At 40.7% G+C, this 72,089-nt stretch overlaps 2 protein-coding genes across 6 annotated transcripts; both read left to right on the forward strand.

Annotated features, from left to right (window-relative positions):
* The first annotated feature begins 6,784 nt into the window (after positions 1-6,784).
* Positions 6,785-59,794, forward strand: LOC129762524 (glycerol-3-phosphate acyltransferase 1, mitochondrial). 5 transcript variants are annotated; one of them, XM_055760899.1, is made up of 9 exons: positions 6,785-7,043; positions 36,265-36,457; positions 36,828-36,938; positions 46,480-46,815; positions 46,874-47,344; positions 57,616-57,914; positions 57,981-58,653; positions 58,708-59,056; positions 59,125-59,794. In XM_055760899.1, the coding sequence occupies exons 2-9, from the start codon at positions 36,275-36,277 to the stop codon at positions 59,298-59,300; spliced, it is 2,598 nt and encodes an 865-aa protein (XP_055616874.1). In that variant the 5' UTR covers positions 6,785-7,043; positions 36,265-36,274; the 3' UTR covers positions 59,301-59,794. The 5 variants fall into 5 exon arrangements, with proteins under 5 accessions (XP_055616874.1, XP_055616852.1, XP_055616885.1 ...); XM_055760877.1 differs by lacking the exon at positions 6,785-7,043 and adding an exon at positions 23,071-23,587; XM_055760888.1 differs by lacking the exon at positions 6,785-7,043 and adding an exon at positions 23,932-23,984.
* On the forward strand, positions 14,188-20,232 carry LOC129762031 (uncharacterized). Its single transcript, XM_055760003.1, has 6 exons — positions 14,188-14,286; positions 14,335-15,018; positions 15,558-17,061; positions 17,144-17,783; positions 18,453-18,714; positions 18,793-20,232. The coding sequence occupies exons 1-6, from the start codon at positions 14,188-14,190 to the stop codon at positions 20,230-20,232; spliced, it is 4,629 nt and encodes a 1,542-aa protein (XP_055615978.1).
* Positions 59,795-72,089: the final 12,295 nt, after the last annotated feature.

Genomic DNA, 72,089 nt, shown 5'->3' on the forward strand with positions numbered 1-72,089 from the left:
GTTCGACTATATGGAAACACACAAGGCGGTATAGTAAGGTGGAACGTTATGTCAGAACTGCTGTTCAGCCATTACTTGAGTTCGAATTGACAGCGACCAAACGAACGGCTAGAGTTTTCCGAGAAAGAGGATAACAAATGGCATGCAATGATGAGTGCATACCGCTATGTGTTTGCTGCGCATAAACGTTGGTTTTGTTTACGCTGTTGGCATCATTGTTGTGTTTCGGTGACTGCTGCAAGTTGTTGTCTGCATTGCTGTTTTACGGAATGTGAGGGTTGTTGCTGTTGCTGCTGGGATTGGAGCAATTGTGGGAGCTTTGCTAGTGGGTATATGAAAGGGTCACTACCGGCGGGCTTGTGCCGTACTGCTCTAAGTTCCATTCGCTTTGGTGGAATTAGTCGTTGGCGACCCATTAGGATTGAGTGATAGCGATACGCTGTGGATATGCATGCATATCGTTTCCCGGCGACAGCTGCTTTAGCTGGAGACTCACCTGATCGTACGGGTTGTGAGACACAACAGCTAGTTCGATTGAAACCGGCCCAGCGTATGTATATGTTGGTGTGGACCGCTATGTAGCATAAAAATTAGACCTGCTTTGTTTATAAACAAAAAAGTCGCTGTAATTTTTTTATCCCCTCTCGCATCTTCCATGCCTTATCATCATACTGTCGAAAACGAACCACCTGTCAATTCCAGCTCCTTGGAAACGCACATATTTAAAATGAAGTGTCAAAGCACAATTGTCGCAACGCGACGCATGGCGCGGCATTCTGGTCCCACCTTTAGTGACGAAACGGTCTCACCTAGTACCATAGACCCGTCTTGGGCGAAATTGCGATTTGTTGGAAATGACAGTTAAACGATATATACCATAATGTACCGCAGCGACCACTCCAAGGTGATCACTTTTTCATTTCTAGAGCATCATATCAATAGGGCCTAACTCAAATGTGGCAGTTTCGAGAAAAATTACTTTGAAATTTTAATTCTCTTTCAAATACTATTTTAAACAGTAACGTAATTATTATCAAAATGACACATCACCAGAAACGCATAAATATATGCTTCAATTATTGATAGTGCCGTATCAATAATTGGAAAATTAACACTAACATCACTTTTTTTTTGAATGAACGAAGACATAAATATGTAGTCCCTTTATACTTGTAGATTTCAGTTAGGTCGTTTTTGTTAAATCCAATGCTTGTGTTGTTTTGATATAGATCCTTTCAGTTATGCCCTTTTGCGATTTGACATTTTAATTAAACCTTTTTCTTGTTGTTTGCCGATTCTTCACTTTGATTGTGTTCAAGCAATCCTGCAGCCAACTTGAGACAGATGGGAAGAAGCTTCGCTCCAAAATTGCCGAGTGAAAACGAGACGCGTCAACGGTACGAATCTAGGAAGAATAGCATGAAGACGTGTTTGCAGGCAAAACAGAGAGAGTGCGATGAACTGCAGAATCGATACCAAGATTTGGCCAGATAGCGTCTGCAGGAATGCCAGAATATCCAGGCGGTAGAGTGAAGACTTGGCGAAGAATGACACCACCGACAGTGGCTGAAATCTCAACTGCAGAATGAGCACAAATATCGGAAGCTGGCGGAGAAAAACTGCTCGTGATGAGTATGACGAGCAGTGCAAGCTCAAGCGCCAGCAGATGGAAATGGAGATTCAAGGGAAGGGACGCACGAGACAGATGGAAGTCAAAAACATGAACTACAACGATCCTGCTTAGGAACTTAAACGTGATCTAATCAGCTCGGAGGAGGCGAAGCACAATGCCGAAAAGCAAAATCGTAACATCGAGCAGGAGATGCGCAAATTTGAAGTGCTCTGTTCGGATTCGGTAAATTGAACGTTTAGATGTGTAACAATAGGTACGCGATCGATCGCGATCGCAAGGGCGACATGAAACGATTTGGTTTGTTCCAATTTGGAAACATCTCACTAGTGATATCCTCTCACAATCTCTTCAATTTACGATAGAATGTTGAACCAAGTTGAGATGAAACTGAATTCTTTCAAACTCCACTAAATTCCAGCTACGTTATACAAAACTTATATCCGCACTCTCTACTCCTTAGCAAGCTAGTATCCAATACGGAGCAAAAGCTAAACTGAATTCAAAACAGGAGGCTCGTCAGATGTGTGCTGCTAAAGGTGGCCGTACACTGTTTGGCCGAAAGTCAAATATTTGACACTTTTTGAAAATATTTTGGTTAAAATTTAGTACAAATTTCATGTTTGACAAAAACATTTTACAACCATAATTACACCTATTTGTTTTTGTTAAAAATTTGGCATAAAACTATTTGGCGAAATACAACTATTTGGAATGAATGGCAAACACGGTTATCACATAGTACACTGTTTGTCGAGTTGGACACTACTTTATGTGCGTTCGCTGTCATTTTGCAAAGAAAAAACATATAGATGAAAATGGCTACTGCCACTGAATGGCACTTGTCCTGGCCGTTGCATCTATAATATTTGAAGATCAGAAAAAAACAGAAACGGTTCCATAAATGCAGCATGTGGATGAACGAGTGGATCAAACAGCGCGAAACGCGATTTTACGTGAAACTGACCCGAGAGCAACGAAATGAGTATGCAATAATATGAAAGAACATCTTTCGAGCTTAATGATTTCGATTATTTTCTTTGATTACATCGTTAATCGAAAAAAAAATACACGAATGCGGAAAGCGATGTGCATTAAGGTTTTCGGCAACTGGAGACAGTTTCGTGTCGCTACAGTAGCTCTTAGAATCCTGGAATATGTCCCGTACCGTAAGGTACTATATGCTGTATTCACAGCATGAATGAGTCCGTGAAATATATATTTAATGTATATATTGCCTATTTCTGTAGACTTTGTACTAATCGTATATCAAAGAAACGATTTTTGAAATTATTTATATTAGTTTTATTAAATTGTGTTCTTTCAAATAGAAATGATTATTCTAATAAAAAACAAAACTATCGCACACCTATTTACATATATACACCTACACATACACCTACCAACCCCCGTTTAATTGATAACAACCGAACGCTTGTCATGATTCTTCTGCTGGTGATTGTGCCCACCTTGAAGGCGGCCACATTGATGAACTTACTTTCCGCCTCGGCCATCTTGGCGTTGCCCTGGACGTCGTCCAATCGGGTACCAGCTGCAACACATCCCACAGAAAACCGTTTTTCGACAGATGTACGTTCCGGACTGGGCTGCTGTGAAGGGCAACAGCATCGCTCGAATGTTTCTTTTGAAATAGCTGCCGAAGATTCCCTCGAAGCTTTTCATCAATGGCAGCAGCTCTCCAATATGATCCGAATCAAGGAAATTGAGCAAACTCGAAGCCATGCAGAACTTGGCACGGGCGTTGTGCGAGACGGCGGTATCCTGTGCGACCGCCAACAGAACAGCTTCAGCACTTTGATTAGTTCGTAAATATCGTCAACTTCTATTACCAAACTCGAGATCAATCTGCACCTTGTGATATATACGATCGATTGTCGGTACTGGGAACCTTACCGGCAGTTGCCAGAAACTCCGCGAAGTTTTGCAAACCCTCATGACGCGTAAACGAGCTCTTCCGGGAAACCACCGCAATGCTAAATTATATTATCCAGTAGATCGGTTAAAACTTCACAGTTGGTTTCTTTTATCTAAAAACAGAATAATATGAAACTCCCAAATTACAGAAGCAAACTTACGATAATCTTCTCGAGAAGATCAAATATATACGTTCCTGAAAACGTTCTTCCTCCTTGTGAGGATGGCACCTTAATATTATCCAAAAACATTTCCAAACTTGATTAACAGGTTTTTCAACCAAATCAGTTGGACCAATTTCAAATTCGAAATCGGCAGTGAGTTTTGCATCACCGAGTTGATAACATCAATACGGAGGACAATGTCGGACGATTTGAACCGTGTTGATTCATATTCCTCGCGTGCACTTTTGGGTCTAGCAATTGTAGGTCATAAAAATTATATCAGTGATGAAACCTAGAAATAAATCGCAAATTAGAATATAATCTTATAAAGAAAATCATACTTACCTTCCTGCCATAATGCAAAATGTAGAACTGATGTTTACTTTTGGGCATGAATGCCAGGTGCACAGATTGATCTGTGTTGCTCTTTTTTATATATATCAGGCCTAAAATGCATTAATTAATTTCGTTGGAGCTTGAACAATATAAATAGCAAATACATATTACACAGATTTTAATTAATTTGAAAATGAATGAATAAAAATTACAATAAAAAATATCTGACATCGCTTTTGGCAGTTTTATTTGCCACATGCCACTTTGTTTGCCATTTTTCAATTATCAACAGTGGCAAACACTGCCAAACATCAAAAATACAAAAAAAAAATGACTGGAATATTTAACATACGTCAGTACACGGTTTGACAAATTGGTCTGAAAAAGTTTAAGCAAACAAGTACTAAATATTTGCTCGTCGTATTTTGTGTCGAATATATTTGACCAGTACACGTTGATCAAATTTCATCTGTCAAAAATAGTCAAATATTTGGCATCGGTCAAACAGTGTATGAGCACCCTAACGTTCATGTCCGAAGATGAAAGAGATTCATGAGGGCTGTTAACATGTTGATAAGATGCAGCCGATCGAGGGTCTTTTCCAACATCACTTTCATTATCACGTCTTGGTGTCTTTCCATCTATCAATAGTGGGGTATCTTTGCACTGATCTGTGTTTGTTGATTTGCTAGAGAATTCACTTAAAAAGTTATGATAACGACCTGTATGTCGAAATCACCAGCGATTGAATATTAAAAGCATTCGCACGTTATCTATACAACTATTACGATGGTACGAATCAGTGGGTTTGTTACGGTGACATACTTAAAAATATAAAACGGATGCATTCAATAAAAGGGTGTAACTTTTTATTAGAGCCAATTGAAGTTAGGTCTTTTTGCATCAAAAGTGTTTATCTATAAAGTTAGGCATTACCAGTTAGGCCGTTTTTTAAAAATAACTTTCACATGTTTTTCTATGGATTCTTAGTAGTCTTTGTTAATTATATGGATAGATGGTTGAGTTCTCAAACAAAAAATAGAATAAAAAGTTTGTTTACATTTTCGATTTAGGCCCTTTTGACATGTTGCTGTATATTTGACATGTTGTGTGATATATTTAGCTACAGTAATACCATGGACAGACATACAACTGTACTAGCGCTGTACGTGTACAGCGTTGTACAGGTACCACGATAGCATGACACACATACTTTGGTTGTACATTGTACCGCATGTCAGACTGACAATCAGAAGTTTGAATTTATTGCATTGTATTTTCACCAATATTTCAATGAAAAAGGTTTTTATTTAGCGTCTAAACTATCGAACACAACAAATATGTTTCCAATCTGAGTTATCAACTCAAGAGAAAGTCATTGAAAATAATGTATACCAAATGTTTTGATTCGCTTTGTTCATGCTACCCACCACTAACCGTCTATGGCGCTGCGCACAGTACAACTGTAGCCATGTACAGCGGGAAAATAGGTCGGTACAGGTACAGCGATTGTACTGAGTTGCTTGCATGGTTCTAGCGCTGTACATGGTGACAGACATACAATTTTCGAAGTACAACGCAAGTACAGCTGTATGTCTGTCATAAGTATAAGTTACTTTTTTTTTAATTGGACAGACCTGTAATGCGACACGTTTATTTGGACATTTTTGTAAGCATTGAGTTCGGGGCCCAAATTATAGTCCTACATTGAAAGTCATCACCAGATGCGACACTGTGCCACTGTCTTCGCGAATGTTCAATTACAGGTCTAAGTCGCCTCTAATGCGACACTGAGCGGTGCCTCTGTTGCTGCGATGAAGATTCGAAATTTGAAATTCACTGCCTGTTTGGATCTGTTTGAACCTGAGGCCTATCCGTTCGCCTCATGCAGAATATTCGAACTCGATAGGATTGTGAAATCGCCGATCGTGTAGCGGAACAGAATTGACCATTTCAACTGCTAAGTACAGTGATTTGCTCCTAATTTGACTTTTAGCTAATCATTAATTACAATACAACACGAACAATTAGACAATACAACACGAACAATTAGACATTTAATTTTCTGATTGAACATTTTGTTAAACATTCTATGTGAAATTTTCTACAACACGATAATTGTTTAGGAGTGTTCAACCATTTTACTAGATTATGTATTTTACACACTTTCCTAATGATTATTTGTTAGATTTTCAATTATTTTACTGTTTCAACTTTTTTTCACATTGTGTTGTTTTTGTTGATATGTCCAATTACGGATTACAATCGCCTGTAATTCGACACTGGATGGTACTTTGATATGACGAATTAGAGATAAATTACTGTACATGAATTGATCAAAAATATATGTATTTTAATTGAAAGCAAATAAAGTGCGCTACACATACACCGTGAAGTCAACGTGGAAGGAATGAAATGTCAAATATTCTCCCATGGGAATCGTATGGTAGCATTCACATACACAATCACCGGCAACTTTGACGTCGGCAAAATGAGTCCAAGAGAATAGTTGACGGGACGGTGACGGTGACGCTGTATGTGTAGCGCACTTAAACTTGATACAAGGTGCAAAGCCACTTTATGAAACTATAGGGTCGCTCAAAACGAACAGTCAATTCTCCGAAGAGATGGATTCTGTCAATGGACGAGTACATACAATTAGGTCAACCGATTAGGTCAACCACTCAGACTCAAACGTCAGCAGCCATTTTGGGTGTTTTTGCGCGACGGTTTGGTAAAGATTTTCTTTTTTTTTTTGCATATTTCTAGTGGTGTGGCGTGCGGTTTCACTTAATTTTCATCCGAAGTGCTGGTTTCTTAGTACCAATGGAATAACTCTTGTTCAAATCTGTTGTAATGATCATTCATTTGCGAATATTCGTATTATAAATTGGCGTAAGAATACCGTTCTCAAAGAATAGCTGCACATAGTGCTGAAATCAACGAATATTACAATATTTACGCAATTGTGACCTAGAGTGAGTACAGATCAATTTATATCATTTAATATTATATAATAGTAAATACACTATCATATGTGTATTTACTATTACGCACAAAATGAAGCGAATTAACTTAGAAAACAGTCAGCGACTCTCATTACATTTGTATAAATGCCAGCGGGGCAGAGAGTAAAAGTGAAAAAAAACCAGCCGGTGTTTTGTTTTCATTAGGAAGAAATCGTCGAAATTCAAAGGAAACACCGAAAAGGGAGCTTCTCCCTTTCGTCTCATTTGCTTATCTATGTTTCTTTTGTGATTTATCCATGAAAAAATTATAAGTGTTCAATATTCTGTTCCGAAAATGCATGTAAACAAACTATTCACTTTGATTTTTTTGTGAATCCTTCGTAATGCAAAGGCACTGTCTTTCACCCGCGAAGATGTATTCCCCAGCTGCAGCTGTGTGAGAGTGGCACTGAGCTTCATGTTCAGTTGGTGTGAAGCAGAACGGTAATGGATTTCAAGTTGAAATAAAAATGGACGAAAATCAACTTTTCCGTATCATGTATCTTCTTTTGAGAGTCATCAAATCGTGAACGAAAATTGAGTCTTATAATCAGAGCTGCGATTTGTCGTGAGAATCAAGTGATGGTACTCACACAAAGATAATCAACAAATTTTGTACTGCGATTATCTTTGGTGACCATCCCAAAGTCAGTCCAATAGTGTGAGAAGAGTATTATCACAACACTAACGCATGGTGAACTTCTACTTGACGGTAGAAATCCGAGCTCCTTGGTGAGTGTCCTGTCGCTGAAATGTCAGAATAGTGCGACACTCAAAAGTCTAGCTGATGGTTTGGTGTTTGGCGATATTCACAATATTCGCCTCTTTGTGTTCGTTCTTCGTGACTAGGGATGCCAGATGTGAATATACAGTTTCATTTTAAATACAATTTGAAGAATATTGTGTTTTTAGGCATGTATTTTCTTTTCAACTTTTCAGACGGCCTTAACGTTTTTAGCGGCACTTCGCCGACTCTACGTAGTAATACACGTGTCATTTGTACTAATACTTAGTTTGTGGAATAACACGCCTTGCGTATCCCCTCTATTCCGGCTCCCGATCGGGTTTGAAACTAGAAAAATGATACATTTTGTAACCCGTTCGACTTCGATTTTTTTAACAAATTTGTTTCTCATCATTGCAAGGATACTAAATCTGCAGACATGTTCGCAATTTTACTGATATTTAATGTCCTGTCCATCCTGTTGCATACTTATATTTTCAGTTGCAGGCTGTAGGGATATGGTATTTCTTCTCTTTATGACTTGATTCCCTCACGGTTACAAAAGTATCTCAGATTTCATCAACATTTCAGATTTTTGTCGAAGATTTTCAAAAAAATCATCTGTCATCTCTGGAGGTGATGCATTTACTCTGACAAAGGCCAACACGAAAACAACAAATCACCAAGTATTTTTGTATCATACATCAAATATTTTTGTGTACAATGGCTCTCTGAGTTGACCGCTACCGATCGCGCCGCTGTCCAAACTGGACTACCACAAAACGCAAGTTGCGCATCTGATTAATCTTCGCTCCCAGGGAGACCTCCCGCATCTCATGTTATACGATCCTTCCGGGCCAGTAAGAAAACTCACATCATGTATCTGCTGTGGAAACTTTACCAACCGGGCGTGGAACGGCTACGCAATGAAATAATAAACTTCACAACGCCCTCGAACCGGAAGGTGGAAATCAGTATCATCAGCAGTAATTACCACATCGAGTTAAATTCATCGGTTACCGGGATATATGACAGGGTGGTCCTGTCGGATTTGATCAATCAAATTTATCCCAGCGGGTAGAGTGAATATGACACTCGTCTTGTCCGTGGTGGATTAGCTGACCAAAGATACCCAGGATGCGCTGAGAAGAACCATTGAAAAGTATGTGTCTAGGTGCAGATTGATTTTGTGCGCCAATTCTACTTCGCGGGTTATTCCCTCGGTGATAAGTCGTTGCTTGGGAATAAGGGGGCCGGAGGGGGCTATCTTAGGAGGATATTCTTAAAATTTTGAATGTAATATTGTGATTTGTTTGTTTGTTGAATGTAACAACACTATTTGCATTTCAGCACATTCCTTCGGAGAAAAGAATTACGCTATCCTCATGCTGGAAGCTTGCAAGGTACAACAGTAACCGTTCACGGTCAACTAAGAAGTACCGGAAATTGACTGGCAAATATTCCATCGAGAAACCGCCAATCAGATTGTCCTCGAACAAAGTCCACAGAAGATGGAGGGGGTGAGCTGCTATTTCAAGGCGTTCTATCGAATGTTATAATCTGTGGATTGGTACCGAATCTGGTTAAAAATTGCGATATGAGTCTGAAGACGCAAACATTGAATTTTGCCGGGCATTATGAACACTGGATGCAGCAAGGAAGCAAACATATATTCCATCTGGACGTGTTCGTGGCGCAGTTTGTAACACTGTATAAGAAGTTTCTCAATAAAGCCTAAATGGAAGTGGATGATTTTTGAGTGATTCTTTGAGATCGCAATTTTCTTTCGTTTTATAAAAAATGAAATTTTTGTGTTCATCTCACGTTTATTAACTAAACTTCAATAGTTCTGGTAAGGCTTAACTCTAAATTAAAAAAAACGCCTTGTCGGTTTTCAATCGGATCATTTTCATGATCCGCAAATAATTGATCTAAATTTATCAATTTATTTAAATACCATTTCATTCAAATAATGGTTTTGACTGCACCATGTTTATTTGAAATTTATATTTAATTTAACTTTTAAAATTATGACACCATAATCTTTTTATTATAAATGTTTGTTTATTTTAACTGCAAGAAATAAATACTCGAATACTGAAAGACAATTGTTCGAATGAATCGAATATTTACAAATGGCCCCACGATTAATCGAATAAACGAAAAATTTAGACATCTCTAACAATAACAACAACTTCTACTTCAAAAAACAAATCTAAACCAAGGAAAGTGAAGTGGAAGGTAAAACGTAATGTCAGAATTGCGTTCGGACGTATCCCGTAAGTTTGAATTTATTTACATAGATGGTATCCAAACAACACTAAACATTGGCTACAGTTTCGTCGGCACAGTTGATTGCCGTTATGAACCAGCACAAAAAACAAAGCTACAAATTATGCACCATGTCGGTACCACGATCAAAGCATTCCCTGAATAAATCATATCACATTAGCCGAGCCAGCTGGCGGAAGCATATGCATAAAGGTCACTAGGTTACTATTTTCAACGACAACTGTTTATTTATTATACTGCTTCAAATACCTTCGACGAAATCAAATGTAACCATACCAACGTAAGTAATAACATAAACAAATCCAAACCTTTCGTCTTGCCATTCCTCATACGTCTTTTCTAAATAGTGTAAATTACGAGCCACCTGTTAACTCCATCTTCTTGATCTAAACAACCGTCGCGATTGTCAATAATGATTGGAACTGTCTGATCACTCACATTTCTACTACCATCATACGCCACAACCACCGCTCTCGTGACGTAAAGTTGTAAACAGAGCGATCGGCTGTGAGAGGCATTGGAACCAACCGTCATTTGGTTAGGTGTCAGAAACAAAAGAGTGAGTATCACTACTGAATATTTGGATCTCACGTGCCGTGAGAGGAATTGAGTGACTATGGTCAGCTTTTTTGTGACATTGACGGTGATGGATTGCAGCTCTGCTTATAATGACGAGACTTTATTCAAAGTTTTAATAGTTTATATAAAATAGGAAAAATAGTGTTTATATCCAATCATTCTGTATTTGTATGATTTTTTTTCGGCGCTTTGTATTTTGCACGTGCAGCGCAAAGTATACTTTTGCATGTACGGTTAATGTAATCGGTTAATCCGGTTAATAATATGTATAGCTCAACTGTCCCATAAAAGTTGAATGATAAAAAAATTTGCTAAACCCTCAACGTTACTAAAGACGAACAGTTCTCTATAAACTTTGACCTGCTGAATGCGCACATAGAAATCAGTAATACACCTAAACCAAAACAATACATCAGGTGGCTGAATTTTTTATCGGTACACATCAATGCTATCTTATCAATGAGTGGTTTGTTCTTAATGTTGTACGACGTTAAATTGTTATTTTTCATCGGGTGCATTTGCCATTCGACGCGGATAGCAACCAAAAGTGCAACCTTGTGTCATCAAAAAGGGCATTATCAGATGGAATTGAATCAGCAATCCGACATATGAAGTCCAAGAAAGCTCCTGGGTCTACCGCATAACAGTCGAGAAGGCTAAAGCTGACCCAGCACCCGACCCGACTAAAGGTGACAAGTCATATAAATCGGAGAATTATGAGAAAACCTTTTGCAGTAGGACTATGTCTTTGATTTCTATATAGGGGGGTCAGTCTACGAAAAATGTAACGATTAATAACGAGTTCTAACGCATATTACTCAAAATCGTTGCAACATATGTTGTGTTATACACCATTAGACAGGAAACTTATCCAGCAATTTTTTGTTTAAAACAATGCGAAGTACACCTGTATCAACTCGTTCGGACACTCAATTTAAAAATCAGCTTATTTATTTTTACTCCGTAATACACCTTCTCTTTAATTTTCAAAAAGGCACATAGTCTTGAAACTTCTTGGCCAGCCAAGATCTCTCCCGTTCAGGTAGGTGCCATATTTTAATAGCTTAGTAGTAGGACCCTACATCACCCTCAAAGGCATTGGAGGCTATCCTTCACCTGGTACCTTTGAACCAATATGTTCAGCTAGAGGCTAAAAAAAGCGCTCTAAAACTTAAAAGATGGAAAAAAACTACTAGACGGGGACAAAACTGGTCACTTGAGTATCCAGAATCTTTTACCCATTGGACCAGCCTCAGAGATGAACAATGATTGGATGGAACCTAGTACCAATTATGACATTCCATACAGAGTGATCGAACATTCTCGCTCAGTATGGGATGAAGGTGGCCCCAACGTTCGTAATGGTTCAATCATGTTCTACACTGATGGGTCGAAAATGGGAATCAGAACAGGTGCTGGAGTGTATGGTCCCAGAACAAAAATCACTGTGGCTATGGGAAACTGGCCAACAGTTTTAAGGCAGAAATAGCTGCAATAATAGAATGTCTAAATGTCTGCCTCAAAAAAAAAAAAGTATAGACATGCTAACATCTGCATATTCTCTGACAGTCAAGCGACACTTAAAGCTCTAAATGCCTTCAAGTGCTTTTCAAAAATTGTCTGGGAATGCATTTCACTTTTACGGCATTTAAGTCAGATAAGTTCGATACAATTGTACTGGATTCCCGGCCATTGCGGTATAGAGGGCAACGAGCGAGCAGATGAACTTGTCAGGAACGGCTCAAACTCACCATTCACTGGTCCAGAACCATTCTGTGGACTCTCCGACTGTGTGTTGAAAAGCGAGCTGAAAAAATGGGAAGATCGGGAAGTGACGGCCAATTGGATGGCTGAAAAACTTAAACAGGCGAACAAATTTATTACTCCGAGTATTAAAATTACTCAACAGCTGCTAAGCCTTAATAAGAAAGACTTAAGCACATTCACTGGTCTTGTAACAGGACACTGCCCGAGTAAATACCATCTTAAGAACATACGTTTAGCACAAGATGATATACAGTAAGAGAAAATTTTTAATTGAGACTCTAGGTGAATAGGCCAAGCTTATTCTATGCATGTACCTACTATAACGAAAATGATTTAAACAACTTTGGACGAAAAAACGCATAAATCTATTCCATTTAGCTTGATATGGGCGAGTGACCACTTTGCCCCCACTAGGTGACCACTTTACCTCCAAGCAAAAAAAAAAGATCGATTTTTCACCTTTTTTTCTAATGATGAAAAGTGTACTATTTTGAATTTTTATAGTTAAAGCTGTTTGCTATCTTGAAGAACAATGAAATATTATTCGAGAAACGGGAATTAAAAAGGTATGTGGGCGCTGAAAGTGGGCATATTCCTTAGGGTGACCACTATGCCCCCACTTCCCCTACACGAGAATAAGGTATCGATGCGGCCATGGGATCACACACGGATCATAGACCGTCTTATCCCACGATATTTTTCCGCGTTAGAATATTTCTAGCCTACTTGTGACATTACACTTTTTTCTGACCGGTTGTTTCTGTTGCAATTGCTTTCTTGAGGATTTTTCCCAGGAATCGGATATTACGTACCAGTTGATTCGCAAGCTACACGAAGAAGGACCCAGCGATGTACGTTACTGTTCAACCCATTGAATGCTAGCGGATATGTTCAGGCCACTGACAACGCCAATGATGACCAGATTAAGAGAAGCGATTGGATTTCAACAATTGAGGAGGATGTTGAAAAATTGGCGATTTTTAAACAATGATATATGTGATTCAACCTAAGGTCAGTCTTAGAAAAAACTGACCTACGGCAGTTCCCAATACGTGAAGTAATGTCACACATCGTGTGTTAAACACATTCCCAATGTGGTTGCTTTGATCAGTGAATTTTGATTAGATCATCCCTTTTCCTGTAGAACACTAACTTCCACGGTGACCACCAGTGTTTGGATTTCGATCAAAATCGAATGATACACAATGTGTCATGCAAGTAAACTCTCACGAACATATAACCAAATATGAGAGGATCATTCAGATTGTTCGCATCATCAGCAGCAACACTGAATTCTGGCTGCGGCATTTGTGTCGACGTTCTAGGGCGTGTTTTCGCCACTGGTGGAGAAATTTGTGGTTGTAATTTCGCCTGCACGGCGATTTCCTCGATGTACGAAGAAGAATAAAAAAAGATGAATTGGTTAGTAGGAAAGAAAGGATTCTAAGGAAATCGTTGTGCTTGAAAAGATAAAAAAATTGAATTGTTATAAAAGTAAAGGACTAAAATTTGTAAGTAAAAAACAGAAGAAAATTATAATTTGAAACAAATTAAATAAAATTTACAGCTTTGAGCAAATCCTAGAAATAAGTAGTTTGGCTAAAAGAGGTCTGAAAATTTGGGTATAACATTAACTCAAAGAAATTTTACCGGATTGGATCTCGGAGTTAGCACGGATTTATCATCATCGAATAGCGAAAGTCGCTCAGAAAACTGCTCGTATTTAGCAAGTATAAAACATCTGCGAAAAAAATGAATGTGCGACAAACGAGATCCAGATCGAAGGCTAACCTCAATCAGCAACATAATTGTGCTGCATGCGATCGACCGGACGATGCAGACAAACATATGGTACAATGAGATAAATGTACCCAATGGTACCATTTCACTTGTGATGAGATCGATGACACTGTAGTCGATCGCAGTTTCAGCTGCAACGCGTGCAATCTGGTAGAATCTACTCTACACAACAACAACAACAACAAATCAGTATCCGGTTCATCAATTAGTTTGGCGAGAGCGAATCTTTCTATCGACCTCCAGAAGCTGGAAGAGAAGAAACGATTGGATAAGGCTTACTTGGAGAAAAAATTCAACAAGTTGAAGGCTTCACTGCAGGAGGAACGCGAAGACATAAGTGTCAATAGTCGTCGTAGCTGTTGTAGCAGATCGAATAGAGTCCAAAAGTGGATTCATGATCATTGTTTATCCGATCCTGGAATTACAACCGTACCAAAAGTGGTACCAACAGTAGCTGTACCCCAGGATTCAAGGCCAGTGGTTACTTCGTCCGGCGCAACGATGGTGAATTCGACACCTACAGTTCCGGGATCAACATCAGTAGGTAAAGCAGTGACGTCATCGACCAACGGAGGATATCATCAAATTATCAACGCGGTCACTACCACTTCGATGGAGAATGCAGCGCCAGCGACCAATGAAATTGGAGCTAAATCACTAGGGGCGGTTCCGAAACAACCACGTGCGAAATCGTTGCCACTGCAATGTATGGCTCCTACCTTACAGGGGAATGGCGTTATCGTAAGTAGTGCAATGACGTCCATTGGAATGCATCATACAGGGGTGAGTAGCAGCAACATACCTACCCGTCCTCATTTGATTCCCCACACAATAAATATGCTACCATCATCGATAAATAAAGACAAGAACCATAATATTACTAATGATCAACATCCACCAATATCTATGGCAATGAATTTGCCTGGCCCAAAATGTACAGAACATAATTCCACATTATTAAATAATGAAAATTATGCAAATTTTCTCTTAAACCGCTCAACATTGATTCCATCTGGTGGACATCTCATCAATTCAAATGTATCGAGATCTATCCCACCAACAGTGAATAACAAACAAAATGCTTTGCAACAGAATAGCACATTTTTCAATGAAAAGGTCAATGCAAAAGTCCCAACCCCGCAGTAAACGCATTTTTCAATGCGTCAGAGGGTTTTAAATATAATTCACCCTATATAATAAACGGGGCTCAACAAGCTGTGAGCTCGGCGGTCCATCCAACATTACTTGGGCAAGCAGTACCAGTGATGGGTAATAGAAATGAATATAATTTTCCATCGACATTTCCGTCAGTAAATATTCAGCAACCGATCATGTCTCCAATTGAGTACCCGTCGGCAATGCAACAACCGATCTACAACGTTAGTCAACAACAGTTGTCAGCACGTTACGTCATACCGAAAGAACTTCCTGTGTTTGCTGGTGATCCATCTGAGTGGCCTCTATTTATCAGCAGCTACAATAATTCAACTTCAATGTGTGGTTATTCAGATGCCGAAAACCTTATGAGGTTGCAACGTTGCTTGAAGGGAAGTGCAAAGGATGCAGTTTGCAGCTTCTTACTGCACCCTTCTTCTGTTCCCAGAATTCTCTGTACGCTACAGACATTGTTCGGGGGGCCGGAGCAAATAGTTAGTTCTCTCCTCAGTAGGGTACGTGCTGCACCTCCTCCTAAAGCGGATAGGCTAGATTCTTTAGTGAGTTTCGGGCTGGCTGTTCAAAACTTCTGTGAGCTTCTGCGGGCAGTGGGACTAGAAACGCATTTATCTAATCCTACCGTGATGCAAGAATTGGTGGACAAGCTGCCGTCTAACATAAAGCTAAACTGGGCACTGCATACTACCCAACATACAAACGTGGATCTTGGAGTGTTTGGGAATTTCATGGCTACCATTGTAGCAGCAGCAAGCAGTGTCACATTGACGACGGCGTGTGATAAAAAGTACCGTTGGAAGGAGGAAGGCAAACCGAAGGATAAGGTATACGTACAAACGCATTCAACCCCGGAGAAAAACGATGAGCAGATGCATCAAACAAGTTTCATGAAGAAGGGGGCAGGCAAACAGTGCATAGTGTGTGAAAAAGCTGGTCATAATATACGGGAGTGTTTTAGATTCAAGAACATGTGTGTAGAAGATCGTTGGAAGGCGGTACGGCAGCATCAGCTCTGTCGTCGCTGCCTCGGCTCTCATGGGCGTTGGCCATGTAAAGCGGATGTATGCGGAGTGGAGCGATGTTCGGAGAATCACCATCGTCTGCTTCACTCGCCGAAGCAGAACCCTTCAGAGAGGTCGACAGTTAGCAGTAATACAGTGTCATTGCATCATCTGTCGCACGAATCAACACTGTTTCGTGTGATTCCAATCACGTTGTATGGGAAGAGTCGTTCAGTGGAGACGTTCGCGTTCCTTGACGATGGATCATCGATTACGATGATGGAGCAAGAGCTAGCTGATCAACTAGCCGAACGAGGAAAACCAAATCAGCTGTGTTTGCAATGGACTGGTGGTGTTACAAAAAGGATTAATGATGCGCAGGTGATGACGTTAAAGATTTCTGGACGCGATGTGCAAAAGCAATACACATTGAATAACGTTTACACCGTTGACAATCTGGATTTGCCTGTTCAATCATTTTGTCATGAGGATATGGCAAAGAAACATCCACATCTTCAAGGCATACCTGTAGGAAGTTATCGGCAAGCGACTCCAAGGGTCCTGATCGGACTGAGCAATGTTAAATTACTTACATCGTTAAAAACACGCGAGGGTCGCCAAGGAGAACCAGTCGCAAGCAAGACTAGACTTGGTTGGACTGTATATGGTTTCGAATAGCTTACGTTCTGCGCAGTACATGCATCGAACGTTGCATATCTCTACAAAATCACCAGATGAAGAGCTGAATGAGCTCGTGAAGCAATATTTTTCTGTTGAGAGCTTTGGTGTGGCCGTAGTTCCAGTAGCTGAGGGGAGTGAAGATAGACGTGCTCGAATCATTTTGGATGACACGACAGTGCGTACTAGATCTGGGAAGTTTGAAACCGGATTGTTATGGCAGCATGACTACGTGGAGTTTCCGGATAGTCGACCAGCAGCAGTTAAAAGATTAGTTTGCCTCGAACATAAGTTGAGTAAAAATATTAATTTGTACGAAAAGGTTCGTGAGCAAATTTATCAGTATGAAATCAAGGGATACGCGCATAGAGCAACGATAGACGAATTGAAGCGGTTTGATCCTCGGCGCACGTGGTTTCTTCCGCTTGGTGTGGCTCTGAATCCAAGGAAGCCAGAGAAAGTGCAAGTGGTCTGGGATGCAGCGGCAAAAGTCAACGGAGTGTCTCTAAATTCGAAGTTGATGAAAGGTCCGGATCTAACAGCTTCACTCACGGCAGTTTTGTTTCTATTTCGTCAAAGGCAAGTGGCGATAACAGGCGACATAAAGGAAATGTTCCACCAGCTGTACATTCGTCAACAAGATCGGCAATCCCAGTTGTTCTTGTGGAGAGATGAGCCGACAAAACCTATCGAAACGTATGTGATGGATGTCGCAACATTTGGGTCTACTTGTTAACCGTGTTCTGCACAATACATCAAAAACCGAAATGCTGAAGAACATAGAGAGGAGTACCCGAACGCAGCAGATTCTATAATCAAAAACCATTACGTGGATGACTACCTAGATAGTCAAGACACTCCAGAAGAAGTGATTCGGCTACTGCTACAAGTGAAAAAGGTTCACCAAAGAGCTGGTTTCGAAATAAGAAATTGGTTGTCGAATTCGAAAGACGTCTTGAGACGGGTCGGGGATTCCATCCCGACTTCATCGAAGAACTTTGTGGTTGGCAAAGAAGAAGGAATGGAACGTGTTCTCGGGATTGTGTGGATTCCCCGTGACGATATGTTTCGCTTCACCATAGTTTTCCGTTCAGACGTACAAGACATCGTAGAGAGTGATGATGTTCCTACTAAACGGCAAGTGTTGAGAGCAGTGATGAGCATTTTTGATCCACTTGGATTGATCGCGTCTGTAACTATTCACGGAAAGATACTAGTTCAGGAGTTGTGGCGACAAAAAATAGGCTGGGACGATTGTATTCCGGAAAATATATGGGGCAAATGGAAGCGATGGATATAATCGCTCAAAGGTCTTCAAGAAATCAACGTGTCACGGTGCTACTTCCCAGGTTATGATCCATGCAGTTACGATAGCCTTGAGATGCACGTCTTCGTAGATGCTAGCGAGTTAGCTTATACAGCACTCAGCTATTTTCGTATAATTGACCGTGGGATTGTCCGTGTTGCTCTAGTCGCAGCGAAATCTGAGGTTGCCCCACTCCAAGCTCTATCGATACCCCGACTTGAACTTCAGACAGCCGTACTGGGTGTCAGACTGGCCAAAACGGTAGTGGAACATCACAGCATACCGGTACAACGTCGTATATTTTGGAGTGACTCCAGTACGGTACTTTCGTGGATTGGATCCGATCAAAGACGATATCGTCCGTTTGTAGCGTTCAGAATTAACGAAATCTTAACATAGTCAGATGAAAAAGAATGGCGCTGGGTTCCTACCCGATTAAATGTGACCGATGAAGGCACTAAGTGGACCAAGATTCCAGATCTTTCACAGCATGGTCGCTGGTTTAAAGGACCGGAGTTCCTTTACAAGGAAGAAGCATTCTGGCCGCAACAAAATCAACACCTGTCAGAAACAACAGAAGATTTACGAGTTGTTCATGTTCACAAACATCTAATTACTGAACCATTAGTTGACTTTAGTCGTTTCTCCAGATGGGAAAGGCTTTTAGGAGCATTGAGATACGTGTATCGTTTCCTCTGGAGATCTAAAAGGGTCGATAGCGAGAATATATCAACAAGAGGCGAACTACAAGCAGCAGAGAGAATTGTGTGGAAGCAGGTACAAAGCGAAGAATTTCACGATGAAATGGTGATCCTCAAACGTAACCTGGAACTAGTGAGTAGAGAGCAGCATCTGCAGCTGCCTAAATGCAGTCGAATAATTAACCTATCACCCTGTCTTGACGAGTTTGGGGTGATGCGCAGCGAGAGTCGTTTGGAATCTGCCAACTTCATTCAGTACGATGCCAGGTTCCCGATAATCCTCCCGAGGGGACATCACGCAACAAATCTTTTATTAGATTGGTATCATCGTAAGTATAGACACGAGAACGGAGAAATAATCGTCAACGAAATACGCCAGAGATTTTCCATTGCACGATTGAGAATTGAAGTGTGGAAGGCAGCTAAACGCTGTCAATGGTGCCGAGTCTTCAAGGCGGTGCCAAATGCACCACGAATGGCTGCTCTTCCTCCCGCCAGGCTCATGCCATTCATTCGACCGTTCACATGCACCGGAATCGACTATTTTGGTCCCTATCTTATTGAAATAGGAAGAAGTTGCGTGAAAAGGTGGGTGGCACTATTCACCTGCCTCACCATAAGAGCAGTACATTTGGAGCCTGTAACGGGTTTAACGACAGATTCATGTAAGAAGGCGATACGGAGATTCATCGCGCGTCGGGGTGCACCACAAGAGATTTTTAGTGATCAGGGGACAAATTTCATCGGAGCGAGCAGAGAATTGAGGGCCGAAGTGGAGGCATTGAATAATGGATTGGCGAGCACGTTCACAGATACTTATACGCAGTGGCATTTCAACCCTCCAGCATCGCCACACATGGGAGGTTGCTGGGAGCGAATGGTTCGTGCAGTTAAAGCAGCTATAAATTGTGTTCCAGAAGCCAGAAAGTTGGACGAAGAGTCATTTCATACGCTGTTGACTGAAGCGGAATCGATGATCAATTCCAGGCCATTGACCTACATACCATTGAAAAATTCAGAGGAAGAATCGCTAACCCCGAATCATTTCCTTCTGCTTAATTTGAAGGGAACTTGTCAGCCGATGAAGACACCAGTACAAGATGGTATTGTACTGAGGAGTAGCTGGAACCTTATTTAGAATGTTTTGGATCGTTTTTGGAATCGTTGGGTTAAAGAGTATTTGCACACAATCTCACGAAGAACTAAGTGGTTTTCTGATACTAGGCCAATTAAGGTGGGAGACTTGGTAGTAGTAGTGGATGATCAAGTAAGAAATAAATGGGTGAGAGGACGGGTCTTGAAGGTATTCCCAGGTAAAGATGGAAGAGTTCGAAAGGTAGAACTGCAGACATCGACAGGAGTGTACCAGAGGCCGGTTGTTAAGTTGGCTTTGCTGGATGTCGAAGGTTCTAGTACAGCTTAGGACAGATTCCCAGCTATACGGGTTGGGGAATGTTCGCATCATCAGCAGCAACACTGAATTCTGGCTGCGGCATTTGTGGCGGCGTTCTAGGGCGTGTTTTCGCCACTGGTGGAGGAATTTGTGGTTGTAATTTCACCTGTACGGCGACTTCCTCGATATACGAAGAAGAATAAAAAAAGATGAATTGGTTAGTAGGAAAGAAAGGATTCTAAGAAAATCGTTGTGCTTGAAAAGATAAAAAAAATTGAATTGTTATAAAAGTAAAGGACTAAAATTTGTAAGTAAAAAACAGAAGAAAATTATAATTTGAAACTAATTAAATAAAATTTACAGCTTTGAGCAAATCCTAGAAATAAGGAGTTTGGCTAAAAGAGGTCAGAAAATTTGGGTATAACACAGATACTTGTATGAATGTCAGTAATCACTTGTGTAACATTTAGTGATTAAACTAAGAGAGGAACGAAGACTGTTGATTGCATATCCGATCTGTATCAAACATCGCATACCATTTGAACCGCATATATCGTCCCATTTTACTATAGCGAAACCCACTGCACACAAAAGTGCAAAGCAATAAATGATACAAGAAAAATTACGTCATCATTCAGTCACCATTTGCGGAGAGCAGCGAATGGGAAAAGAGATAAAACGCGAGAGTTTTTGCTTCTCACTGGAGCGGTGTTGCTAGTAAAACTATGCGGTCTATATGAATATACATATTTCAAGGGATAGCGGCGTTAAAAATGGAAAATATAATCTGACTACCCTCCCTTAGCCTCTATCGAGCTAAATAATAATATAGTTTGCACTCTCTGAGACTTAAAAATCAGGATCTGCTACATTAGCTGAATATGAATCTTTCGCTTTGCGTGGTCCGTACGATCCTGCTGTTCCATGATGCATGGAGAGGTCGATATGCATATGTTAGAGGCAAAGAAGAAAATAAGCTTTCTGACCAAAAGCGTATATGATAGCTTTGCTTGCATGCTGGTGTTCAATAAAGTGCGAGCCGATGCAGAGTTGTCTCGTTCTCTTTTGTGTCGTGATTTACAACACATAACAACAAAAGAATACCGCTGGGGGAAATATTTCCTGAAAGATCATGTTTGAACGAACGAAAGCGATTTTTTCAATGAGTGGATCATTTGGCAAACACTGGTGACTACGACTTCCACAATGAAACCAGACGAGTGGCATGTGATTTTCGCTCTGTTTTGATAAAATTAATCACGATCGCGAGAAAAGGACACCGCAAACAAACAAATATGACCCGCTAACCGGGAAGGTCGCCGAGCCTTATCATCGTGGCGACGTCTCGTTCGATGCGTCGTTCGTGGTCCAGTGATGAGATGAAGCGGGGCAGACGACATATGTATACATTTCGCGAACGGGTACAACACACTGACGATGAGATGACCACTGGTGGTGCTCTCGATGCTCGGCGATTCTAATGTGTTGGAGTGGCGTGATTTTGTGTTTATGTGGCCAACAGCCGACGACGTTTCGACGTTCTGGTGTTGTTCTTGGCGTGATACAAATACATTTGTCGGTTACTATCGGTGCAACGGAATCGTATAATGATCTTCCGCACTTATGTGTGTTTCAGGTCCCAATACAATGAAGAGATGTATAGTTTTTTATTGCTTCTGTGAACAGCAAAGTTCTTGCACGATCAATAAGCATGTCGCAGAATTTAGTCACTGTTTTAATGTGTGATTATAGAACATCATTCCTTTGTTTACATTGTAAGACTAGAACGAATTCGTTGCTTTTATGAAGATTAAAGAAAGTTTAATAATTGTTGTCACTACAAAATATGAATGTGCATTTCAGAAGACCTTTCAAATGATCGGGATATTCTTCAATTGGAGACACTTCTGAGCCACACTCCAGTACATCGATCAGTACAGTACAGCCATTCTATCGGGGAGAGCTAGGGGTGTTAATTGATCATCAATTCGCCCTTCCATTGAAGAATTAACATTCACGCAATCACAGCCCGGGACAATGGAGCACACACAATGCACACTAATGCCCCCTTTAGCCATGTAAACAACATGAAGCCGGCCGGTGCGAGTTGATAAAAGAGAATACATTAAATAGTTTATTCACCATTTTCGAGCACCACGCACAATCGCAATAAGTTGCTCTCTGAAGCGCGAGGTCACTGTGTTCGAAATCAAGGAGAACGGCTTCCTGCCCTGAGCAAAATGTGCGAGGCGAAGAACTAAGCCACTGGCGCGACACGCGCACTAACGAGGGGTGCACCGGTTCTAGCGCAACAGAGGATAGCCATCTTATCTGGTGCCTTATTCGTCCGAACAGAAGTTTACTAACGAGCGAACAGATGTCCGCTGGCCTTTCATCACCACCCCCTAGAATGGGAGGCTATCGGATTTTCTTTCTTTCTTTGTTTTTAAGAGGCTTTAAACTTTGCAGTTCATTCGCCTCTATATCGGATTTTCCAAACGGCGAAATATTATCAGTAATCGTACCGCGCACATGCTGCCGCCTGCAAACGGCGAAGAATCACAACAAAACAGTCGTCTTGCTCGCAGGCGATTTTCAGTCGCAGTTGACAGACCGAAGTGTACGGATCGGAAATACTAGCGCTTCTAGTTGTCGTCGTTGTGTAACTTGGTTTTCAGTTTCACCCCACTTGGTCTTCGGTTGGGACGTCGCGCGAGCTTCTCTGTATTCGGGGCACGGCGTTGGACCGATGCCAAGTGCTTTCGGTGGCGTGATTGGTCACCTCCCCGGTGAAAGGTTATATATCCCGTTTCCGATGCCGGTTGTATGCAATGAGTGTCACACTCTCAGTCAGAGTTCCAGTATTTGATGGAGGAAAACAAATAGTTGTGACTATTGTGATTATCTAATGAGAAGTGTTGGTGTTCCTTTTTTTTGCATAGAAGATCTGTTACCTTGTTTTCGGAAGATCGCCAGGAAAGACTCAGCGAAAGGGTCTGTGAAATTGTGAACCGATTAGCGATCAGCTGGACATAATGGTCGGGATAATAGAGGTGTTGTTGTTTCTCGCAATTGTGGGATATTTCTTCAATAAAAGCAGGTAATTAACGGTGGCATGTTGCGCATTCCAACGAGCCAATCCGGCATTCGCGGAAAGTGGAGCGTTATATGTTTTTGTTCGCAGCAGCTGATATTGCGATTCGCGACGGTATTACGTTCGTTGATCGACCCGACAACAATCTGTTAACTGTGAACGATAGGTCCTGAGGTCATTCGACTGATTAGAAGAGCGAAGATCGAATCAGAACTGTGATTATAACTGCAGAAAGATAGTCATGCTACATTACAGTTTTGAATGTTGAAAATAGTAGCGGGATTGTAGCATTATCAATTAGATAGTTGAATAAGTATCGGTATCTATTCGGAAAAGTACATTTTAATTTTTCGAGATAAGTTGCAATGTTGAAACGAGCGCTGGCGCGAGTGTTTTGTGAAGGGTGATGTTAATGTTTATTGACACTGGTCTTTTCCGATTGAGTAGTTCAACTGTTCAAATTGTATTTTTATCGATCCCAATGAATCATTGGATTACATTTATGATCGAAAAGAGATAAAGAGGATGTTCCGAACAAGACTGGGTGATGATGACGAACAAGATGCATTGTGATCTGGCGTGGAAAACCCTTACGATTGACGAATGCCAAAGCTTCCCCCAAAGGCGATCGCTCCGTTGCGACGCAACCTTCCGGCTTGGTTTTCATTTTTCTCTCTTTATCATTGTGTTCGGTTGTCGTTGCATCTGCAATTCATTATCTTGCCCCTTCGAACCAGCGCTGTGTTGTGTATAGTTTTAGGCCGATTGCAGTACAAGTTAAATATAGAGTACGCGAAAGACGAGTCACATCGCGTGCTGCGCTGGTTGAAAGCGAAAGTTCAGCAACTATTATACGCATTCGGTAGCGAATAATGTCCCCTCGTGCAGTGACTTGCGAGTGTCAACCTTGCCTGCCAAAAGTGAACCGAGAGAGAGAACCGCCAAGGAGGTCAGTGTAATCGTCTTTCTGCTGCTGGTAGGCAAGGTAAACAAACCTCTAGCTCACTTGCAGTGACCCGCCACTCACCATGCTATTAGTCTAGAAGTATTTGAAATCATGTTTCGCCAAAGACATGCTTCTGCCGCATTTGGGCACTGTTGAATCATTACAGACGTGAAGTGCACCCAAGCGAATCGCAACGCAGCGAGAGCGTCTGAGCTAGTTTCATTGGTTGTGCAAAAATAATCCTAGAGAAATGGTTGTCTTCCTCCGATTTATCTCTCTTGATGGGAAATGCACTCACGCCGCTCGGTTCTATTTGGAGTACTGGGTGCATTCACGCACGCACCTACTTGACCTAGGTTTGCTGCGTAAAACTGGTTATCTCAGTTGGCTATTGGTGACAGTAAGTGGAATTATGGGATCTTAGATCGATCATAAAAATTTACGCGGTAGGACAAGATTACATCCAGCCTGCTGAAGAATATCCCCAAATAGTGAAGAAGTTGAGCCTAGGCAGCAGCATTTTTCTCTATGAAATTTGTTTAAGTTGATCAGTACATTCCGAATAGCATTTGCTCGCGAAAAATAAACAACTTATGTTTTTCTCGTCATCTGTCCCTGCTCGTATTTCAGACGGAAATTTCCATCATCAATTCTTGAGAGTAGACAGCATGTACAGTGTCGGACAATAGAATAGGACCACAGCTCAATCCAAAACAGAAAGTGACAAAACTTTGAGAAAAAAATTTCCATTTAAGTGCATCAAACCATTTACAAATTGTAAATTCTATTCTTCGAAGAAATTAAAATCATCCGTAGTTAAACCAATTGTCCTTTATTTAAAAATGCGCTTTAAGCATACTTACTGACTAAAATAACGCGACATAAAATAGGACCGCTTTAGAATTCATGGTAAAAAAAATTAAAAAAAAAGGAAATTCATACCGTGATCGATTTGCAGGGTTAGTACTTGGTGGTATAGCCCTTATTACGCATCACTTCTCGCACCCGGTTCGGCATCGACTCCACCAGCTTTCGGCACGTTCTCTGCGGGATAGTGTACCACACCGCCTGGATTCTCTCCCACAGCTGCTGCTTGTTTTTTGATTTTTCGGTGTACACCTTACGTTTAACTATTTCCCATAGGTTCTCTATGGGATTGAGATCAGGGGACTGTGCTGGCCACTCCATAACGTCTACCTTATTATCCTGGAACCACTTTTTAACCGTTTTAGCGGTATGTTTGGGGTCGTTGTCCTGCTGGAACTGCCACTTTAGGGGCATCTCCCACTCGGCGTGTGGCAGCATTATTTCCCGAAGTATCTGGGCGTAGAGATGCTGGTCCATAATCCGGTCGATCCAGTACAAGGAACCCACCCCGTACCAAGAAAAGCGCCCCCACGCCATGATGTTACCTCCTCCATGTTTGAATGTTTTATTTGTATACTGGGGCATATACGCACAGCCGAGTGGGCGATGGACCCAACTCTTTCCGTCCGAGCCGATGAGGTTCACTTTGGTCTCATCCGACCACAGCACATTTCTCCATAGTTTCTCCTTTTCCGGGTCCATCGCCCACTCGGCTGTGCGTATATGCCCCAGTATACAAATAAAACATTCAAACATGGAGGAGGTAACATCATGGTGTGGGGGTGCTTTTCTTGGTACGGGGTGGGTCCCTTGTACTGTTTTTATGCGGGAAATAAATTGAACACCTCAAGAAAACGTAATCCACAACAGCCAAGTGATATTGTGTTCCTCTTTACTCACATAGTATCACTTGGCTTGTTTCACATTGAGCAACAATCACACAGAGAGATTAATTCTCTCTGTACAGAACGTTTTTCCGTGTTGCTTTTGATCGAGGATTCGTTGTTACAATATACCAGCTGATTGTACAGAGAATAAATAGAAGTCATAAATGTATCGTCGATAAGCTAACATTATATCGAATAAAGCTGTGTTCGCGTTAATTGTCGCAATTTTGAATTTATATCGATTATTTTAAACAGTGTCCGAAAAACTATACCAGTTGCGCGCGAACATACTGGATCGACCGGATTATGGACCAGCATCTCTACACCCAGATACTTCGGGAAATAATGCTGCCACAAGTGGCAGTTCCAGCAGGACAACGACCCCAAACATACCGCTAAAACGGTTAAAAAGTGGTTCCAGGATAATAAGGTAGACGTTATGGAGTGGCCAGCACAGTCCCCTGATCTCAATCCCATAGAGAACCTATGGGAAATAGTTAAACGTAAGGTGTACACCGAAAAATCAAAAAACAAGCAGCAGCTGTGGGATAGAATCCAGGCGGTGTGGTACGCTATCCCGCAGAGAACGTGCCGAAAGCTGGTGGAGTCGATGCCGAACCGGGTGCGAGAAGTGATGCGTAATAAGGGTTATACCACCAAGTACTAACCCTGCAAATCGATCACGGTATGAATTTCCTTTTTTGACGTAGGACTACGTCTTTCATTTCTATACCGGGGTGTAAAATCAAAGTTTCGAAAACGAAAGCGTTACGCCGAAGACCGAGATTTTGAGTGTTAATAGCTCCTAAACAACTGAACGAAATGGTATGATAAACACTTAATTCGAAAGATAAAATGTCTACGCGTTCTATACTTGTTACATTCTGATCCAAAATCTTGTTTCAATAGTCTTAAATTTGCTTTCAAAATAGGCTATTGAAATCACCAATCGGTATATAAGCGAGCGCCGCTCGGAAATCCACTCAGTTCTAATTGAACAGCGATTGGAGCATGTTGTCGCTGTTGTGGTGAAGCTCTTCATTTATCATGAAAGCGCGGATGAACGGTGTCACCAAGAGCCTGTTTGTGCACCTTAGGCTCTTAGGCCTAGGGAATCCATCAGGAGAAGAGTGATGCCACAAACGGTTTCCCGGGAAGATCTCGAAGCAGCCGCTACACACACACACATACACGCGCGGAATTCTTTCCGTTTGGATGCCATTCAGCATCGAGAAAGATCCGGAAAATAATCTGCCAGTTCCTCTAGGAATTTAAAAATTCATTCATGTGAAAGAGTTTATTTGAATGTTTTCTATCCATGTAACACTGTGACCAAATATGTTTCAATCAAGTGCTATTAACAGATGGTTATCGAGTTAGCATTAACCACTGGTGGGCTTCCAGTATCGAGGAAAATGTGGAAATGTCTAATCGTTACTGAAAATAATCTGCCAGTTCCTCTGGGAATTTGAAATTACATTCATGTGAAAGTGTTTATTTTAATGTTTTCTATCCATGTAACACCGTGACCAAATACATTTGGTTTTGTGATTTTTCAATCAATCGCAATTAACAGGATAGCTTCTGAAGATTATTCTTCCCCATCAGTAGGATATTTCCGTATCCAATATTGGATGCATAAAACCTTGTGCCTCCAACGTAACGCTCTCGTTTTCGAAGTTCTCCAAATATTCATTCATTCAGAATGAATTCAGATTCAACTTCAAACAGATGAACTCTGAATCACCCTTGCGGTTATACCATAAATATAACCCACCTCCTGTTTTTTCATTCGGAACTTGTTGCGAAATGTTGATTTGCACGATAATATACACTTTGCAAAATATTAGCTCATTCGAACTTCATTCATTTGCGTCACAGACGTAAAAATTTGAGTTTTTTTAAAAACGAAAGATCACCGAAAATCGGGGTTTTCAGAAAAAAATGTTGGTGCCAAATGTCTTAAAATTGCATTACTCGTCGAGATTTACTGTTATCTAAAAAAAATTGTGAAATATTTTTTTTTGGTTTTTGGTGCGCTTGGTCGTTTTTCCGTCTGAAAAGTCGATTTTTAACAATTTTTTTTTGAGATAACTGTAAATCTCGATGTGTCATGCAATTTTAAGACATTTGGCACCAAAAATTTTTTTTTTGAAAACCCCGATTTTCGGTGATTTTTCGATTTTCAAAAAAACTCAAATTTTAACGTCTGCAACACTAATAAATGAAGTTCGAATGAGCTAATATTTTGCATAGGGTATATGATCGTGCAAATCAACATTTCGCAACAAGTTCCGAATGAAAAATCGAGTTAATTATTTTTATTGGCACTTAAAACCATATGTTTCGTCTCGTACTCCGAAGTGTCGATTTTTGAGAAAAATTTTTCCGAGATGACACTAGATCTCGACGTTTCATGAAATTTTAAGACATGTTCGGGAATAAAATCAAACGCCGATACTTTTTAGCGTAATGCTTCAAGCTAGAAATTTATTGAATGATAATTACAAATTGTATAAGTCTATCGTATGTATGAACTTACAAATTCGGTACGGCTTCAAGCCTTATTACTCCCCGAACAAATCTTGGCTTCCCTTTTAGGGTCCTAATAATGGATTTCAATTTGATGAATATTGGTCCTTTATTAGAATAGGAAGAGACTTACTTCTAAAATATATTGAATTAAGCTCTTTTAGGTTAATTCATTTGTGCGTGCGTTTACTCCTGGGGTTGCTATGGCAACATAGTTTAATCTTTAGGAATATGTACGCAATAATAATTAGTTTTATCTACCTACGACAGCTATAATGTAATGTTAATTATTCACTTCAGAAAATATTGAATACTTCTATAATTGAATCGAATTGAATACAACCTTTTATCCTTTCTCCTCAAGTAACAAAAAAAACTTTTTTTTTTACGTCAAGCATTCAACCGATCTCGTTTGCTTATACCTGTGTCAGTTCCCTTATCTAGCCAAGTGAGTGGCACTGATAACGGCAAGGTTGCTAAATGTGGGGCTGAATCGTCAACAAGACATTTAGCATCATGATTTTTTTTCGAAAACCCCAAGCCCCTTGGGTGATTTTTCGATTTTCTTTTTGAAATTTTAGGATCGATTTTTTCCCATACATTCATTGGCATTCTAGTGTTGCCCATCGCTAGTCACAACTTTTTCCTATCTTAGGTTTCCAAGTATGCTTTGACCGGTTTCGCGACATGTGGCCGAGCATTGTCGTGCTGCAAAATAACTTTATCGTGACTTTGCTCGTATTGTGGCCGTTTTTCCTTCGGTGCACGACTCAAACACGACGGCATCAATTGTCGTCGGTAGAGATCCCCCGTAATGGTTTCATTCGGTTTTAGCAGTTCATAGTACACCACACCCAGCTGGTCCCACCAAATAGACAACCATGGCCGGGGTATCCATACGTTGCCCGACGTTTATGATTGTCGCAATGGACCCACTTTTCATCGCCAGTAACGATTCGATGCCAAAAAAACCTTTCTTTTATGCCGTTGGAGCAGTTGTTCGCACGTGAAAAAACATCTCGTGGCTTCAATTCATACGGCACCCAATGTCCTATCTCTCGGATCATTTCCATTGCTTTTAAACGATCGGATATGGTTTGCTGTGCTTCTCCATGTTTATCTGCAAGTTCTTGTTGCGTTTGTGACGGATCTTGATCGAGTAAAGCCTACAATTCTTTATCTTTCTTAGCGGCCCGGAACGTTATTCGTCTTCCAAGTCAAAATACTTACTTTTAAACCGGGTAAACCACGTCTGACACGTTCGCTCAGTTGGAGCATGGTCACCATAAACTTTCACCAAAATGCGATGACTTTCCGCAGCTTTTTTCGTCATATTGAAGTAATGAAGTAACACTCCCTGTTTCGGCCCAAGCCGAACACATCAAAAAACCAAAACAAATTTATTCTTATAAAAAAACCACTTTATTCTTATAAAAAAACCACTTTATTCAAAAACTACAAAACACTTAGCACTTAAAACACTACATGAAATCAGCGGCAAAACAGCCTGAGTCCGCACCTGAAAAAAAAAAAACATTTAGCATATTATATACATTATTACCTGTGGGTACTTACCTCTTGATTCTCAACTGCTAACAACCTGCAAAAACAACGTTTGTTATTATATACAATTGTATTATACAAAACACTCACCGTTCATCGTTCAGCACAACAAAACAATCATAACAATAACAAACAATAACATGAGAATTGTCATGGAGTAGGCATCGCATTAAAATGAACCCACTTATTGTCTATAGCGAACATTCGAGAAGGAACCCGACCAAAAGAATCAATCGCAATTATGGGCTATTCAAATGACTATGAGCCAATCGTATAAATAGGACACGGAATTTCAGGAGCAGAGTCACCCAGCAACCATTAAGTCGTATGAATAGCTTTAATTGGAGGCGATATACATACAACCAAGACACATTTGGATGTATACGATGCATATAACTAGCATATACACGCAAAAGTGGAGGCGATATACGTATATGTCATATTTCGTACGCATATAAAGCCGTATATACCGATATACGATGCTTTTCGGACTGATATGCGATTTGATCCGACAATGTTACCACTCAATTCATCAAATATATGGAAAATCGTGTTTTTGCATTTTATGCGATTTTAGATATATATGATCGATATTTTGATTGATATTTTATGCGATTGTGATTTGATACGAATTTATATGTAACTTATCATGTGCAAAGTTATACGATTTAATGTTTGCTGGGCAGTTGCAAATGAACCACCGATCAGTATAGATCAAGCGTCTTGACTATATTCGATCTCATCTCTTATCACTCTTCGGGTAGCCAGTCTACTCTACTTCGGAACTCTGCTCAGATACCTCTCTGGGCGGAGACACTCCCCGCAAAAACACTCTCGTTGGTACGAAATTTGACATACTCGAAGTGGCAAAAAAAAATATGTTTACGCTTCAACTTTTTGACATACACTGAAAAAGATGCGCAATGGCAGTAGCTTTCCAACGAATATCTGGAAATTTGACACTGGAATAATACTCAAGTTACGCCGTAAAACCGTAGAAATTTACCAGTACACCTTTCCTATTGTGATGCAATTTTATTTTCTATTTGACTATTGTTGTATATGGTAGAAATAGGTGCGGTAATTATTATTTTTACAATTAGTGCAATTGAAATACTCACAATATTGTGGACAATTGAGTTGATTTTTTCAAATTTACAGTTATTGTAGTTTTAGTGTGAGTAAATTGTGAATATTTTTATTACATTGAGGGGGGAAAATAAAGATATTCTAAGTATATATTTTTATCTATCTATAAAATTTTACCCCATGAATGCCGAGACGCCTGAACATATTTAGAGTTTTAGAGGACGTAACCAATTCAAGAAAAGTCTTTTCCTATTTCGATCAAAGTGTTTTTAAAATTAAATCTTGAATTTTGACCATCTGAAATATAGATGATCAATCAGAAGATAAATTGGTCGTTTCCTCAAAGAGCAATAGTAACGAGAATCAATGTACGTAGACAAAGAAGAATGTTGATACTGTCGTCATCTTCGGATGAGAATGACCGTCAATAGGTTGAAATTTCTGCTGATGGAACTACACAAAAAAGCTGAACTCTAGGAAGGATATAAATAAACAGCATTTCTAAAATAATAATGGAGGATGTGGAGTGTGTGTATACAGGGTGGCGCATAATTCACGCAACCGATTTGCAGAAAATCAAATTTCGTATAAAAAAAGGCTCACGATACAAAATCTTTATTCTCGAATAGAAAACGATACGAAGTCGACAACTGAACCGCTTAGGAACCAACACGCTCGATAGTTGCAGCACGATCGTTATTTTATTTACTCGCAACGTCTCGAATGTTATAAAACGATTCCACAGACTGATCTTAACCTTCTTATCTCTTAATCCTATTTTTAAACACATTTTTAGACATGTCAAATTCAAACACTGTACATACACTATTGAACAAACGAAGACAAACATCCAACGGGTCATTGAGACCATAAGAGGTTCTATGTCGTCTAATGAACAGTAACTCACGCTGACGAAGTTGGCGGGAAGGTGCATGAAACGAAACACTGGACAACAATGATGGACAGCCGATGTTTCCCGAAATCAAATCAAAGACAAAACCCCGTTGTAGATTGGATCGACTGGAGGCAAGCGTTCCGAGAGCGATGAGTCTACAGAGGCTTTCATAATCGGGCATGTTCGTTGAGTCAGACCACGGTAATGAGCGAAGGGCGTAACGAATGAAGCTGCGTTGCACTCTCTCCATTCGGATTGTTTGGGCTGTGTGAAATGGAGCCCACACACATACCGCGTACTCCAAGATACTATGAACTAATGAGCAGCATAGTGTCATCATGACGTAAATATCCTGGAAATTGTTGGTACTACGTCGAACAAATCCTAGGGCTGAGAACGCTTTGGCGATGGTTACGTTGATGTGTTCGTTGAATCGAAGCTTGTTGTCGATGGTCACACCTAGATCGCGGATGGAAAAAAACACTCCAGGTGTACGGACCCGATTTAATATATGAATTCGATTCGTGATTGTCGGCGAGAAAATGCGATAGACTTACACTGATACGTGAGATCTCAAAAAAATAACCGAAATCGGAAAGTCACCATTCGAAGACGAAAAGGATAAATAAAAAACGCGCTTTAACTGTCTTTATTTCATTTTTGGTTGGTTTTTATACCACATTTGAACAATTGCTTCATCAGTTGATATGTGATGAAGAGACAAAAAATAATCCTTTGTCAACTGAAGAATTCAATTGTTGTTTGGAGCGCGTGTTATAGGGATGTCCTTGCTTTTTGCGCCAACATACACTTTTTCACATTTAGCTCCATACCGTTCTCAACGCACCATTTTTAGCAGTTCATCAATATCGGCCTGATGTGCACAGCAATCGCGGTGCGATGCGACGGATCTGTAAATCTTCAAGTCGTTGGTGTAAAGCAACTTTCGTGATTTCAATCGGAAGTACAGATCGTTCATGAACAGCACGAAAATGAGTGGCCCTAGCACGCTGCCCTGTGGCACACCGGATGTTATGGGGAACACACAAGAATGCGAAACGGTCGATCCAATTTTTTTTCGAGATAACCTTCCATCTCGACATTTTCGATTCTCCAAATTTCCTCAAAATGTTGAGCGCTTTGTGGCACCCCTAAATCCGATTAATTCGATTAAGCTGAAATTTTGCACAGGTAATTTTTTGGATCAATGATTGTTTTAAAATTAATTTAATTTTTTTCTTCGAGATGACAACCAGATCACGACGTTTCATGCATTTTTAGGTAATTTGGCATCGGAAAACAATTTAGATTTTCCAAAAAAAGGCCGTATATCGGTGATAACGTGGCGAATGTTGTCTTCCTACGCGTCGATCGTCGGTGGCTTATCGACGTATTCCAGATACTTCACAAAGCCGCACAAAAATAGTACAACGGTGTTTTTTTTTATCCCATTTTTATTTATTTAAGGCTCACTAGCATTTTAGCTGTAACAGAGCCGAATTTTAATCGTGTACATGTCACATGGTTATCATATATCTATAATTAGCACATTACACAGTTGCCATTCGCCAGTATTCCTTCTATACCATTACATATGGTACATTCACACAGTAGCCATTTAGGCGTAAGAGTATTCTTTCTGTTCTTCCATTATCCAGTTGGACCACCGGACAGCGGAGACAGTTGAATGATCATTGTTGAGTTATTTATAGAACAGCAGCCCGATGTGTCTTGCAGAGCAGAGCAGTTGTATGGATGAATCGATCTTATTTCGACCGTGGATCGATCTCCATCGCTGATGATTGTTGCGTGGACGTAGCTATTCTGTAACAACACAAAGATGGTCAATGAGGGTCCTGAGTTTTGAACTCACGATCGATCGCTTACTAAGCGAACGCGCAACCAATGTGGCTACGGTGTACAACGGTGTTAAATCGAATGATTTCGGATGCGCAATTAGAGGTCCGTTACGCGAAATTATTCACTAGTCGAACGTTTTTTGCAATAAATCAAATGTGGCACGTGTGGTGTAGCATGTTGCACCGTCTTGTTGAAAGCCCGACTGAATATTGGAGAATAAATTAGGAATGTAAATTAGTTTTGCTAGGTTTGGTAATTTGGTCCAAAAATTGCTGTAGCTGATTGATGTGAATGGCACAATGTTACAGCTGATATAAACGAATTTTTTTAATCTGTCACTAACACAGATGATTTCAGAAAAGTAATGTGTTTCATCGTTTCAAAAATTGTTTGGACTCATGTAATATTGGCCACAGCTGAGGAAGCTTAAGAAATCATTGCTAAAATTGAATACTTTATCTTTAATTGTTGATATCACAATCGTTCCGTTATCAGTTATGGATGATTTTGAGTTCAACTCTGCGGGGGGCAGATTTCGAACAATGGCGTGCATGGATCAAGAAACCTTTGACCAGCAATGCCGTCATGGAGGAGAAAACAAGTAGAATGTTTATCAGGTCGATACGAATAATAACAATAAAACATCGAATAATCCACACGGGATTAGATTAGTTAGAAACACGATAAACATTCCGTATTAATGACGCCTTAAGATAAGCTGCGTTGTCAGAAAGTATCAAAGTTCAGTTACTGCAGCTGAGCTGGTTTTCGTTTTGTCGATAAGAAAATCTGCACGTTCATGCCAGAATTAGGGTGAAGAAAAAAAAACCAACGATCGCGGTGTTTAGGTTCAAGTTCAGTGCTGCCGGGCGCCGCCGTACCTGAACAAATGTTTAGTAAATGCCGCTCACGTGCGACCCTCATGCTTTCGGCTCATCACACGTACACCGGATAAACCTCGCTTCACTCGGAGTTTTTCAAATGATTGTTATTCCGTTGCAGAGAGAAATCAGCGGTGGGAATCACTTGGTTGACTGACCATTATCAAGTATCGCTGAATCGGTTCATTTGCAAGCAATTGTGTGTTTATTAGAACATTCACTGACCAGAGGTGGGAAATTCAGCTTTGTAATTGAGGAAGAAACGCAGATTGTCACTTGGAAAAATCAACACACTTCCGGAATGCAAATTTGTAAATCTCTAACGCCATGAATGATATACGAGTCACGTATTTGAAATCAATTTTTATCATCGCCATACTCTGGGGTACCTGGCGTAGTCATTGAGAGGACCTAAGTTTTTTACATTTTGAACGGTTTGCTGGTTGCTCTCAACTTAATTGAGTCCTTTCGGTACATTAGTTCATCAACAATATGATGTTATTGAAGCATAACATCAAACAAACAAATCAATATTTGTAATTCTGACCCGAGATTCGCCAGATAAATCCAACCATACTGTGCGGATAACATGCATATATGCACTGAATGCACTGCGAAGTTCACTGCCACCGTCAAGTGCGTTAGGTAACGTGTAAGAAAAAACGAGTCCTCATTATCGAGAGACAACCAACAGGTTTGCCCTCGATCAACATCTACGGCAAAACAAGTTTCGAGTATCGAGCATCATTCACTGCTCTCAAATCGTGTACATTCTAGTACTTGACTTTCTTCCATTCAAATTACGAGCTGTCGACGGTAATGAGTGCGCGAGCCCTTGCTATCGGCATCATGATTATATAGAGATAACGAATGAAAACGCACGCACGCATATATATCCAAAGCGTAAAGTTTTTCTGAACTTGAACTGAATATTAATGATCATTCAATGTTACCATGATAGTGTCGGTCTTGCGATCAGGGGATCACCAAACCGTCATATTGCACCATCCAATCAATTGCGTTTGTTTTACCACTTGTTTTCAATTTTCAAGCGAATCATTCTTTACCATTGTTTTCGATTCTCACCGGATCACGTTGTTTATATTGTATCTAAGATTGGACATAGTATTTTTTTTCTAATCCAACTCTCTTTCCCCTTACAGAGGAACCGAAATGGTGGACATAATATCGAACCGCGTCCAGGAGGCGTACGGTTCGTTCCGACTGCCGGGGATGTTCAGTCTCGGCACCACGCAGACCGTGGACGGTAGCTGGTTCTCCACGTACACCATGCTGAAACGTTTCGGTGAGCAGAAGAAGCGTCAACGGCTGGTGGACAAGGACAATGATCGCAAGGTATGTAGCCATTGGTTTATTTCCGGCACGTCGTGTGGTAGCGAGTCCATTTAGCCAATTAGGCGAAGGTCAATTCACGATGCACATGATCTATTGGTGGTGTTTTCGCACGTTGCAGTCAGACATCACATCATACGCACAATTACTCTCACACACACACATGCGCCTCATCTGTAAATAGAACATCTTACACGTGATTTAAACTAACCCAAACTCTTCTGTTATATTTCATGCTTCGATGATCTAAATTGTGTGTATAATACACTATGGATTACTATCCGAAAATGGTTACTTCCCCAATGCTGACTCTATAACCTCTGCCTGCCGCATGTTTACGCTACCCATCTGGTCGCTGGTTGAATCCATGAAGATGCGGGAGAATAGTTTGTATCAGTTGAAAGAAGTACCCACGCAACGGATTCAGCTGGATGCAGCTCCGCTGCCAGGACCCGCGTGTCGTTTCTGCTCGCCGAAAGAAAGTGTAAGTGCACTTGTCATGCTTGTTCTGTTTGGATGGTTGTTTTGTAATGTATGTCCTTGTGTGGGGTACTTTTGAATCAATTATGAAAATGTTTTCAATATGCATCTAGTCACCATCACCAATTCATCACATTATTTCATTATTTCAAAACGAATCAAGATTTTCACGACACAAGTTCTATTTGACTGAAACTGTAAAAAAAACTCAGATCAAATTTTGAAATATTAGACAATGGAGCAGGGCGATCCCACAATCTTTGATGGTGTCTGACACAAACCCTAGAAAAAAGCAACCAGACGCTGGAGTTGATCCGCTTGAGATCCGGCGAGTAGGATTGCCGATTCAGCGCAATAAATGTTTCTATGGTGGTTAGACATTCCACCCCCCTCTCTAAGGGGGGGGCTGCCATACAAATGAAACATAAATTTCTGTATTACTCGAGAATTTATCAAGCAAACGAAACCAAATTTGGCATGTGAAGGTATAAAGGTGCAATAAATGATTCTATGGTGGTTAGATACTCCTCCCCCCTCTCTTAGGGGGGGCCTGCCATACTAATTAAAAACAAATTTCTGCATAACTCGAGAATTAATCAAGCAAATGAAACCAAATTAGGCATATGGAGGTTTTAGGGTGCAATAAATGTTTCTATGGTGGTAAGACACTCCTCCCCCTCTCTTTGGGGGCTGCCATACAAATGAAAAACAAATTTCTACATTACTCGAGAATTAATCAAGAAACTGCAACCAAAATGGGCATGTGAATGTTTTAGGGTGCAATAAATGATTCTATGGTGGTTAGATATTCCTCCCCCTCTCTTAGGTGGGGGGGGCGTGGGCTGCCATACAAATGAAACGAAAATTCCTGCATAATTCGAGAACTAATCAAGCAAACGGAACCAAATTTGGCATGTGGAGGTTTTAGGATGCAATAAATGTTTCTATGGTGGTTCGACACTCCTCCCCCTCTCTTAGGGTGGGCTGTCATACAAATGAAAAACAAATTTCTGCATAACTCGAAAAGTAATCAAGCAAGTGGAGCCAAATTTGGCATGTGAAGATTTTAGGGGGCACGAAACGTTTCTATGGTGAATAGACACTCCTCTCTAAAGGGAGAAGAGGGGAAGGTTCTGTCTTTATTCTATCATGTTCTCTGTATCAAACATTTATTCCATGTAACGGAGAAACATGTTATTTGCAAGTGGTTGATAAATCTTGAACGAGAATTGTGTCTGACAATAATCTGATATTATAATGACGAGTTTTGATAAAAGTGCTAGAAATTTTTTAGTAAAAGGTAAATTCAACGGGGTCAATTCAATTCTGCGATTGGACTCATGAACTTGCGCTTAGTAAGAAAACCTGAATGTTTGAAGGCATTGAAAAACAAAAAAAAAAGTTCGGCGGGACGAAGTTTGCCGGGTCAGCTAGTCTACATAAGATTTTCTGAATTTTAAAAAATCGAAACCCAAAAAAGCGATTTTCTCGATTTTCTCGATTACAAAAGATCGTTCCAAAAAATCGAAAATTGAAATAAAAAAGATCGATCTTCTAAAAATCGATCCGAGATCGCCCAATCCAACCGCACAACTCTTGAATGATTGATTACCCTTTGATCCTTTAAATTTTCCTTTCACTTTAAAGTTCTTCTCGTCCAAAACTCGTCATTATAATATAACTTTTTTTAAACACAATTCTCGTTCAAGATTCTTCAATCACTTGCAAATAACATGTTTCCCCGTTACATGGAGTACATGTTTGATACAGAAAATATAATAAAATAAAGACAGCTCAAATCGGACGATTCTTCCTCGAGTTAGGTCTTAGAGAGTGGGAAGAGTATCGAACCACCATAAAAACATATTTTGTCCTCTAAAACCTCCACATGCAAAATCTGGTTCATCATATTTCTTCACATGAATATATCCCTAGTCTAAACCCACCCTTAGGGTGATCTTCTTCGCGCACCTGAACGAGATGAAGGATCTGGAACACCGTTTGGAGGTAATTGGAGAGGGTCTGAAGGATAATGTGATTATGATTTTACAATGTGATCGAAAACAGGCCAGAAAACGAGTTAACGGTGAATTGGTGAAGAGCAAGCTTCGGGACGAGTGGCGTCGTCGGTTGGAGTGCAACGGCGGTGATATGCATGGCAACGAGAAGGTAATGAAAACAGTGAATTCAAAAACGATCGAAAAGAAGAGAAAGAGACGTGTTATTACTGCCGAGAAGAGGGTCAATTTCGGCGAGATTGCCCGAAGCTGACCAAGGGAAGGCAAGAGAAGAAGCTGGAGAATAGGAAGACGAATCGTTACTGGAGTGCTGGATGGGATGGAGAGGTGTCTGGTAGGCAAGAGGAGTGGTGGCTTGTACTGCTTGAAGCAATTACCGCAGCAAGCGCTTATGATCCAAAAAAAACATTCGGACCAATGTGAGCACCTGTGGCATCGACGATTCGGACATCCTTATCCTGAAGCAATAGCGAAAATAGTGCAGAAAGGTTTAGGCGTCGGGCTAAAAAAGAATAAATGCGAAATTCAGCTCGTTTGTGTCGTGTGTTGCGAAGGCAAGATGAGTCGGTCATTCGTACGGACGGAGGCGGCGAATCATTTGTTTCTCGGTTTTAAGGAACTACCTGGCGGATAACGGAATCATCCTACAACAGATGGCACCCTAAAGGGTGTGTCACATCAAATTGCATCACGGAAAAAACGCTGTAGAAATTTAATTTTTAGGAATTATATTTTCAGCTTTCGCTTATAATCAGATAAGAGTGTATAGATCACGTTGGCCATGCTTCACTGTCAATTTTTCGTAAATTTCGAAAAATGTCGTCGAACGAAAAAGAGCGTCGGGAATTAATCCTGTGCACTCATTTCGAGAATCCGGAGTTGTCACATCGGGACATCGGTAAGATGCTGGGAATCGTCCAATCCACGGTCAGCAGAGTACTAAAACGATACTTCGAGAACCTAACCATCGACCGGAAGGTGAAGAACGGCATAAATGGATGCTCCGTCAGTGAAAAAGATCACAAGCGCGTAGTTAAGCAGTTTAGACGTGATCCGAGAAGTTCGGTCCGGGATGTCGCCTCTTGCGGAAAGCGGAGCGCCCCCTTCGTGATGACCGGCACGGTAAACGGGCAGGTTTACCTTAAGGAGTGCCTACAGAAGCGCTTACTACCACTATTGAAGCAGCACGAGGGCCCGATCATCTTCTGGCCGGATCTCGCTTCGTGCCACTATTCAAAGGACGTGTTGGAGTGGTACGAAGCCAACGGGGTCACCTTCGTGCCAAAGGAAATGAACCCGCCCAACGCGCCGGAGCTTCGCCCAATAGAGAAATATTGGGCGATTATGAAGCAGGCCCTCCGGAAGAACCCAAATGTTGTCAAATCGGAGGCGGACTTCAAGAGAAAATGAATTTCTGTTCGAAAAAACTACAACCTGACGTTGTACAGAACCTTATGGACGGGGTAAAGAGGAAAGTGCGAGCATACGGGCTTGGGCTCGAAGTATGAATAAAAAGAAAATGCCAAAAGTTGTTTAATAGTTTTTATTTTACTGTCTAAAATTTTCAAAAGGATCGGTCTACTGGGCGAATTTCTACAGCGTTTTTTCCGTGATGCAATTTGATGTGACACACCCTTTATTCGCCACAACAATATGAAAAGGCAGAACGTAAGAACCGATATGAGGTAGAGATGGTAAGGTGTTTGTTGATAAAGTCTGGTCTCAATATGAAATACTGGGGCGAAGCAATTTGTACTGCAAATTATCTGCAAAATCGTTTGCCAACGTCTACTATCGAGCAGACGTCATACGAACTTTGGTATGGAACGAAGCCATCTTACGCTCATTTGTGAATATTTGTATCGGAGGTTTATGTACACGTACCTAAGAGGAAGCGACGAAAGCTGGACAAGAAGGCAACGATGATGGTCTTCGTTGGATATGCGGGAAGGCAAAAAGCTTACCGTTTCCTGGATACGAATAAGGACTGGACTGTGATCAGTAAGGATGTCAAGTTTCTAGAGTGTGGTGGCTTGGGCGATCCATCCCCGGTTGAATAACACCTAGCAGAGGAAGCTTTGATCCTGAAGCCGTCAGGAGAGGAGTCGGAATCGCTCGACTGGCAAGCAATATCCAAGCTCCATCTAAGGTGGTACGGACACTGGAGCTGAGTCAGCACCAGAAACTGAAGTAGTAGCGGATTCGAACTTGAACACCACTTTGTACGAGAAGGCATCTGAGGGGGAAACATCATTTTCTGGTTTTTCCCTGGATGAGATAGCGCGGCGTTCAATGAGATCGGGCAAAGGAGTAACTACATGAGATCGAACCTAGTAACTACAAGGAAGTCGCCACTTGCAAGCAGCGTACTGAGTGTAAGTTTAGTTCAATTGCTATGGAGGATGAAATCGAATCGCATGCGGTGATTGTAAGGTTGCCTTAAGATTGAAAACCTGACAGATGTCGGTGGGTATTTAAACTGAAGCGGAACGTAACTGGTGAAATAGTGAAGTATAAAGCGCGGTTAGTGGCTCAGAGTTTCAGTCTGGTTCGGACAGGACTTCGACGAGGTATTTGCCCCTATGACAAAACAAACTGCATTGAGGAATCTACTGGCCATTGCAAGTAAGCGAAATCTAACACTCAAACATTTTGACGTCAAGACGGCCTATTTGTACTTTGAGCTTGAAGAGGAACTTTACATGACACGGAAGGATACGTTACCTCGCTTGAGGAGGAGCATCTACGGATTGGAGCAATCTGATCGATGCTGGAACCTTCGGCTTCACTTCGTTCTCCTTGGATTGGACTTTGAGCAAGGTACGGCTGATCCATGCTTCTACACTAAGAGCATCCGCACCAATGCGTTGTTACAGACATTTTGACAACCCTCACCATAACGCAGCAACCCCACTGGTGGTTGCGGTTCAGGTGTGGGAAATAGTAATCGGCCTCTCGGTGAATAGTGAGTTAACAAATTTGGCAACGCGATAGCAACCGAGCCAAGTGTTGCTATTTTCAACAAATGTCAAACATCTGTTGTGGGTTTCTTTCGTCTTGTGTTCATTTTTTGTGATTTTGCTCTGAAGTATTATTTCGGAAGTGTATATATTACATTTATCTACCAAAAAATGAACGCGACGAAAAGAGAATCAACTGACACTTGTCATTTCTTCTAGTAATAGCAATCGTATTTAGCAACCTGCGGTGCTAAAAAGAAGTGATACTATAGCAACCGCGATAGCAACGACGGGTGCGCAAATCGACGAGTTAACAGATTGGCAACGGCTAAAACTCGAGACAAGAAGCCTTGAATAGTAACGCATTGGTGCGGATGCCCTAAGATCGTTAACGGAAAACGCATATACTTGTTTATGTTTACGACATTTTTGTTGGCAGTGAAAGCGGTGCTGATATAGAAGAAATTTATGAATCATTGGAATCATTAATCGAGATGATCGATCTCGGTGATCTGAACCACTTTCTGGGTCTGTAGGTTATCATATGTAACGGAACGTACGGCATCTCACTTGAAGGCTATATCAATCAGGTGGTTGAGCGATTTGGACTTCGTGACGCAAAAATTGCAAAGACTCCAATGAAGGAAGGATTCACAAAGCCTGTTGACGCAAGTCCACTTCTGGAAGATTCGACCAAATATAGAAGTCTGGCAGGAGCACTATTGTATAATGCTGTCTGTGCAAGGCCGAACATTGCAGTCAGTGTTTCTAGTTCGGGATGAAGTTTTAGTGCACCACAGGAATCAAATTGGGTGGCGGCCAAGCGTGTAGTCCGTTACTTAACAGGAACGAAACATCGTCTGCAGTACGGGGATTCAAACGAAAAGTTGATGGGGTATTGCGACAAAGACTGGACCGTTAATTCCAGAACACGGAAGTCCCCGACTGGCGTTGTATTCCTGTTTGCCGGTGCTGCAATATCTTGGGCGAGCTATCTGCAGAGTTGCGTGACTTTGTATTCGATGGAGTCCGAGTATATCGCTCTGAGTGAAGCAGGACAGGAGGCATTATGGATCCGTAGACTGATGGAGGATTGTAGCGAACCTATTGAAATAATGGAGGACAACCAGAATTGCTTTAAACTCGTCGATCGAAGTACATCGAGACAAGGGAGTTAATGATATTTGCGATAAGAAGATTCTCAAGCTGTTTACTGTGCGACACAGGAGATGGTAGCAGCCATACTTATAAAACCGTTGGGCAGAATCAAGCTACAGAGATTTGCTTCAGCGATGGGACTTGTTGCTAACAATCGTTGAGGAAGAGTATTGGGATGGCAACAATTGCCAAACTGCCCAATCGGCCAAACTCACCAGTGCAGTTTAGTTGCGCGCTGTCAAGATGCCGTCTCATGCAATTTCTTTTTAGCTATAATCGTTTCTGCCCTTGAAAAGTATACACGCGTTTAATACATGGCTTCCTCTTAATTCTTTCATTATCAATAATTCTGTGTTATTATTTCTCTGCGAGTGTCGAGCCACATAGAAACATTTCCTGCCACCTGAAACTTCCACATGCCAAATTTAGCTCCATTTGCTTGATTAGCTCTCGAGTTATGTAGAATTTTAGAGAGGGGGGAAGAGTGTCTAACCACCATAGAAACATTTCTAGCGCCTAAAACCTTCACGTCAAATTTGGCTAAATTTGCTTGATTAGTTGTCGAGTTATGCAGAAATTTATGTTTCATTTGTATGACAGCCAACTGCAAGTCTGTTGCTCTCTTTCTTTCACTAATGTTTGTTCTTCAACTGAAAACTTATCTTAAAAATTTCGATTCATTTTAAAAAAATATCCGGAATGGTAAACGAGTAAAATGAATACAATAATTTTGTAGTCCTACGTCAATAATGCCACTAAGTCCTGGACGCAGTTCCTACATTTTGATTTTGAAGTGTTGATCCTTATTGGCGAACAACTGTAGCAATCGTTTTTACGACCTTCTCTTGATCCCAATTTATTATTCCTCAGGAAGTTTTGCAATGCGAGAAAAAGGTTGTAATCACTTGGTGTCAGGTCCTGACTATATGGAGGTTGCGTTAAAACATCCCAATCAAGCTCTCGGAGTTGTGTGACCTGGCGTTGTCCTGATGTAACACACTACCTCTTCTGTTGACCAATTCTGAACGCTTCTGGTTAATCGCTAGTGGATTTAGTGTATTTCATTAAAAAAATTAAAAAAATTAAAAAATTAAAATGAAATATAAAATTACACTATTTTGCTGTTACAGTATCGGCACCATAAACACCATCCACAATTTCAGCGGTCTTGCTTGCATTTTCGCCTTTATAAAAGAAAACTGAATATTCTCTTTGTTGACTTCCATTGTTAACACCCTTTAACTCACAACTGAAGGAACAAAATACACTGAAGGAACAAAATACACTGAAGTCGCATTTTACGCGGTTTTTTTTACGCGGATTTCGGAATTTACGCGGATTTCGAAATTTACGCGTTTTTTTTACGTGGCACTTGTCAACCACGTAAAAACTCAATATGTTAATTGATGTTACTTTTCACGTAATAATTTTGTATTTCATCATAGATTAGTAGCTGAGAAATAAAAGGAGATACAGATATCACGATTGTAGCATGCAATAAAAAATCTGTTAATCAATTGTTAGCATATGGGTTGCATTTTAAACTAACAATTCACTGTTTGTTAGATTTTTTCAGGGATTCTGAAAATTACCCGGTTTATTTTTACGCGGATTTTGGAATTTACGCGGTTTTTGTTTACGCGGCACGTATCCCCCGCGCAAAAAGCGACTCCAGTGTACAGCAAAAAAAAATAGTGTGAAATATAACCTTAAATTGTATGATCGATATTACGCGAGATATCGATCACTACAGCACCAGCTACCGAGAAAATAATGGATTTCTTTTTCCCCAACCTAATAATATGCAGTCTGAGTGAACCAAGTGACAGCGACTAAAGAGGAGCCACGTTTTTACGTCAACTAGAAAATGGAGAGAAATTCAAATGAAATGTTAGAATGATTTAAAGCTATAAGAACTACTACAATATCATAATTATTTTTCTTTGTCTGGCCTGACTGAACACTGACCAAATGAAATGCAAAATTACACTCTAGTCAGTTAACAATCAGTCAGACTATCTTTATCAGCGTGCTGCAATTCACAGCCATTTTTTCTGTCGGGTTTCCCGAAATAGAATAATAATAGACTACAAGTGATCGACAATTGGCTCGTACGGAAGCGACACACATCGCGACCTTCTTTTATATTGTTGGAAGTGAAATCAACTCATTGTAAGTTCCATCTGTAACTAGCCGGGCGAACGAACGAGCGAACGTAGCACTCATTGAAATCCACTACTGGCTACTGCGATGAAATTCTATCGAGTGGCTACTTTGATCAAGTATGTCAATGAAGTGATTTTAGCGAAAGCATTCATTTCGGCAGAATCAACAGCTTTTCAAATAGCGCTATATATTTGTGATTCTTTATATAATATATACTAGAATGATAATTGTGTGGATGTCTAAGCAATCCCGTAAATTACTGCCTCCACGTGAAGAAACAAGACGATAAAAATGGTACATACAAACTTGTAAATTCGAGCTTTGAACAATAGTGTTTTCATTGAGAATTACGAATTGACCTATTCATAGTCCCCTTTATTCCGCGCGGCGAATGACGTGACTATAGTTTGTCATGAGGTGAGATTTGAACTCGTGTCCTCATTGTTATCGACTCGGATATCAAATGGGAGCTAAAAAGTAAGGTGGTTTCCACAATAAAGCGAGGAACTTTGCTATCTCACGTCATTCGCCGCGCGAAATAAAGATGAGTAGTATTTCGGATCCACCCAGTGAATCGCAGCTGTGTCATTCTAGCGCATATCCATGTTTTCCAAGTGTTCGTTGCAAGAGAACGATTGCCTGCCGTATTTTTCGTTGCATGTATTTCACTCTCTATTCTGGAAAATGTAATACACGATGCCGTCGCGCATCTCACCCACATCACCATCATCAGATGTGCGATTCTTTGAACGCAGCCAAAGAAAGAGTGATAAACGGCGGCGAGACAGAAAAAAACACTCCACTTGTTGCCGATTATTATTTACGCTGAGCATACCGCGTTTCATATCACCACTCCGTCGCGTTCTGGGCCGTGAGAGAACGAGAAAAATGTATTAATAATAGTCAGTCCCAAGTTGTCCGCGCCACATACAGAGAAAACGGTAGAGGAAAATTCGCAATAACTGTGCGAGAGTTGACTTTTCGTCTCACTTTCTTCTACATAATCATTCACACAAAATAAATCGTTCAATCTCGCTGCGAACCGAGTTCGGAATTTTGTGACATAACTAGACCCAGAGTGATCGTAGGGAATATGGTCCAGAAAAGTAGGATTAACTCTGATCGTATATACCACCTCAACAAACGGGTACTGTGTGTGTGTGTGCTAGACGTGTTCTAACAAAGTGGTTTGTGATTATTTTCAATTCTCTAATCTTTGCATATGTTTTTCACACCTTTGCAGCAGCAGCAGCTGGATCAGGAAGATCGTCGGCGCAGCGCAGTGGATATTTTGCGCGTTACGTCGCATGCAGGGTTGCGAACCAACAGCAGTTCGCTGGACTGGGGCGTCTGGTGTCCCCATCTAGCACAGACGGCCCGTGTTACAAAGTTCGACTATCCACAGGTGGCCGGTGCCGTGATGAGCGACGAGCGTGTCCAGCATGCGTTGGAGACTGCCGCTAAAGAGTCGGTGGATGAGAAACGTCAAGAGCTGGGCACCAGTGAGAGTGATGATACCTTCGACGAGGATAGATTCTACAATGAGACGATGCGGAAAAATCAGAAGCGAGCGCAGAAAGTGAGTATCGAATGTGCGTCAAAGGTGCGATTCACTAATCATAATGTTAAATCAACAGATTCTGATCGGAATGCGCTCGAAACTGTCCGATTTTGTCCTTCGCATCACCTCGTGGGTGCTGTATAAACTGCTGCCTTGCTTCATCTCCGGAGTAGCGGCCCACCCTGGCCAGGTGGAAATGATAAAACGTGCAATCGAGAAGAACCCGGACGCGCCGCTGATTTTCCTTCCGCTACATCGATCTCATCTAGACTATATTATGGTCAGCTTCATACTGCTAAATAACGATATCAAGTGCCCGCTGGTTGCCGGTGGAAATAACATGAATATTCCACTCTTCGGGAGCATCCTACGCTACGATGGGGCGTTCTTCATCAAAAGAAAAATTGATCCACTGACGGGGAAGAAAGATCACGTTTATCGCGCTATCCTGCATACCTATCTGCAGAAATGTTTGACCGCCGGGCACAATGTGGAATTCTTCATCGAAGGAGGACGGACGAGAACGGGAAAGCCCTGCATGCCAAAGGTATTGTATTATGAGAAAGTTTAAAGGGTTGTTCGGGAAGGGATTTTGTTTGAAATGATAGATGATTCTATAACATTTCAGAAATGGTACGAGGTATGGCTATTAAATAACGAGACTGGTTACGAAGAAGGGTTATATTCTGAAAATTACGGTACAACGATATACTCCCCTTGGCTCCTCACACACCTTTCCATACGTTTTTTCCAGTACTGAAACTCTTCTTTTGTGATGGCATTCAAAAGCCGCGTCGCCTTTTCCTTCGCCTCTTCTACGGACTGAAATCGGGTACCTTTCAACACGGATTTGATCTTTGGGAATAGTCGCTTGGGGCTATACCTGGCGAGTACGAGGCATGTTCGAGCACTGGAATGCCCTTATCGACTAAAAATTGCTTTACCGACAGCACGTTATGGGCAGGTGCGTTGTTGTTCGTGTTTTTCGTCACACATGATTTCCGATGAGCACTACAAATCACGTTCCATTCAAACCACTGCTGCTCGCAAACTACTATAGTGACAAAAATATGTTTTCGTACGTTTATAGCAGACACCTCAAACTACCGAACGCACTATTCGTTTTTCCCAATCTCGTTATTTCATATCCATACCTCGTATATTGAATTACGTTTTGTTAATTAGTTTTCAGAACTTTTCCGCAATACACAGTGGATAATTTCGCCATCAAAAAATTTCTGAAATTTACTGAACTGACCAGGAATTGATCCATGTCATTTTCCTTTTTTTTTCAAGCTTTTGGTATGTTTTTAATGTATATGAGAACACGAATTTTCTCGGTAAAATGGAAAAACCTTTTAATTGATTATTCCATGCATTTTCTTTTTGAATGATTCATTCAATTAGTGCAGTTGCTCAGAATACTCTTCAGAAGAAATTTCATATATTCAGTTCAAGCACACAAAACGCATTCTCTTTTTCCATTCAGCTCCCATCAAACGGATTGCATCACTTTCTTTTCTATAAATATCAAGTTCCGGTGTACTTACAGTCGTTCATCTTTTCACTACACGATGTCTTGCGTTTAACATCATTGTAGACAACTGATCTTTCATTCCCATGGACTATTAGCTTTAAAACAGGTCCCTTCCTTGTTCTTTAAGGAGTCAATTACACGCGCCAATGCGACAAAAAATTCTGAACTGAAACGTTCAACATCTAAATTCCTGAAACGAAATTGCAATTCAGCTTCAGATAACCAGTGATCTGTAAAATCGTATTTTCCATTGCTCGGACAACATTTTCGCTTTTTCGATAATCTTGTTTCTTGGATATCTTGGGTATGGTACATTCAACTCCAGCTTTGAAACTTGCCATTTAGGAAATTGTCAACGGAAGGTACTGGAATTGAACCAACGATCGGTAATGTTGGTATTGAATGCTCGAATAAAATTCAAAAAATTGTCGCTTCAAGTTTATTTGTTTTTTTTTATTTATTAAATATTGGTTTGGGTATCGTTAGATTTTGAAACATGCCCAGCAACTAATTACAGTAATCATTCGCTAACTGGTCTGCTTTTTAACTGGACGAACGTTAATTGGTCCTTGAACTAGTTAAAAAGCAGAATTTCGTAAACAATCGACGCTATATTCAAACGGAAGATTTGCTGTGAGGGGCACTCCAATGTAATTTGAAATGTTATGAAAATTGACATTATTTTCGCGTGACAAAAACATTGATCAAATTATAGAAACATAATTTCTTCAAATTATATTTCATACTAGCTGACCCGGAAAACTTCGTTCCGCCCAAAATTTATTTTTCGTTATTACATTCACGTTTTCTACTAAGCGCACGCTCATGGGTCCAATCGCAGAACTGATCATTGATTGATTTTCTACCCTTTGAAATTACCTTTTACTATGAAACTCCTAGCACATCCATCAAAACTCGTCATTATAATATCAGATTAATTCCCGTTCAAGATTTTTCAACCCTTGCAAATAACAGCATAGAAACATTTCTCGTATTCAAAAACCTGCACACGCCAAATTTGGCTCCATTTGATTGATTAATTTTCGAGTTATGCAGAAATGTCCTTCATTTGTATGGGGGGTGGAGTGTTTAACCACCGTAAAAACACATATTGCACCCTAAAACCTCCACATGACATCCCCCCTCCCTTAGAGAGGGGGGAGGGGTCTCGAACCATTTGTTGCCATTTAGAAGGTAACTTCATTATCCCCCCCTTATAAAACCCCCCCTCCTTATTTGCAAATCCGATCCGAGCTCCTGTAGCTTCTGGCGGGTCATCAAAGATGTGTGAGGCCGAGCGTTGTCCTGGTGGAAACTAACACCACTCCAGCAAAACCTTCCTGGCCGTCAATTCGGGCTTGACGATGGTTTGGGTCGGCTCACCGCGCTTCGATCACGACTTTTTTCGCTTTAGGTTGTCGTACGTGATCCACTTTTCATCACCAGTCACCATCTTCTTCAAAAATGGGTCGAGTTCGTTCCGTTTCAGCAGTGCATCGCAGGCGTTGATTCGGTCTAAAAGATTTTTTTTGCGTCAACTCGTGTGGCATCCATACATTCAGCTTTTTTGTTAGAATCCAATATACGACATTTCTTTTTCCCCAACCCAATATATACTAGCTGACCCGGCAAACTTCGTCTTGCCTAAAATTTGTTTTTTGTTATCAATACCTTCAAACATTTACAAACCTTCAACATTCACGAGTCTAACCTCTATAGAAACATTTATTGCACCCTAAAACCTCCATATGCCAAATTTGGTTTCATTCGCTTTATTAATTCTCGAGTAATGTAGAAATTAGTGTTTAATTTGTATGGCAGCCCCCCCCCCCTTAGAGAAGGAGGAGGGGTCTCAAACTATCACGAAAACCTTCCCCGGCTCCAAAAATCCCTGCATACCAATTTTCATGTTAATCCGTTCGGTAGTTTCCGAGTCCGTAAGAATCAGACAGACAGACAGTCACAAATCCATTTATATATATATATATATATATATATATATATATATATATATATATATATATATATGCAAAACGCAAAAGAATTTCCCAAGAATTCCTAAAGCTAAGGTTGTTTATTCTATACGGATACAGGATAATTTTCATTCATAATTCATTCATTTAATTTCACCCGAAAATCCACCATCATTTTCTACTTCATGCTTGCTCTCACAAGCTCTCTCTCGCAAGTTTCTCTCGCGCAAAACCCAGGGCCTATCTCTTCCCATGTGCTCGGATGATGCCAACATGGCTGCCTATGAGAGATCTGGAAAAATACCACCTCACAGTGTCGACGTCTGGTGGCAACAGATCCAACATGTGACTTGTGAGGCAAATTACTCTCTAACAGACTAGCAGGCCCGAAGGCACTTTCAAATTGTTGAAGATTGAATGAAAATTTTTACTCCATGTTATTGGATTACTTCAAACACATATTCCTGACCCTTGCCTAACCATTGGTCTCTGGTACATTGCGTGCTTTTTTAACTAGAACTTATCGTTATAATATACAGCCATAATCAGACACAATTTTCGTGGAATTTTTTTTCACAATTTGCAAACAAACGTGCTACCCTATTACGTAGAATGCATATCGGATACGGAAAAGTGAATTTCCATTCATCATTTTGATTTTGAAAGAGTGTTTATTCCACCTGAAAATACATGATCATTTTCGCTGACACAATGACGTAGCACACGAAGCTCAATGCCTCGCTCTCACACGCACTCTCCGTTTCTCTCAGCCAGCCTCTCAGTGGCACACGATCCAAGGGTGCTCACACACTGTTTGGCCGAAGCCAAATATTTGACTGTTTTTTCGGTACATGGTTAGGTTACCTCAAATATTTCAGTCAATGTTCGATGTTTGCCAATATCGATAATTAAAGTGTGACAAACAAAATAGTGTTTTTGTGCCACATTCAAACCAAACTTTATCTGTGTGCACGAAATGTGTAATATTTGAGCTCCGGACAGACAGTGTACGGCCACCTTAACTTAACTTTTCGCTGACACAATGACGAAGCATACGAAGCTCAATGCCGTCAGCGCGAATGCTCGCTCTCACACGCACACACATTCAACCGTACTATAGGAGAGCAGCTGCGTTGGCCCTTTCCTGCTTCTGCGCACGATACGGTGTTCTACGTTCCAATCAGTCACTGTGAATGTCAGCCAGTGAAAAGCAGCGGGTTGTTGTCCGTCTCCATAGACGGACCATAGACGGAATGCTGCTGACTGCAGATTGCGCATAATATTACTACTCCCTGGCATAGAGTTTCAAGATTCATTTAAGATTATTTCTACTTTTGCTCTTATGTTAGAAAATGATGAATGATGATTAGGGTATTCCGTATCCAAATAGTATTCTATTCAAATGAAAAGGTGGTGGAAATATCTCATACGAAAATTGTTTTCAAAGACAACTTTATATTATAATGCAAAGTTTCAGTAACGTTGTTGGTTATGTACAGGCAAATATGGTTAAATAAATGGTCACACATACGTGTTTCAAGTAATTAAATTACATGATGTAAACATTCTCATTCAGGTTTTAACATTTGAAAACTGGCTTCGTGTCTTCTGATATGATAGAGCTTACTACACTAACGAGTTACGGAGCCCAGTTATATGATGGATGTGGTCCCTGTTGTTCGTTCCACTGTCATCGCGAATACGCGCTGGCTGGCTGGCTGGCTAGCTATCAGGAGTTCAGACTAGCATGTAGCAACTTCGCACCGCATTCTAAGTCACTCGCTTAGCCACTCAATTCACTCAGGAGAGCAGCGAGTGAGTAATGAAAAGAGAGGAGAGCAATAATGCATACAAAGAAAGCCACCGCCGCCATTTTACCACATCTCCGCCACATCCCACCACAGCCATTTTACATTTAGCCATACAGCCATTTTACATTTGGTCTTTACTAGAGATGTGCATATTTGACTCTTACCAGCTGACTAAATCCTGTCTGCATTCTGGGCGAATACTCATAAATAGCAACAGGAAGCTTGTTCTGAGTTTTTGGTTAATTTTACTGTAAACCCTATAACATTATGTCTGACAATTGATTTTATATTATAATACAAGAAGAAAGAAAAAAAAAAAAACAAAAACAAAAAACAAAAACACCAACACCAACCCAAAAGTCAAAGGTAGATGTCGACGCTGTATGATACTGTACATTACGAACGTTACGAGAATTTGGAAATGACCCGGGAAAACCGGGAATTTTATAATGTTGGAATCAAACACTCGTGTCTATATTTAAAATCAGTATTGTACTGTGTTTTTCGTTTGCTCTGTACATGGAATCAGTTGTATTAGTTCAAGGCGTTATACGCTTTCTCTCATCTCACAAATACTTGAAGCAACGGAGCAGATAATGGTGTCAACTCATTGAAATGAATAGGGCTCTTGCTACACATACATGCAGAGCATGTGTTGGGCACACATTCGCTTGTTTACATTCGTAGTGTCTATGCAGCAGAAGCGGATTTTTATCAATCGGCGTTCTTGTAGATGATTTAAATAGAGTTACGGTCATTCTAATAGTGCATAGAGCTAACATGAACTTTGTGAAACAGTTAGGCAAGCTATTTTATGAACAAGAGTTTTTGTGTAACGCATATTATTTAGTTTACTAGCACCTATTTCGCGATGTTCATTGAGCGACTCTCCCATTAGATTGGAATCGAAAAATTGGCAGAAAAAGGATTATCAACATTTTCGCACCTAGATCAAAGTCACAGAGTCTCGAGCTCACGTTTGAATGCTTCCTTGTATTTCCATGAATTGGTCAATCGATGGATTTTTTCCGTTTCCGATAAATTTTCTTATAAACGTATTTAGCTTCTCCGCAGAGCATTCGGGTACTCGGAAATCATATCTGAGAGTTGGTTGATATTTCAGGCTGAAAATGTCCTTAATTTCAACATAATCAACTGCTTTTTTGGCGGAACTAGCCGCCGATTAAGGATATCTGCACACGAATATTCATTATAGTTTATTCTTTCACGAGACCAGCAAAAAGCTTAAAACCTAAATGGGAGCACACTTCACCTAATCCGGCTATACAATCGCAATGTGCAGTTTGCACTATTTCTGTGAAAATTTTTGAATAATCAATCTGCTTCCATTGATATGAATCATGGCCAAAACAGAAATTTCTATTTTTCCCCGTGTGTATGGCTTTGACGCTAAAAGTAAATATTTTTATGTGAAGAAACATATATTCGCATGTTATTCATATAGATTAGCGCGTAATCTTTATAACTATTTCGCTAAAATAATTATTTAAACAAAGCTCAATCTTGTCGCTCCATATAATTCCTATGGAGCGATCACTTTTGCCTGCCCAACAGATCACTAATACATATGCACGCTGCAAGCGCCCTATGGATGTTTTGTTTTTCTCTCATTTGACCTTTCCATTCATTCGCATCGCGCTACGCAGCTGATTCATTGTGAGCGCCAATCTAACGTCAAAACATTCATACCAACTCACTTCACAAGGTTGGCATTTGATGTAATCTTGTCTGTGTGCGTTTTATAGTTATGTACTGGATTGGCGTTATATACAGATGCATTGACTAGCATCGATTTGCGGCCATTTTGATTTTCCATTCATTTCAAGAGGTTCGTTCAGTGATTCAGTTGTGTTAAGTTTGCTCGAGATAATTTTTGGAAATTTTTGAGAAATGTCAACCAAATTTTCTACACGCTATAACGAACAGTTTCCGTGGTCCGCAGCGGATCCGAAAGACCCGAAATGTGCTCGTTGCACATGGTGCAATAAATCTCTCAAAATTGATTTTATGGGCCGTGGTGCATTGCTCAGCCATGAGAAGTCGAAAACCCACCAGCAGCAGATTGTGATTCGCAGAACTAATTTGCCTATTAATTTTTCTGGCAAAAAAGGTATAATTAATGTATAATCAATAAATATTTATGTTTAATAATTAAATGAAATTTATTTCTAGATAACAAACGGAAAGAATCTATTGAAAAAGACGGACGTGCCATACTTCATCCTGAGCCTAGCAATTCCTCCAGTGCGCCGGCTCCGATTGCTGAGCAGTCATCCCGGACTACTGAAGCCGTTATGTCTAAACTCTTAGTCTCAGAACAAGTTACGACAGCTGAGATACTGTGGACTATGGCATGCGTTTACTAGCACATTTCATTACGCGGTGCCGGAGAGTGCGCTGCGCTATTCAAATTAATGTTTCCGGACAGCGTTATTGCGGAAAAGGTAACCCTCGGAAGAACCAAGGTAGGCTATCTAGTGAACTACGGATTGGCACCATATTTCACAAAGAAGTTGCTGAAAACTACTAGATGTCGAAGAAATAGTACTCGGGTTTGATGAAACGTTGAATAAAGTCTCACAGAAGCAGCAGATGGACATTTGTGTTCGGTTTTGGAACAAGGAATCCAATCAGGTGGACACGCGATACGTTGGTTCAGCTTTCTTGTCTTCTACAAGAGCGGTGGATCTCCTCAGTGCACTGAAAAGTTGTTTCAAAACTGAGCCATCCATACTGCTGAAAACAACCCAAATGTCCATGGACGGCCCACATGTTAATTGGAAGTTGTTCTATGATCTTTCAGCTGATATTCAGCAGCAAAATTCTAAGCAAATTTTGAATCTTGGAATTTGTGGCTTGCACGTAGTGCACAACTCGTTCAAGGCCGGAATGAAAGATACTAAGTGGAACATTCAGGGCTTTCTGATATCACTCTACTGTGTTCTGAAGGACATTCCGTTCAGATTTTGCAGCGGTAGCAAAGACAAGCATCCTACCCCTAAAATACTGCGGTGTGCGGTGGGTGGAAAACCGGAGTGTGGCTGAACGTGCCTTGAAAATGCTGCCCGGCTTACGTAGATACATTAAAGCTGTGAAAATTCAGCAGGAAAAACGTATGAAAGAATCGGATCCGAACTACAAACGAAGCTTTCCAGCTGTTTACGAGACTAATCATTTTTTCTGTATTGACAAATGCATTAATCGATCATTTGTTTGAAACTAAGCTGAGCTTTTTCATTCAAGCAGCATCAGCTATTGAACCCTTCTCAACCGCTTTCCAATCGGACAAACCAATGGCACCGCTTTTGTTCGAAGAACTCATTTGTTTGATTAAACCTGTCATGCAAAAATGTCTAAAAGCGGAATGCCTCAACGTAAAAACTAACTCGCTGATTGAAGTTCCACTGACTGAAGACAACTTGTTACCTGCGGCAAAAATGGATCTAGGATTTGCTGCCAAGGCTGCTATTAAGAACGAGTTTGCGAAAGGAAAAATTCCTGACAAGGATCTTCTGTTTTTGCGCATGGAATGTCGTTCTTACTACGTTGGATTTCTCAAGAAGATGTTCAATCGTTCACCATTATCGTACCCACTGACCAGATAAGTTTCGTGCCTCAGTCCCAGTGTTGTATTGAGTTCAATGGATGTTTACAAAAAGCGACTAGAATATTGCCTTGATGCCTTCGTCCAGAAAAACCATTTGACTGGATTTACTGCTGAGAAGATAAAAAATGAGTTTGATGTCCTCTCCGAAACAAAATCTTTTAAGCCGTTGCTATCTGCATGGCGGGTAGATGACCGACTAGATAACTTTTGGTGGCATGTGATTTCAAGCTGCGGCAAAGATTTACCAAATCTGGAAACTTTCATCAAAAAAGTTTTAATTTTGTCTCATGGGAATGCGGCACTCGAAAGAGGCTTCTCTATTAATAAAGAATGCCTATGGGAAAACTTATTATATGAAAGCTTAGTAGCACAGAGGACCGTGTATGATGCAGTCAGCGTGGCTGGCGGTGTAACCATAGTAAGCATCGACAAAAGCCTTATTTTGAGTGCCCGTAACGCCTATGCACGATACAAAGACGCGTTGGAAGCGAAGCGTCGGGAAGGAGCAGAAGAAGACACGAAAAAGGCGAAGAAGCGAGAAATGGATGACCGAGTTAAAGAGCTAACTGCGAAAAAAGCAAGGTTGCTGGCCGATACTGAAAAGGAGGCAGCGATTATTGACGAACAGATTAAAGATTTGGCAGAATAAGTTAATAAGGTAAAGTTTTATATATCGCAGTTCATTTACATTACATTTTTTTTTACTATTTTGCATTTTATTTTTGTAATACCCTGCATTTTGTTTCAGGTCCGGTTCTCATTTAATTATTCTACATTTGTGCAGAGGAAAAATCATGGAAAGTTTTCATACCATTGGCATACAGACAAAACCACAACAAAAATGTATTTTTTTTTAGTAAATAAACAATGTTGAACTTATTTATCACTGCGTTTTAAAACCGGGAATATCATCAATTTTTAACCCAATTTTTAAGTACCAACAGAGATATTCAGATTTGGCCCCAAGAGAAGATGATTCGTTCGTTGAATGTTCGTTCGGTTCACAACACGGTCCCCATGAAGGATCTTAGAATTTCCTCACTCTTGGCAAAGATAACCATGATAAGCACAGTGATGCACAGTGAGTGGTGAGAGCGGTCCTGAGGGAAACCCAATAACATGAATGGAGGTCAAGAGGAAGATGAACGAACTTTATGACTTCATGAAGGATTAAATAGGGCTTTATTCCAGAAAACAATACGAGAAGACGAGCGCTCGTCTCGTTTGTTTTCATATTCCAGAAGCCGAGCTCGACCAAAGAATCATTCGAATCGTGTCTTCACAATCATATTGAACAAAAAGAAGAATTTATGTCTCAATTTCTGAGATATTTCATGTTCAGAATGTGGTACAACGAAGCTCGTCATATGTCTACGGTTTGAAGTTTAGTGGTTAGGCAATAACGATAGTTAGTCGCACACCGTGCCGAGGGTTAAAACTCAAGGGTTTACACAGGCGAGCAGTATAACAGCGCAACAGCACAAGCTAGGCTTTTGAAGCTTTATTTTCTTACAATAAAAAAGTGATGCTTTTATTCTTCGTCGGCAACAAGGTGGATGGCGTACCGGTAGATGAAGTGATAATTCAATCCTATAACAAGACAACGAATGCCAGCGATTCATTCCACTACCAAAAATCCGTTGATTACTTGACCACGCAGCGGCTCGACAGTTTGACCGGTTATGTCTACCAAAAAAATTACTTCATAATTTTAAGCAGTACCAACTATGGCATATAATTTTTGTTTGGGAAGTTTGAAACGAGGAATTCTGAAAGATGTTTCTCAACGATGAAATGACGATTTTATATCTGACTAACTGAAGAAACTATGCGCATTCAAATTCTTATCATACTCTTTGCCTTTGATAGAGCGGAATCCTATCGGTCATCGTGGACGCCTTCAACGACAAGAGCATCTCGGACGCCCTGTTGGTCCCCGTTTCGATCAACTACGAGAAGCTTGTGGATGGAAATTTCGTTCGGGAACAGCTGGGACAGAAGAAGGTACCGGAGAGCTTCTCTTCCGCCGTCTCCGCGATTGTGAACGTCCTCAAGGCACGATACGGCCTCATGCGAATCGACTTCAACGAGCCATTTTCGCTAAGTGAGCTGGTAAAGTCGCTGAGAAGCACCACGGAGCTGCAATACAGTTTCAATCCTGAAATGAGGTTGGTGTTACTTACTCACATTGTGACACCTTCTGTGAATACTTCTTTTTTTCTTCTTCATTGTAGGAGTCTACAGCACAAACCATCGTCGTCGTCCCTCTTCGGTACCGACGTTGTCCAGGAGGATCAAGAACTGCGGACACTGGTTGAAAAAATCGCACGGCATGTCGTGTACGACTGTGCCAAGGCAACATCCGTCATGACCACCAATGCGCTTGCTTTCCTATTGCTCAATCGTTTCCGAGATGGTGCGCCACTGTCCATTCTCACCGAAGCGCTGGACGAACTGCGAGACATTCTCAGTTCGAGTTCTCGTGACCTTGGCTTCACGGGAACCTCCGAAGACGTTATCAGGTACGCAGTCGATATACTCGGGCCTGGTTTAGTTACAATTGAGAAACGAGGCGTACAGCAGTTCGTCAAACCGATCACGATCGTTCCGAACGTGATTGAACTCTCGTACTACTCAAATAGCTTGGCGCCACATTTCGCACTGGATTCAGTGCTGATTACATGTGCGGTTTTGATGAAACGGGAAGCGGAACAGAAATTACTCGAACAGAAACTGCCCACCGAGGAAGTTAGCGTTGGCCGACAGCACTTGTTCGACACGAGCATGGATCTCTGCGATCTGCTGATGTATGAGTTCATCCTATCCAAACCCTGCCAGAAATTAGAAACGCTACTGCAGGACAGTTTCGATCAGCTGTGTATGCGGGACCTTTTAGCCCAACAGGAGGTAAGCAAAATTTGGTAGATGAAAAATTGTGTGAATTATTCGCTCCTTCCACAGATCGAATACACCGAAGAGGAACACATTGCTCGTCGTCTGGCGGCCCGACTGGAATTGGAGGACCTGGATGATGGCGTCAGCGAAGACGACTACTTCAGCGATAGCGCGTCCAACAACGGTCACCAACAGCAACGGGTGGTAGACGATATTCCAGTGTACCTGCCCGCCGAGAAGCACTGCGATCGGATAGTGCTGCAATCGGTGCTGGCTCCATTCACCAGCTCCTACGCGGCTGTTGTGTTTTGCCTCAACAAATTGGTGGGAGGAAACTCGATGGTCGAAGCGGAATTCATCAAGCTGTGCATCAAGGAGATTACGACCCGGGTGGAGCTCGGCGAATGCAAATACGGTAAGTGTCGTTAGGATGGCAGTAGTTCATGAAACGATCATTAACATTTTTTTCACATCGCAAAACAGGAGAGAGCATATCGATCGATTCGGTCCGGAATTGCCTGAAAGTGCTGGAGAAGCGGTCCAATATTGAGATTACGAACAACAGCGGTGTCCGAATCGTTTCCCTGGCAGCGGAATTTGACTCCACGGCGGAAGTACTGAGCATAATACAATCAGTGGAAAAGTTTGTACCGATTTAGTTTCGCCCACCACTGTTCGATTATTGAGTTTAATTCCAAGAAAACGAAAGACTGTTTTGTGTGAGAAAAACGCGAACGTTTTTCGATCGAGGAGAATAAACACGTAAAAATGCAGTTACTTTGTGTTTGGGGTGTGGCTTGTGAGACGTAGGCATTTGTTTTCCTTAGTCTAAGTATGTGATTGAAGGCTGGAACACACACACACATACACGCACACGGGATCGATTTAAAGTACCGGCCCAGTGGGCGCTAAAATGTGCAAACTATGCGCGTTATTAACTATTAATATAGATATTACGTCGTTGTAAACGAACCACGACCTAGATTGTACTGTTTTGTTTGATGGAGAGGAAAATATTTACAAAAAAAAAACAAGTTCCTCATTTTTTAGGAGCAAACACAGCACCGATGAGTTAGAAGAGAAACTTTTTTTTCTAATGTTAGAAGACGCACAGTAGAGTTTAACTGAAAAATATATATTAGAATAAAAAATATCAATCCAAGCTGTCAGTGCAGTGAAAATATCACTTCCGCTATGTATTAGTTCAAAGGTTAGATCTGTGTTCAGCCAGTGTTGTAAACGGTTGACATTTTTAGTGACCATCGCATACTACCCTTGCGCGAAAATTACGGCTCAATATGTACTGTGATCGTGACCAATAATGTATTGATCGGCTTCAACAGTCACATCAGAAAAAGATTGCACTGTCGCAAACACGACCATCACTTGAACGTTTCATTGTTATCAGCTTCTATCGAAATTACAGAGAAAAGTATTCTGTTGGGCAGGCAAAAGTGAAGACTGCATAGGATTTGTATGGGTCGACAAGTGTGAGCTTTGTTTGAATAATTATTTTAGCGAAATAGTTACACAAATCACGCGCTACTCTATATTAATAACATGCGAACATATGGTCGGTGTTGAGCAGTGTTGAAAAAAATCATCTTCGCTGAGCTCAAATGCATAGATTTTCGGGCTAGATTGCATCGAAAACCTATATATTCCAAACGGAAATTAAAATGACAGATCCAGACAACCAGTGAACATGAGCCAATGAACTTTTGTTCTTCAATATGTTTTGAAGTTTATTCTTCCACCCAGTGTCATTTACATCTTGATTATTCAAGATGCCAGAATTGAATTTCATTTTAGCCAAATGAATATCAGCTGTTGTTTAGTTTTAACCTGAGGCAGTTGTGTGCGGTTGATTTTTATATATGCCGTTGTTACCGTCTCGCAAAACAAAATCCTGCGCGATTTCTTGCAAAGTTCGTTTCATCGAACTCTGTATTTTTCATTTTTGAATTTTGACACAAAATCAATGCCAGAACGAGTATCGTTTAGAATGTGATGAGTATCAATTTGTTGCTTTTGATATTCATAGTATAAATAACAGCGAAGTTATGAACCCCTCTCAATGCTGTATTCATTCATTATAGCAAATTTGTTCATGCATCAGCGATATGAACAAAATGAACTCGTTTGTTATTGTCATCAACAGTCTTCCATGTTTCACAAAAAACACTGCGTCCGGAATAAACACGTCCACGCTGCTGTTCACAGTTTTGTGTTTGAGTACAAACATGATTTTTTCGTACCTATGTTAGAAAATGTGACATGTTTGTATTCGTGGTATGTTTGGACATACGATGTTTAATCCCAATGTTTCACATGATGTTCGAACATGGTGTACAGTTTCTCTTGCATTTTCACCCCAAGCACCGGCAGTGCGTAGAGTAGAAGAAGCGAATCAGACACCACACCACCACCACTCAACGCGTGGTGTGTTGGTATGTTGCCATGGAAAAAATGCTTTCCTTTCATGACAATGGGTGCTTCATCAAAAATATTGGGCAAATAGAATAAACCTCTTTTTCTGTTCTGAACAAAATAAACATCGATTGATATGAGAGTTTTTCACATTTGATATCATTATTTAGTGCACGCATAAATTTATATTTTGAATTCATGTAATATTCGCTATTATAAGCTATTTGAACAAGTACTAAAATTGAATTATTCAGCAGTGACATGTTAGGCGTGACGCTAACCACTCGACCACGGGAGCAACAATTTTGGCTGGATCTTTGAATACAAATGGCCAATACTACTTGTTCGCGACGATCGCGTCCCGAGCTATAAAACGAGCGGAGAAGAGGAGAAGAAAGGATGATGCAATCGCATGCACACATAGCATATGTAGTGCAGTGTAAGTGTAGCTTTTAGTTTTTTCCTTCATTCAGTTTGTGATAACATCGAGAAATTAATGGTGTGTTTTAGCCGCTGAAATTTCTCTGCTGGTTCTGCTGTGTGCCGCAGAAGGTTGCATCTAAAACTAATTTTTGGGTTTTTATTTTTTTGGTCAGCATTTGTACGACGTCGCCCGCTATGCAGTCGGCTCCCCAGACTTTAAATGCCAACATGCACGCAAAAAAAATAGAAAGCTTCTTTCTTTTCAGAGAATGTTTTCTTTGAACGAAACCAAGGATTATTTAATCAGACTTGCAAAATGTGCATGAACGATCTATAAACTTTTACTTAGTCGCGGCAATACATACACACACTCTTTACAGATACACGGGCCGAAGGTTGTGCAGTCCACTGATGATTCAACAAGAGCCAAAGGTTGTACCGCTCATGACAACTCTACATGAGCTGATGATTGCGCCGGCTAGTGATCATTCTATCCTGGATTCCTCGAGTCGAAAAAGACGCACCACGCTATATATGGGGTGCAGACTAGGGGGTCGTTGCTGATTAACGGTCAGCTGCATCCCAATAGGAAGTATCCCATGTCGGGCACATGTACAGAGCACTGAAGACTGCAACATCCCAATTATGAGAACACTTGTAATACTAACCTCGAGCCAACCGCGAGTAATCGGTTACATATTACTAACATAGTTGTAAGCAAACATTGTCAAAATATTGAACTCCCGGCCCGTTAGGCTGACGCCATATGAGCCTTAATAAAAATATATATTTTGGTGCATGAACTTATAGCCTCTTAGTTCGTGCAATTTTTGAAATGCGAACTAAATTTCAAGTTCGTTTCTGTGAAAAAGTATTCTACGAAGAAATGTTTTGGGATGAATAATTTCTTTCCGTGTATGAAAAGAAACGAAACGAAAGCAATGAATACTGCGACATCGGGTGATATGTTTGTACATGATGTTCTTGAATTATAAACATCGTGTTTGTTTTCACAAGTCTATGTTTGTGTATCATTGTTCGTGTTGGGGATAGACACTCAACACTAGCGAGAATCATGTTCAAATTCAAACAAAAGCATGGAATTTTCACATCGCGTGGACATGTGTAAGTGTTTTTCGGAAGACTGGTCATCAATATAATGAGGGCAGTGTGTTTCAAGCTAAAAAAAAGTCAAATAAAATCATATTCGTTACTCGTGAATATTTGTTAATATTCTAAGACACTGGTGTTAAGTCAGACCGGACCATGTGACATTTTTATGATTTCGAGAAAAACGAGTTTGAAGTTTGGTGCTACAAGAGGTTTTCATTGAGCGTTCAAATCAATTTCGATAAGTTATTCCTGCTGTACGCGTGATTTTTCAAATCTGATAAAAGTGGAATATAGCTTACAACATGTTTAACCTAATGCGTTCAATAACTCGATTTTTTTAATTTTGCGACTTGGTCCGCTCTGACTTAACACCGGCCATATGTGTCTTCACGTAAAAAAAATATTTTAAGCATCAAAGCTAAAGTCACCAGACGTCCCGCGTTACGCGGGACAGTCCCGCATTTCAACAAAATGTCCCGCGTAAGATTGCGTCCCGCGAAACGTCTCGCATTTGGCAAAAGGAACGAAAATGTCCCGCGATATCAATATATTTCAATATTACAATTTGATCATGTTGATTTTCTTAAAAAATAAACCTCAAAATAAAACTTTTATTTCGCAGACTGTTCAAGAGTGCCTCCAATGCATTCAACGATAAATACGTTGAGCTGGTTTCATCGCACCGATAGTGGACTTTTTGTTCAGAGAGTGTCAACTGGGAACGACACGAACAAAATTGGAATATGATTTTTATAAAAGTTCCTATTGATCCGCACGGACCAACGTGAGTCAGACGAAAAGTTCATCTTTGGTCCCCTAGCTCGGTCAGGGCTTAACGTTTCAAATAAGCCGGAAGAACTAGTGTATACTGGACAGGAAAAGGGAGGGTTTTTTTTCAGTTCATTTATTTGTAAGGCTCAGTCACATAAGCTTTGCGGAGCCGCCAATTCAAGATTTGTTTATACAAAATTTCAACTTAAATCTATGTTTAGTAGGTTTCGACCGATTACTCGCGTTTTACTCGAGGTTAGAGAGGCAAGAATTTTTGTGGGACGGGTCAGGTTAGGAATATGGATAGGAGGTATCATTGTTTCAACCGAGGGTTGCCGCACGCACTGTAGCATTGTGCATAATGACCAGCGATAGCATCTGATGTTCGACTAGCTGTCGAAGGTGGGCGAGGGTGAGATGAGGGGAAGAGGCAGGGTTCTTTGATGAAGTATCGCAAATGAAGCGCCGAGCGGCCTCACGGAAGTTGGTCGGAAACTCAATCATGGCCGATGAAAAGATGTATGTTGACGTGTTCTTTCACCTTTCCGTGTCTTTGGCAGTCAGCTATCTCCCCATTTTGGCCATTCGCCCGAAAATTTTCTATCGGTAGCAACTGGGGGATGTTGGGAAGGTTGGCGGTCTTCGCGACAATATTTATCTCCAGCCGATCCATTATCCATTCTCCAGAGATCTTTTGGCATAATGGGCTGATCCCAGGTTCGGCATGAATACCACATCACCTTCGCAACTTTCGGCAAGCACTTCGTACTCGTTCCCAGTTCACCATATGACTCGAAAGAAGCGGTTCGGACATTCCCTTTTCGTCTGTCAGAGAAGGACCTTCTTCGAGAACTTGATGTCCCCTGCCATTCGTTGAATTCCAGCATCAAGTACGTCTCGTCTTCCATTATGAGCACGAAAAGATGTTTTTCACTTCTTTCGCCGGAAAGAAGTTTTTCACCAGCACCTGAAGCTACTCCTTCTGGGTGATTGCCTGCTGCTCAGATACGGCCGGTCTCGTCTGACGCTCCGCATAAAAATGTCCATTTTGGCCAGATTCTCATTAACCGTTTGGCCGGTTGCTCCGATCTCCCGGCTTAATGAGCGACAGGGACAGGATGTTGTAAATACCAGATCGGCTATATCTGGCGGACACAAAGTGCCTCAGGATATCTAACTCCTTTGCTATGGTGTGGATTTGGAAGTATGAAAGAATCATCAAGTTGCTTGACAGTGCTGCTGCTACGAATCAACAGCCTTGAATCATTTTTGTTGTAGGCTTAATAAACGTAATATTTAAGGAAAATTTGTTCCAATAAATATTTTTTTTTAGTTTTTTATATTATCATCCGAAAATAGTCCATTTTTAATGCATACGTTAACACTAAAATCGATGAAAAATGGATTGGAATTTTTGAGCATACCATTCGGTAATTTGAAGAAAATTGTGGAATGTGAATCATGCCTGCTAGGCTTAAATGCCCTGACTGAGCGAGTGATTTTCAGTAATCAACGGAAAAATCACAACTGAGTGACGATACTCAAAAAGAAATAATACAGATCAGGTTTAATTGCAAGGACACATGTTAAGAGTCTCACGAATAAATGAGATTCGCTGAACTATGGTTTATTTTCACATAACGTATACACATAACGTTTTGTTTTTTGTGTCCCGCGTTAGACCTCTGACCATCTGGTCACTTTAATCAAAGCCATATATACGGAGAAAAATAAAAATTTCTATTATGGCTCTGATCCATATCAATGGAAGCTGATTGATAATTGGAAAAGTTCCACATGAACTGTGCAAATAGCACAGTGCGATTGAATAGCCGGATGAGCTGAATATTTTCCCATATAGACTTTGTTCTTTTTTGCCTTGAATGCTGGTCTCATGAAGAAGTAGACTGTAATGAACATTAGTGTAAATATATTCTTAATCGGTGGTTGGTTCCGTAAAAAGGCAGTTGATTATGTTGAAATTATGGACATATTAAACTAGAGAGAGAGAGAATTGAGAGAGAAGAGAGAGAGAATTGAGAGAGAAGTGAGAGAGAGAAGAGGGAGAGAGAAGTGAGAGAGAGAGAAGAGAGAGAAAGAAGTGAGAGAGAAGTGAGAGAGAAAGAGAGAGAGAAGTGAGAGCGAAAGAGAGAGAGAGAAGTGAGAGAATGAGAGAGGAGTGAGAGAGAGAGAGTGAGAGAAAGAAAGAGAAAGAGAGAAAGAATCTGTGATCCGGGGGCCAGATACTGAGAAACATTTGGGCGGGAGTTCCATCCTAGGTCCTACGCTTTGGAACACGATGTACGACGGTGTACTAACGCCGAAGCTACTCAAGGGTGTAGAGATCGGGTGGTGGCTTCGCGGACGACATCGTTACAACGGTAATCGGCGAGACACTCCAGAAAGTGGAAATGCGGGCGACTGAGACAGTGGGCACGATCAGTAGCTGGATGGTCAGTGCCAGGCTTCAGATGGCACACCACAAAACCGAGGTGCTGTTAGTGTACTATCGCAAGTCGGAGGATATAACAGCTTGCAACTTTTCGATACCATTTTTATAGCACTCTTTCGGTTTACCTCAAAATATGCCTCAGTTTCACACGAAATTCGGATTTTTCAATTTTTTTCACAATAACAAAAGTTGCTTCACTCTCAATGCTGTAACTCACGAACCAATCGACCGATTGCTGTCAAATTTTGACTCGCATCCATTGAAAGATGGTGCTTCGTTATAGTCAAGTAGATTTTTGCAAGAGGTGCCATTTGGACGTCAACGGCGAAAAACCAGAGGTATCCGGAAATGGATAAGAGCGGACGTCGATGGTCAAATGGCAGCATGAATGGGATATGGCGGAAAACGGTAGATGGACGTACAGGCTGATACCGGTACTATCGACCTAGTTGAACAGGAATCACAGTGAGGTTAACTTCTACTTGATGCAGTTTCTGTCTGGACATGGGATGGCTTCAGGCAATATCTACATTGGTTCGGGCACGCAGTTTCACCTCTCTGTCCGGAGTGTGGAGATATGGAAGAAACACCAGAGCACATCATCTTTGTCTGCCCTAGGTTCACCGCAACGCGCGAGGGGCTGCCTGCACTTCATGTCGGGTATATTGTGGAGGAGATGTGTCGCGACGAGATCATCTGGAATGCCGTCAACAGTACAATCACACAAATCATGTCGAAGCAGCAGCGAAAGTAGAGGACCGACCAAAGTGCCGACAACGCCTGACGGCGAAAAGTGAACAACGACGACGGCTGTTGCAACGGATGGTACCCCACGAGAGTAGCTGTGACGGGGTGCGCGTTATGTTGAAAGGCGCTTCCTAATCGGTGTATGCCTCGACAAGTAAACGGATTCTGATTAGATTACTAAGATAGATGGTCGTTGCGATGGAGCGAGTGTCAAGAAGGGCGTCTTCAAACTGGTGTATACCCCACGATAGTAGCTGTGACGGAGTGCGCGGCATGTTGGAGGGCACTATCTAATCGGCGCTCCGTTGAGAAGAGAAATCCCGTGAGGGTGGCCGTGACGGGTTGCGCGACATGTTGGAGGGTATTTCCTAATCGGTGCACGTCTTGACGGGTGAACGGATTTTGGCATAATACAAATTAGACTTTCCGAGATCTCGCACAGCACGCAAAAGAGACAGTGTGCTTTGCGTTATCCAGTCTCGCATCTCACAAAGTCATTGGGAGCTGTCTGCAACATATGAGCGAGGTAGAAGGCAGCCGAGCGAGCAGACTTCCTGTGCGCGCTGAAATTCCGAGAGACGAGTATCGATTTTCTCTTCCTCACAGCCCTTCCATGTGCATGCGATGAGACCGGGCTTTAGCATACGTCTCCAAAAATAGTCATAGGATGGTGACCACTAGCAAGACGTTGTTCAGCATTTACCTAAAGCTGGGTACAGAATTAAGCGGAATTTAGCTTTATATTCTGTTGGTATGAAGCGAAAATGGCAATAAATTATGAGGCGAGAAAACGCGCTTTAAAATTAAAAATTATGTTTGAAAATTAATTTTGTGTATCAAACACAAAACGCCGGGTTCGCTAGGAGTGAATAAAAAGTGTGGAAGTGCAATTGAATTGAAGAACTGCGAGCGGCAAATAGAGTTTCGACGCCGAACAACAAGTGGAAACATCACGAGAGTAGCTGTGACGGAGTGCGCGTCATGTTGGAGGGCAATTCCTAATCGGTCCACGTCTTGACGGGTGAACGGGTTTTGGCATAATGGCACGGAAAAAGAAAGAAAAAGGCTAATAACAGGTGAAGTGCATGAGCACAGCCGCGAGAGAGAAAGAGTAAATGAACCTTTTTTTTTTGCAGATCGTGAAAAAATGTCATGCGAAATCGGGTCTGACAATAATTTTATATTATAATGGGAAGTTTTAGTAAAAATATCGGAAAATTTGAAGTAAATAGATTAAGTTTCGATCACTACATTGTTCTTCAAGAAATTAAATAACGCCAAGTAGAAAAATTCATTCAAATTTTAGCAATTTGAAACTGGTTAGGTTATCTTAAATATTTAAGTCGATTTTTTTCCATGTTCGATGTTTCCCATTGTTTGACACTGTTGATAATTGAATGATGGCAAAAAAGTGTTTGTATAAATATTCTCTCAGCTATGACGTCTTAGCTTTGACGAAAAGCAGCGGTCGCAAAGAAATTCATAACAAGCGTTTATTTGTTGTTACAAATTTTACGTGTTTTGTTACTTTACGTCAAATACGTCAATAATACGTAAGATAGAAGAGTTAGTGGAGTCGGACAGGACTTGAACCGCAATACTTAAAACATATACATTTGCTCGCCTCACTTCAGTCCAGATTGTTTCATGTACATCGATGACTTGGAAGTACGATATCGTCGAAAACTGATACCAACAGGTAAATTTAAATAAATCCAGATTATAGAAATAGTACACAAAGCAGTTTATTTTTAGCAGTTCCTACTGTCAGAAAGGCCAACGATTCTCATACCTCGGGAACTGAAAACCGGACGGTTCGCCAAAAGGTCTTGATTGACGTCAAGCACGAGTTGAATCCAGTAAAAACTTTCGTAACATCCGCGGAATCATTCTAGTTTTCTAATGGGACGAAACAAGACTATCCCGAGAGGGATATTCTGTCAAAGGAAATCGGAAGCACCATCAAAATCTCTAATGAAAAACCTAGCGATTCCGCCGGTTCTGATAACTTAAATCAAGCACTGCGGCAGGAGGTATCGGAGAGCTTCAGAGAGCTTCAAGAAGTTAAAATCCGAATTACCGAACCTCAATTTCACGTAGGTTTTGATTAGAAAGAAAATCTAAATAGATTATCTTTACGCTGCAATGAATAAATATATACATTAAGCTAAAATACAATAGAAGTAAACTTATTTTTACAAATTTACTATACCGCTCCATGATACTTGCAAAGCCAACACGTCACAGCCTCACTGTTACTGATCCGCTAGTCAGTCCAGACTACCTTATATACGTACCCTAGTTGAAACCATTGTAAAGATTGAACAATCTAACTTTCGGTTAAGCCGGATTTAGACGTTGTGAGTTACTCGGTTGCGAGTAAACGTCAATCGATCCGAAGAATTACGTAAGCACCTATTATACGAAATTTGACATTTGATTTGTATGTATGGAGCTATTCGCTCATTTAAAAACAAAAAAAAAACTTTGAAATAGCTCGGCTGCGAGTACATGCAATTCAAATGTCAAATTTCGTGGTATGGGTGCGGTCGTAGTTCTTCGGAGCGATTGACGTTTACTCGCAACCGAGTAAGGCGGCGGTGACACTGGATGCAGAAAAGTGGTCGTACGAATTGTATGCAATAGTGAAGCTAAACAACCACATTGAGTTGTATTGGTGTGGTTACATTGCTTCCCCCTTGCTTCGTTCGTATTCGTCAGCTTCTATCGAACAAAATTGTTTGTTTCTATTCGTACAATCAAATTTTCGTGCGTACTCCTATCCAAAGTAACCTTAGCCTAACTCACAACGTCTAAATCCGGCATTAGGATGTCAAGGCCATGATCCAACAGCTGTGATAAATATGATTCGTTATTCTTATCCCAACTACCGAAGAAACTAGATGTAATAAAATATTTCTTAATGATGATAATGATGATGATGGTCCCGCCTCCTTCCCCTACAGAGGTTTGAGCAATACGAGTTATCTAAAAGATAATTTATTTATTTTTTCTCAACATTGAAATCAGTTTAGCAAACACAAAAAAAACGCACTGATTTTATTCACAGATATAAGTTCAAAAAAATTGCAATTTCCAAAGTAAGGAAACTCTTCCTGTTTATATACTTTTTAAAAAAGAGTTTTATTAAATTCCTAACCTACTTATTCCCTAGCCGACGTCCAGTGTGAGAAAAGAGGGCGAGCCACATGGCTGTGGCCTTTTTATTATTTCATTCTGCTGGGTATGCCGGCTGGATTTCCTAACGGCTCCCCTTTTAGTCGAAAGTCGTCCTCGGCTTTCCTCAATTATCTTGCTGCGGTATGAACTTAACCCTCGGTTTCTTCTGAATATATTCATCTACAATGTCCTCCATACTACCCGTTGGCGTGTCTCCCTTGATAACGATTTTGGTTCTATTGCATGGTGGAAGTATGTTTTTGATGACCAAGGTGAACATGATTCCAAGGATGATTAGAGTTGTAACGGAGAATGAACCAAAGGATATCCACTTGAAGGTGCGCAAACTTCCGTGTATGTTTGTCGTCGTCAAGTTGAGCTTGTGCAGGTGTTCTCGATGATTTAGATGAAGTTTCTGTAAGTAGTCTAGAGGCATACGATTGATGATTTCAGTGGCGTTTACCTTTAACCCGGTGGTTGGAATAAAAGACGTTGCAGGTCCTTCAGCGTCGAGATTTGTATACTCCTCTCCATTTAGGTGGATAGTACATCCGGAGAACTGAATTAAGAAAGATCCCTGCAAGTCTTTCGTGTGTTTAAAACAGCTTGAAGACATAGTCATGTTTGCATCATTTACAACGATATTGGCGTCGTTGATTTTCTTTACGAAATTTTGACCATACGTTTTCTCAACCATACATTGGGCAGAACTTCCACTCATTAGTTGTTGAATGCATGCTCCTGCTACTTCTAACTGCGACTCTTGGCAAATGTAAAGTCCTCTGGTTTTAGGACATAAATTTTGCATATGGTAAGATTTGGGTCCTTTTAGATAGTAGTTTGAAGATAGATGAACACGTGTACCATTGGTTATGACTGGTTCGATGTAGTGTAGCTCATAAATGACATCCTTAATTCTTGGAACTTTTAAGGTGTAGATAATTGAATGTGAGGTTCGAAGAACATAAGCGCTGGCGATATCCAGAATAGTGCCGAAGGAATCTAGTTCGAAATTGTTGCTGGTGAGAAACTGTTGTGCTGCGAAGATTTCTTCTGGGCTGATGAGGCGGCTGCTTGGTATATTAAACCTAGCTAAAGTTATAGCCTCCTCTACTATCTCTAAATTCTTGATGAGCTCATCTAAATTAAATAAAAGATTAACTGATTCAAATCCATCCATTGTTTCATTATATGACTTGTAATAGTCGGTAGCTAGCAAAGAGATAGTTTTTGTTAAGTTATTGATTCTTTCTTCAAATTGCTTGTTAATTGCTGTTTGCTTATTATTTTGTTCAATTAGTGTATTGGTAGTGGTATTAATGATTTTCAAATCTTCGGCATCCGGGCTGCCTGATATATATTTCCAGGCTTTTCCTAGGGTTTCCCATCGTCTGAATCGTCTAATATTTGGCGTTTTCAGTTTTTCAAAAGTTATTAACAATTTTTTTTGTTTAGATTTTATAAGTGGGCTCAGGATGTGTCTATGTGTTATCTTTTCATTTGCAATTACAATCAGTTTTTCAATAATGGATTCAATAGAACTTACATTTACACGGTGGATAATTCTAACATAGTTATGGCTTATTCTCGCAGGTCCTAATGACACAACAGCTAGAGGGTTTTGATTTAAATCGTGTATGCGGACATCGCAGTGTCCGCCCTGGAGTAGTAGACATAGTCTGGAAGGAAGATCATATAAATGAGGGGTTTAGATAGGAGATCTTTTGATGCTTTTCTTGTGAATTTTGATGTTTGTGTCGTCGGTCACTGTCTTGTCCGTTTCAGTTTTGATGTTTATGAGTCGATATCTGTGTCCGTGAGGCGTTGGATGTGCTTTACATTTTACTAGTGCTTGTCTATTTACCAGTTTCTTGAAATCGTCCTTTGATATTATGGGTAATTTAGAATTGTGATTGTTTGCGTCTAGGGATATATTGTCTCTAGCGGTCTGAAGTGTTTTGTTTTTCGAAAGGTTGATTTCGTCAATGTTAAGGGACGATGAATTTCCAAATATTATTTCTCTAGGTGTGAGTTTTGTCGTCGTATGCTTTGTCTCGTTATACAGGGTCGTTACCAAGACTAGGCCCTGATAAAGTGAAAGATTTTCTATTTTGTCTCTATTTGCCATAGACATTTCGAGCAATGTGTTGTGGAAACGTTCCACAATTCCGTTGCCATTACTGCAACTCGCGAAATGAAGAGATATACCAAGTTTGTGTAAGAATTTGTTAAATTTTGCATTTCTAAAACTTGTGGCTTGGTCACAAGTGATCATTTTTGGTAGGCCGAAACTTTTAAAGTATTCAGTCAGAGTCTCCATTAACTCATCGGC

Source organism: Toxorhynchites rutilus, chromosome 1 (assembly GCF_029784135.1).
Source record: "Toxorhynchites rutilus septentrionalis strain SRP chromosome 1, ASM2978413v1, whole genome shotgun sequence".
Taxonomy (NCBI): Eukaryota; Metazoa; Arthropoda; class Insecta; order Diptera; family Culicidae; genus Toxorhynchites; species Toxorhynchites rutilus.

Excerpts from the sequence above, each read along its gene's own strand:
- LOC129762031 (XM_055760003.1), top strand. The coding sequence starts at position 14,188 with ATGAATGTGCGACAAACGAGATCCAGATCGAAGGCTAACCTCAATCAG. Across the intron at positions 15,019-15,557 it reads TTGGAATGCATCATACAGGG|CAACCGATCATGTCTCCAAT; the intron begins GTGAGTAGCAGC and ends GTAAATATTCAG. Across the intron at positions 17,784-18,452 it reads CCGACAAAACCTATCGAAAC|TTACGATAGCCTTGAGATGC; the intron begins GTATGTGATGGA and ends TGATCCATGCAG.
- LOC129762524 (XM_055760877.1), top strand. The coding sequence starts at position 23,523 with ATGGTCGGGATAATAGAGGTGTTGTTGTTTCTCGCAATTGTGGGATAT. Across the intron at positions 46,816-46,873 it reads ATCAGAAGCGAGCGCAGAAA|ATTCTGATCGGAATGCGCTC; the intron begins GTGAGTATCGAA and ends TTAAATCAACAG. Across the intron at positions 58,654-58,707 it reads ACCTTTTAGCCCAACAGGAG|ATCGAATACACCGAAGAGGA; the intron begins GTAAGCAAAATT and ends CTCCTTCCACAG.